Source organism: Nicotiana sylvestris, chromosome 11, assembly GCF_000393655.2.
Source record: "Nicotiana sylvestris chromosome 11, ASM39365v2, whole genome shotgun sequence".
Taxonomy (NCBI): domain Eukaryota; kingdom Viridiplantae; phylum Streptophyta; class Magnoliopsida; order Solanales; family Solanaceae; genus Nicotiana; species Nicotiana sylvestris.
The window spans coordinates 60,056,598-60,128,686 of NC_091067.1; the positions used below are offsets into that span (position 1 = coordinate 60,056,598).

The window sequence follows — 72,089 nt, forward strand, 5'->3', positions numbered from 1 at the left end:
TCCAATCATTTGTAGTCTCAATATGATAGCCATTTGTATTAGTAAACTTCAGGTTTACTACAACATATGTTTTGACCATAATCATATAATATGAATGACATATTTGTATATAAGCTCTTCGAGAGCCTTCATTTATTATCCACAATCTAATATTTATCTGGCACTACTGGTGTCATGTATTCTTTAGGCAAACATTTAGCTCTTCAGGAGTTGTTGATACATTTTGTACTATCAAATATTGCTCAGACACTGCTGGTGTCATGAGAGAAAATCACAATCAAATAAACAATGTAAAACAATTGTTTAAGCACACGAAAACTCCTCTTCATAATATTTTTCCACTTCAGGAGGCAATTTCAATTGTGTTACTTCTTCAGGAGCAAATTTAAAATACGAAATATTGAGTATATATTCTCTCAATTATATTAACTCTTCTGGAGGTGAATTGTAATGTATTCACATCAAGAGCGCGTTCATATTTACCCGACTTATTAGTATTGTCACATTCACTTCAGGGAATGGATTAATATTATCAAAAGTTCTCATCCTTCAGGAAATCGAACATAATTATCTGAATGCGCATTAATCACATCAAATTGTGATGCCTCAACTTCTTTTAAAATATTTACTACTTCAGGAGCAAATCGAGGCGTGCATTTAATATAGAGAATATTTATGTAGCTTATCTTCAATTGTAACCATAGAAAGCCTAAATTATCACTTCTGGTGATCATAGGCATATACCACTTCTGGTAGTTAACAAAATATAATTACAATGAGATATACGAAATATAACCACTTCTTGTGGTTGTATATTTCTTGCAAACTCTGCTAGAGTTTAAGTTGATCTAATAATGTTATCCATATTCTTCAAAATGACATAAACAAGATATATTATAGTAAACATCATTATCAAATCATAATTTTTCTTTATGTACAACAATTACATAACCATACTATCTATTACAAATAACAAAAATTAAAATATTTACATTTCTACAGATTCACCACCGATTACATGACTTGTTTCTCCTTCTGGGAGTGCAAGGTAATCAGTTACATCCAAATGCATGAAGTCTAAATTATCTTCAGAAATAAAATTTGCTTCAGCATTTTTCTCTGTCTTCTTTAGGGAGGCTTGATAAAGCTCAACCAGGTGCTTTGGCGTACGACAGGTACGTGACCAGTGCCCTTTTTCTCCACATCTATAGCATGCATTTTCTGCATTTGGTGCTTGCACCGCTTCATGCTTTTGTTCCTTCCTTTTCCACTGCTGGTGGTGATGAGTGTTCTTTGGTGCGTTATTATTACCATGATTAGAGTTTCTTTCTCAACCACGACCATGACCATGACTGGGGCCACGACCTTTTCCACGTTTAGCCTGGTGGAAGTTCGTCTCATTCACTTCAGGGAATGGACAAGAACCAGTAGATCGGCTTTCATGATTTTTCATTAATAGCCCATTATGTTGCTCGGCTATAAGAAGATGTGAGATAAGTTCAGAATACTTTTTAAATCCCATCTCTCGATATTGCTGCTGCAGGAGCATATTCGAGGCATGAAAAGTGGTGAAAGTTTTCTCCAACATATCATGATCAGTAATATTATCACCACATAACTTCAATTGGGAAATAATTCTGAACATAGCAGAATTATACTCACTGATAGATTTAAAATCTTGTAGCCTTAGATGAGTCCAATCATATCGTGCCTGTGGAAGAACGACCATCTTCAGGTGGTCATATCTATCTTTCAAATTATTCCACAGTATGACTGGATCTTTAACAGTAAGATATTCCATTTTCAGGCCCTCATCAAGGTGATGGCGTAGGAATATCATTGCTTTGGCACGGTCTTGGTTTGATGCCTGATTTTTGTCTTTGATGGTGTCTACCAGACCCATCGCATCAAGATGAATTTCAGCATCAAGCACCCAAGACATGTAGCTTTTACCCGATATATCCAGGGCTACAAATTCAAGTTTAGAAAGATTTGACATTATTTAGGAAAAGAAAGTTCTTATCTCAGATACTTTCAAAATATTTGCTTGAGATGGCAAAGTCTCGTGCTGATAACGTGTTATAAAATAAAGACTATAAAGTAAAGACAAGTATAGAGAGAAACTGATATATTATTCGAATTCAAACTGATGTACATAATGAACTGAAATCTCTTCTATTTATAGAAGAAAGGAAGTTGTTGTGTAAGCTGCTACTATACCAGATATGAATAATCTTCTACTGAGAGCAATGTTTATCCATAACAGAGTACTGAAAGGATAAGCTTATTATACCCGATATGGATAATCTTCTACCAGGGGTAATGTTTATCCATAATTGGGTACTGAAAGGATAAGCTTATTATATCCTGTATGGATAATCTTCTACCGGGGATAATATTTATCCATTACTGGGTACTGAAAGGATAAGCTTATTATACCTGGTATGAATAATCTTCTACCGGGGGTAATGTTTATCCATAACTGGGTACTAAAAGGATAAACTTATTATACCCGGTATGAATAATCTTCTACCGGGGGTAATATTTATCCATAACTGGGTATCAAAGTGATAAGCTTCTTCAGGAAGCTTATTTCCAATAGAGTACTTAAATAGATAAACATATTTACGATGGAGTCCCATATAGATAAGCTTCTTCAGGAAGCTTATTTACAACGGAGTACTAAATGAATATCCATAATATAATATATTTATAACACTATCACTTTTATATATTAAATCTGCTTTTATTTGTGTGTCTTTGCGCGCCACACACACTAGAAACAATTCTATAGTGACTGGACAAGGAATACAATGGATTATTGGTAATGTCATTCTTATTAACTTTTGGACCGACTCTTGGCTACCCTCCAATATGCCCTTACGTAACTTTTTAGTTGGGCCACTTCCCCAACACGACTATAGCAATATTGTCTCTAGCTATCTCTCCCATGGTCGGTCCTCCCTTTTGAACTACCAACCTCAATACTCCAGAATATACTTAATGTTCATATTCCTTCCTATTTACCTTCCCCTGACTCTTATGCTTGGGCCCTCACGAAGCATGGGACTTTCACCACAAAATCACACTCCCATCATTTACTCCCTACACCCGCTAGACGCACCTTTACTGGATTTGGAAACGTCAAATACCTTCAAAAGTCAAATATTTCCTTTGGCTCTGCTGCCATCATCGTCTACCCACAGCGGCATACTATCACCACCTCGGCATACTCAACAATGATGCTTGCGCCCACTGCCATACAAATCCTGAAACTATTCACCATCTCCTCCTAGACTGTCCAGCCACCGCACCAATTTGGTTTGATTTTAACATGTATCCAATAATTTTTGGACTAAATGGATTTGAGGACCCTCCAATTCAGTGGTCATTTGCACAACGATGTTCCTAATTTCCTTAATATCCGAAATTTCATCCTTATCCCTTTCTGTCTCTGGCATATTTGGCTAGCTAGAAATGCCAAGGTTTTTCACTCACCTATAAAACCATTCTCCTCATCACATATCCTTAACATGGCGGGGGAATTCTACTATATTGGTGTTGTACAACTGTTCTCACACAGTTGTATACCCCTACAACTCAAAGGGTAACCCCTAGCATTACCCCTTTCAAACTAAACACTAATGGTTCAACGTGATTAGACACTGGCCAGGGCGAGATTGGTGGTGTCATACGTGACCCAGTAGGTGCCTGGCTCTCGGGCTTTGTGGGGAATCACATCTCTCATGGAAGCGTTGAAACTGAACTATGTGCACCATATCATGATTTGCATTTGGCTGTTAATCATGGTTACAAACTTCTAGAAGTGAATCTAGATGCTCAAGCGCAGTCATTACAATATTGCAGACCTCGCACCCTTTATATTCTAATCTTATAAATGATTGTTGGTTTCTGCTCATGCAACTGATGATCATGTCATACTTTACACATACAGGGAGCAAAACCAATAGCAGATATACTAGCAACGCTTGGATGCAATATGGATAAAATTGCAGGTATCACTATTTTTGCACAACCCCCACCTTTTGTTCAACAGTTTTGGAGGATGACCGCTCAGGCAAACTTTTTGTCAGAAGCGTTATACCATCAGCTCTATAGCCCTCACTCAGTTTGCGAAGTCCTCTAGGACGATCTTTTTGCTTATCCCAAAATACGGGAATCAATAGTAGTAGTAGCTACCCTGAACCCCCTTTTTTGTAATGACCCATCACACGGTCGACCCCCAAGGACAGTGTCTAGGTTTTACATGCTCCCTCTACTACTCCTCTTTAATATAATATAATAGTTATCTTTTGAATAAAAAAAACAGGTTTATGTGATAGAGAAGCATAAGAAAATAAATAGGTAAATGCATTCTCGTTGAAAAGAATGGCAAAAAGACCTCGTGAACTCTGACTTGCCGGAATCGTTGAAGATTCCTAGGATTCAACTACTCCTCCTTCGAATTTAATGATGGTTCTTGGATTTATAATTTTTTTTATTGTTTATGTTATAATCTTGCAGATGGTTTGTCCCCTAAGCTTTGTAATATTATCCCTTTATGTGATTATTTTAATACCTTTTCCGAGCATGTCGGCCTTGTTGGAAGAGCTGAGTTCTCAGCTTGTTCTTGTTCTTTGAAGAACTGGTACGCTTTGAGGAAGAAGCCATTGTACCGAAGAAGGAAAAGGTTTTTGCTTGAAGAGACCTAGGGAAGAGATGAAGAGCATGATGTAAGTCGAGCAAGGGAAGCTTGGTAAATTATGGAGTATAAGGGGGAAAATTGATGCGTATAAGCAAAAGTTTTGGCGGGTAAATTCACGGCCATAATTAGCTCGATAATCGGCAAAATCTATGCTGAATCGTGGGATGATGCGTGTTTGGGGTATTAAATGTGGAGAGACATGCATCTAATCAACCGTCAGAAGCCTTTAAAGGAAGTTATTGTAATTCCTGCCAAAAGAATGATTCTACCAATTTTCCGGTAATACAAAGTCATGTCACCAGAAAGTAGGAGGACTATCTATATGGTAAAATATGCTATGCTACATGGTCGTCCAAAAAGAGGACACGTGGAACCCGGGGGGGGGGGTGGTGCATGACCGAAGGCAGCTGGTCCGTCTGTCACCGGGAAGAATAACGCTAGTAAGGATGTAATTGTTGGAAAAATTGGATGATTATGGAGAATAAAAGGTTTAGCTTGAGGCGTGTCAAAGACACTATCCTTAAGGATATTTCGCCCACACCGAGATGAATAATATTAGGCGTATCCCCCAGGATTCAACAAGCGCTTCTAGTATAACTAGGAGCAGAAACAACAAAGATTTATGAGAAGAAAACCCAGCACTAAAGAAAAGGGAAGAAAAGTTTTTTAACCTTTTTCACTCTACTTAGAAGATGAAAACACATAAATATATATAGTCCAAAACAAATGGACTATCTAATGGTAATGTCCAAATCTGATGGTAACGTCAAAATAATGAAAAAAAAATGTTGCCAGCATAATAACCATTATGGCTATATAAAAATTTGACTTTTTCAAAACTAATATAAAGAATCCCATAATAGCTATTTAATGGTCAGTTTTAATTTGTAGAAACTGAAATCAAACTTGATAGTTATCAGTTACAAACTGTCACACCTCCTTTTTCCGCACCCGCAAGGCGCGAGGGGAGTTTTTTCCAATTAAAGGACAATCGAAACGGGATTTGTTTATTTATTTCAGAGTCGCCACTTGGGAGATTTAGGGTGTCCCAAGTCACCAATTTTAATCCCGAATCGAGGAAAAGAATGACTCTATATTACAGTCTGCGTACCAGAAATCCGGATAAGGAATTCTGTTAACCCGGGAGAAGGTGTTAGGCATTCCCGAGTTCCGTGGTTCTAGCACGGTCGCTCAACTGTTATATTCGGCTTGATTATCTGATTTTATACAAATATGAACTTATGTGCAAAATTTTATCTTTTTACCGCTTTCTTACTTATTGTTATTATTTTACGAGAATTGCAACGTCGTGGAAACATATCTCGAACCACGTTACATCAATGCACCCGTAGTTGTTTGGCATATCTCGACTCGGTTGAGATTTGGATTTGGGTCACATAAATGTGCACCCGAGTTAAGGAAAATAAATTATTAAAGGCGCGCCTAAAGCAACTAGCGTCTTGTTATTTTGGGGAAGGCCGTAAAATTCGCTAAACGGCCTGTCCTCGAATTCTAAGTATTTTAATATATACATTTAGAGGGCCCCGCAGCTTGTGCATTTTTTGTTTGTCGAGGCTCGTCTCATTCATTATTAAAAAGAATTTGCAATGTCATGGAAATACATCTCAGACCACGTCACAATCAATGTACCCGTGATTAGAGACACATTTCGATTTCGTTGAGATTTGGATTTGGGTCACATAAATGTGCACTCGAGTTTAGGAAAATTAAATTATTAAAGGCGCGCCTGAAGCAACTAGCGCATTATTATTTTGGGTAGGGCCGTGAAATTTGCTAAACGGCTCGTCCCGGAATCTAAGTATTTAATATATACATTTAGAGGGCCCCGCAGCTTGTATTTTTTTTCGGCGAGGCTCGTCTCATTTTTTATTTTTTTTTCTCTTTTAGAAATAGGACAAGGCTAAAATAACTATGTTTTTTTTTGCTACTTCGCGAGATCATAGGTTATAGATTGAACCCATTTGATAAAGCGAGCATTTTTCAGCGGAATTAAAATTGCTACTATAATTTCAACATTTACTACCACATGTATAAACAACTATTAAGACAAACTAAATAATTAACCTTTCAGAATATGTGCAAACCTCTATTACGACAAATGTTTGGATAACAACAATTTAAACATGAAGAAACAAAATGTCAAATAGCTACTTAAAATAACGAAACAACGGGAAAGTCATTCACGGCCAAATTTCAATACCATACGGGGTTAATTATCAAATATAGCAATTTGCAATCACCATGTATATAATGTCGCGTACTATCCGCATGAACTAGGATTGTATTTCAACAAACGCATGTACATATTGCTAAACAACAAATATGAAGGACACGGACAGAGATGACCTACTTGATATTATCGTCCGATGCGTTGGACCCGCGACGAAACCTCGGACAACAAACTCGACGTACCGGACCTCGACGAACCAAAGACGACCTCAACGGACCTCACCCCGGACAGAACTTCTGGGCTACCTTTTGTACGTTTCAGTTAGCTTCAGCTGGTGTGTGCGTGTATGTTTTTCGGTCAGCCATGGCAAGGAGGGAGGGGTCGTTTGGGCAGTGGTGCAGCAGCAATGGCGGACTGCTGGTTGCGACGAAGCAACAACAGTTGCTGTTTGGATGGAAGCGGGGTCGTGCTGGTTCAGCTGGTAGCGGGCAACGTTGGTGGTCGACGACCGGACTGGGACGACGAACAGCTGAGGTCGTCGGGGTTGCAGCGATGAAGGGAGTTTAGTAGTCGTTCATGGTGGTTTTGGGCAGTAGGGTGATGGTGTTTCGACTGGTTGGTTTGGGTACTGCTGGTTGGACAAGGACGACGAGGGGGGGTAGCTGGGAGGAGGAGGAGTGAGCTGGTCGGGTAGGGTTTTCTTCTTCTTCTCAAAGAAGAAGATGAACAGTATTCGTTCAAAAAAAATTTCAAGAGTCCTCCTTCCTTTGGCCTTCTGTCCGTGTATTTAGCATGGGTTTGCCCAGAAAAATGAGCCCCACGCGTGGTGGGGTTCAAGGCATATGTCCCCCACGCGTGGTGGGGTTCCCCACGTGTCCTGGACTCGGTTTATTATGGGCTAGGTCCGAAAATTAGGCCTAAAACCGGGTAGTTTGAACCCGAATATTATTCTTTTGCCCGGACCCGAGAAATAGGAACACGTTGCTTAACTAGTCCTATGTAAGCAAAATAACTACCAAAAATAAGACTAGTATTCAAACAAAACTATATATTTTTTAAATATTTTTTCAAGATTTAAAATAGCTACAAAATATTAATAAAACTATTTTTGTAATTTTCGTTTTTTTTAAATATTAAGATAAAATATGAAGTAATGTTTTTTTTGTATTTTTCAAAGTTAAAATGACTATAGAATATTAATAAAACTATTTTTTTTGTAATTTTCGTTCTTTAATAAAGACAAAAATATGAAGTAATATTTTTGTATTTTTCAAAATTATAATGACTGCAAACATTAATAGAATTATATATTTTTTTTGTAATTTTTGAATTTATATAAAGTACCAAAATAAAGTACAATTTTTGTATTTTTCAAAATTATAATGACTGCAAACATTAATAGAACTATATTTTTTTGTAATTTTCGAATTTATATAAAGTACCAAAATAAAGTACAATTTTTTTTCAAAATTATAATGACTGCAAACATTAATAGAACTATATATTTTAGTAATTTTTGAATTTATATAAAGTATCAAAATAAAGTACAATTTTTTGTATTTTTTCCACGTTTATGAGAAATGCATAAACTAAAATTTATATATGTATTTTTTGTGATTTTTTCTTTTTGCAACGAAATAAAGTAAAAATAGTTAAAATGGCTATATTAGACCCAATTTCACATATTCACGCTAAAAATGTGAAAAATCTCGGGGAGGGTCAAAAATCACGTGCTTACAGCTGCCCCTCTTTGACTGGAAACACGAAGAGTTTTCCGACAAAGAACGACTAGACGTGTTTTTGACCCGACCATTACTTGGACGGACTACACTTAAGGAAAGGGAGGGAATGTGACCGAGCCCTGGTATCTGAGCTGCCTACATATCCTTGGTTATACAGGAATCAGGCCACGTGTAGTTCGGAAATGAGAGAGATAGTGAAGTGTACCGAGGTGAAGAGCCGATCGAGGTGCAGTTCCGTTGAGGTTCCGGTCCGCGGTCCTGTCGTTACAACAAAAACGAAGACTGAAAAAAGACTAACTAAGCCTATCAGCTACTAGTTACAGGGATTCCTATCTGTAAGTCTTCTGAAACTTGGTCTTGAGTCTTGAATGGTGCTTCATACAGACTTCAGGTTTGAACCTTGATACAACTAGTTGTAGGTGCTAGTTCTTTGAGCGGACCACATCTGTTCTCTACTTCCGTACCTTGGGTTCTTTTCCCCTCTTGTTTTCTTGTTGTCTTTTCTTGACCAGCCTTTTGTGAATGCTGGGGATTTTATTGCTTCCTGCTGGAGATTCCTGTTGTATTCCTCTGCTTCATTGATTCTAAGTGTGCTCCTTTCTCATATGAGCGGGCTTTTGACTTCAATACTTCAATTGTATTCCCTTATTCTCCAGGTGGGTGCCTGATTTCTATTTTCTTTGTCCTTGTTCTCCAGGTGGACGCCTGATTTCTTCCTTCCTTTGTCCTTATTCTCCAGGTGGACGCCTGATTACTTCTTTTCTTTGTCCTTGTTCTCCAGGTGGATGCCTGATTTCTATTTTTCTTTGTCCTTGTTCTCCAGGTGGACGCCTGATTTCTATTTTTCTTTGTCCTTGTTCTCCAGGTGGACGCCTGATTTCTATTTTTCTTTGTCCTTGTTCTCCAGGTGGACGCCTGATTTCTTCCTTCTTTGTCCTTGTTCTCCAGGTGGACGCCTGATTTCTTCTTTTCTTCGACATACAACAAACTCCGTTCTACAGGCGGGTCTCCTATTGGTAAGATTAAACTTAGGAAGTGTGTCTCCTATGGTGAAACTAAACTGAGGAAGTGCGTCTCCTATTGGTAAGATTAAACTTAGGAAGTGCGTCTCCTATGGTGAAACTAAACTGAGGAAGTGCGTCTCCTATTGGTAATGACATGCCTGCATTTATACTTGTGGGCGACCTAGAATATGGAATGAACAGACAAAATGTATTCCCTCATTATACTGGTGGGCGACCTAGAACTGAAATGTATTCCCGCATTATACTGGTGGGTGACCTAGAACTTAAAGGTATTCCCGCATTTTACTGGTGGGCGACCTAGAACTTAAATGTATTCCCGCATTATACTGGTGGGCGACCTAGAACTTAAATGTATTCCCGCATTATACAGGTGGGCGACCTAGAACTTAAATGTATTCCCGCATTATACTGGTGGGCGACCTAGAACTTAAATGTATTCCCGCATTTTACTGGTGGGTGACCTAGAACTTAAATGTATTCCCGCATTATACTGGTGGGCGACCTAGAACTTAAATGTATTCCCGCATTATACTGGTGGGTGACCTAGAACTTAAAAGTATTCCCGCATTTTATTGGTGGGCGACCTAGAACTTAAAAGTATTCCCGCATTTTACTGGTGGGCGACCTAGAACTTAAAAGTATTCCCGCATTATACTGGTGGGCGACCTAGAACTTAAATGTATTCCCGCATTATACTGGTGGGCGACCTAGAACTTAAATGTATTGAAATTGCTTCCCCGTTCTTCCGAGAAAATTTTCGACAATCGGCAGAAAATTTTCTGCCCCGGTTTTTGGTGGTTTCCCTGGCGTTGCGTCTTGCTGCCATTATCAATTCTTTTGTTCTCCTGCAGCAGACAAAAGGATTTAGTCAGTTTTAATCGTGGTGGTAGAGGGTGCCTTTCCGGCGAACGATTTTTCTCTCTTCCCCTTTTCTTGCTCTATGTCCCCATAATTGATTAATGGGCAGAGTTGCCTGCTGGGGGTCTCTAGCCTGCTGGGGATTGGCTTTCAATTAATCCCCTTTTCTGCTTTCTCTTTAAGCACATGCTGTGGGAGTCTGCTTTTAACTCCTGAAACCACTCCCTTTATGAGCTTACTTCCTCCAAAATTGCCGGGCACGATCACTGCATTGCCTGGGATCGGCCTTTAGGACTGTTTGTATTATCCTGCACTGGATGAATTCCCCTCCGGTTTCTGGTAGTAAGCTTTGAAAAATCCTTTCAAGACACATTTTAGGAAAAGAAGTAAAAGGTAGAAAAAGGAGAAAATCTTTCTGAACCAATATTTTGGTGGGAGGAGAAACTCAAAAGAACTTATCTGGAGGATATGAATGGTCCTCGTGATCATGTCGTGCACCATAGATTCCCGACCCAGTCTATTTGTATCAATCGACTTGCCCGATGGTCTGACTTGCTGGGGATGATAAATGATTGTCCATTTCTTTGCAAATGTGGTCGCTTTTTGTTGATCTGTCTTGCCGCCTCATAGTGCCCTTCGAGGGGTTTTCACTAATGAGACTCTCTCTTTTCTCTCATCTCCCGGCGCCTTATGGTGCCTGTGAAGGTTTTCACCAATAAGACTCTCTCATTTCATATCCCTCATGTTACATCGCCTCTCGGTGCCTGTGCAGGTTTTCACCGATAAGACTCTCTCATTTTATTTCTTTCGAGGAATTGGGGTGTTATAGATACGACCCTCTCTTCTAGAGATTCCTTTGACCATCAATTCATTCCCAGTCTTACGATCCTCTTCTTTGCTGGGGATCGGTGTATTATTCTCGGCCTTATTTGCCTGACTCGACATCTCTTGAACATTGATCGGGAGGTCTTTTGGATGTTGATGTTGGTTTTGGTGTGGGGTTAAAGAAAGGCTATAAAACTGAAAACAATTTGATGGGTGATGTGCTACAACTTTTGGAATCGAACCTTTGTTGGAACTTAAAACATAACCTCTGCCCCAGTTTTCTTGCTTGGGGAATTTATTTTTTACACTTATGTTGCGCTATGTGCGTTACGCATACTGTGCCTATTATGCACACTATGTACATTATGCATCCTATATTCACTATGATGCATACTATGACCGAGCCGTGAGGCGCCTACGTATCCTTTTTGAGGAATCAGGTCAAACGTAGTTCCCACGGTTTTGTATTTCTTATGATTTTATCTTCTTCTCTTTTTTTCTTTTCCTTCTTTTCATTTTCTTTCTCTTTTCTTTTTCTCTTTTTTTTCATGTCTTTTCCATTAGTGATTCCAAAAGAGGGGTATGAAAGAATTACTTAAGGCTCAAAGGGGGAAGCAAGGGTTAAAAGTGTTTGGATAGAAGAAAGAATTGCCTCCGTCATCTCATTATCCAACAAATGCCAAATACAAACAAATAAACCAAAAATTGCCATAATTAAAGAAATTACGCATAATATCTCTTGACTGCATCTGAATTGATAGCCATGTCGACACATCTACCCTCGACATCTGTCAAACACAAAGCACCGTTGGACAATACTCTGGTCACGATATAAGGCCCTTGCCAATTTGGGGCGAATTTGCCTTTTGCCTCGACCTGATGTGGGAGGATCTTCTTCAATACCTGCTGCCCTACTTCAAACTTCCTGGGGCGCACCTTCTTATTATATGTTCTTGCCATTCTCTTCTGGTACAGCTGACCATGGCACACTGCTGCCAATCTTTTCTCATCTATCAGGCTCAACTGTTCCAATCGAGCTTTGACCCATTCATCATCATTAATCCCGGCTTCAGCGACAATTCGGAGGGACGGAATTTCGACCTCCGCTGGTATTACGGCCTCAGTTCCATACACCAACAAATAAGGAGTTGTGCCTATGGAAGTTCGGACGGTAGTGCGGTAACCCAACAAAGCAAAGGGTAATCTCTCGTGCCATTGTCTGGACCCTTCCACCATTTTTCGCAGTATCTTCTTGATATTCTTATTGGCTGCTTCGACTGCTCCATTCGCCTTGGGACGATATGGGGTGGAATTGCGGTGTGTAATCTTGAATTGTTGGCATACCTCTCTCATCAAGCTGCTATTAAGATTCGCACCGTTATCCGTGATGATCACTTTTGGGATCCCAAATCTGCAGATGATATGGGAGTGAACAAAGTCCACCACTGCCTTCTTGGTTACTGATTTGAAGGTTTTAGCCTCAACCCATTTGGTGAAGTAATCAATGGTCACTAGAATGAACCTATGACCGTTGGATGCTGCCGGCTCGATGGGCCCAATGACATCCATGCCCCATGCCACAAACGGCCAGGGTGCTGACATCGTATGTAACTCTGTTGGCGGAGAATGAATCAAATCTCCATGTATCTGGCACTGATGGCATTTCCTCACGAAAGTGATACAGTCGTGTTCCATGGTGAGCCAATAACACCCTGTTCGAAGGATCTTTCTTGCCAATACATATCCGCTCATGTGTGGCCCACAAACTCCAGCATGTACCTCTGCCATAACCGTCGTTGCTTGACTGGCATCTATGCATCTCAACAATCCCAAATCCGGGGTTCTTTTGTACAATACTCCTCCACTGAGGAAGAAACCATTCGACAAACGCCGAAGGGCTCTTTTTTGGTCTCTAGAGGCATGTTCTGGATATATCCCCATTCTGAGGTATTCCTTGATATCATGAAACCAGGGTTCGCCATCTGCTTCTTCTTCTATGGCATTGCAGTAGGCGTGCTGATCACGGACCTGGATGTGTAGAGGATCAACATACATTTTGTCAGGGTGGTGCAACATTGATGCTAAGGTGGCCAAGGCATCCGCAACCTCATTGTGAACTCTCGGGATGTGTTTGAACTTCACCGATCGAAATTGCTTGCTCAGATCATGCAAGCATTGTCGGTATGGTATGAGCTTTAGATCTCGTGTTTCCCATTCACCCTGAATTTGATGTACCAAGAGGTCCGAGTCTCCCAAGACCAAGACGTCTTGGACATCCATGTCAGCAGCCAAGCGCAGACCCAGAATGCAAGCCTCATACTCGGCCATATTGTTGGTGCAATAGAAGCGTAGTTGAGCCGTAACAGGATAATGCCGTCCTGTTTCAGAAATGAGTACTGCTCCTATTCCAACCCCTTTTGCGTTTGCAGCTCCATCGAAGAAAAGCTTCCAACCCGGTTCCTCAGGTAATTCCAACTCATTTGTATGCATCACCTCTTCGTCAGGAAAATACGTTCTTAAGGGCTCGTATTTTTCATCAACGGGATTCTCTGCCAAATGGTCTGCCAGCGCCTGGGCTTTCATGGCCGTCCTCGTCACATAGATGATATCAAACTCTGTGAGCAGAATTTGCCATTTTGCCAACCTTCCCGTGGGCATAGGTTTCTGAAAGATATACTTCAATGGGTCCAAACGGGATATGAGATAAGTAGTATACGAAGACAGGTAGTGCTTCAACTTCTGAGCTACCCAAGTTAGGGCGCAACATGTTTTCTCGAGTTGAGTGTACTTGACCTCATGTACTGTGAATTTCTTGCTAAGATAGTAGATGGCCTGCTCCTTCCTTCCTGTGTCATCATGTTGCCCCAACACACAACCAAATGAATTTTCCAAGACCGTCAGGTAAAGAATTAGGGGCTTCCCGGGCTTAGGCGGGACCAATACGGGTGGATTAGACAGATACCCTTTGATTTGGTCGAAAGCCTCCTGACACTCTGCCGTCCAACCTACTGCAGCATCCTTTCTCAGCAGCCGAAATATGGGCTCACAAGTTGCTGTGAGTTGAGCGATGAACCTGCTGATGTAATTGAGTCTACCCAGCAAACTCATTACCTCTGTTTTGTTCCTTGGCGGTGGCAAATCTCGGATGGATTCAATTTTGGATGGGTCTAACTCAATCCCCCGTCGACTGACGATGAATCCTAGCAACTTTCCTGATGGAACCCCGAATGCGCATTTGGCCGGGTTAAGCTTGATATCATACCTCCGGAGTCTTTGGAAAAATCTCCTTAGGTCTGCTACATGGTCCTCCTGACGCCAAGATTTGATGATCACATCATCGACGTACACCTCGATTTCCTTGTGTATCATGTCATGAAACACAGCAGTCATTGCTCGCATGTACGTTGCCCCGACGTTCTTTAACCCGAATGGCATTACCCGATAGCAGTAGGTTCCCCATGGCGTAATAAACGCTGTCTTCTCAGCATCCTCTTCGTCCATTAGGATCTGATGATAACCCGCATAACAATCCACAAAGGATCCGATCTCGCGCCCAGCGCAATTATCGATCAGGATATGAATGTTGGGTAACGGAAAATTGTCCTTGGGACTTGCTTTGTTGAGGTTGCGGTAGTCGACGCACACCCTGATTTTTCCATCCTTCTTTGGGACTGGTACCACATTGGCCAACCACTCGGGATATCGAGTGACCCGAATGACCTTCGCTTGCAACTGCTTAATCACTTCTTCTTTGATCTTTACACTCATTTCTGTTTTAAATTTCCTTAGTTTTTGCTTGACCGGAGGGTATGCCGGGTCAGTGGGCAATTTGTGAACCACTAAATTGGTGCTTAATCCAGGCATATCGTCATATGACCATGCAAAAACATCTTTGAATTCCATGAGGGTTTTGATCAATTCTTCTCTGACATTCGGCTCAATGTGGATGCTAATTTTGGTCTCTTGGACGTTATCAGCGTCTCCTAGATTCACAGCCTCAGTGTCATTCAGGTTAGGCTTGGGTTTCTCTTCAAATTGGCACAGTTCTCGGTTTATCTCTTCGAAGGCTTCCCCTTCGTCACATTCAGATTCATCGTCACAAACGACCTCTTGCATCATTGAGTCAGATTCAGATTGATTTATTAGACTAGGTCGAAGATCCGCTGTGCATGCCATGTCATTAGAACCAGTAAAAAGAGAACTGTTCAGAAAGAAAAAGAACAAAACAAAATTAAAATGGGACAAAAGAAAAGAACTTCATTAAACTTGCGGGATAAAAGGGTTCACACTTTTACAAAATGAAAGTAAAATTTGGATTACACCCTTGAATAATCCGGACAAAACAAAACACACAAAACATAAATCAAAGCCTACTACCAAGACTCCCCTCGGACAGGAAGAGGAGTAACCGTCCAATTGTTGGTCTTGGCCTCAGGCCCCACAAACTGTATCTCTGCTCTGCTGGAACCTTCTCCAGCTTCCACCATACTGACATCCGCGAATAGCCTCTCAAAACTCTGATTCAGGTCTTCATTTATACCGATCAAAGGTCCTAGAATCTTTGGGACCGGTGACACCTTGGCACTTGCTTTGACAAAAGACCTTGAGAGACGTGGCACTGGTTTAGGCAGAAACCAAACCCTCTTCTTCATTTTTCGCGCTTGCTTCCTATCTGCTGCGGTTGGTTTGAACCCCAATCCAAAAGTTTCCAGATTTTTAGGAAGGGAGACAGGTTGGACAATCCCTTGAAGCTCGACTCCCAGGCCTTTTCCTGGCACAAATCCATTACCCAGCATTTCTGAGACCATCATGACTGTTGCGGCAGCTACCCTAGGGTGCGGGATGATTTCTCCTTCAGAAATTTTGTTGGCCGACCCTGTATCGAAAATCTGGTAGACCCAAGGACCTTTGTCATCAGCGGTCTCTATGAAAGGTACAATGGTTCCGCCCATGGTGCACGTTGTATCCTCGCCGTGTAACACGACCTCTTGTCTTTCCCACTCGAACTTCACCATCTGATGTAGGGTGGAAGGCACCGCTTTGGCTGCATGAATCCAGGGTCGTCCTAACAGCAGGTTATAAGAAACTGTGGCATCTAACACCTGGAATTCCATGGTAAACAGGACTGGACCAATGGTCAGTTCAAGTACAACATCCCCTACAGTGGCTGTTCCGTTTCCGTCAAACCCTCGGACACAGATACTGTTCTTGTGGATCCTTCCGTGGTCGATCTTTAACTGGTTCAAGGTAGATAGTTGGGCAAATATTGGCGCTTGAGCCGTTATCCACCAATACTCGAGTTACCACCGAGTCTTCACATTTGACAGCTAGGTATAGAGCTTTATTATGCTCCGTACCTTCCACCGGCAGGTCATCATCTGAGAATGTTACCCTGTTCACCTCGAAAATCTTGCTGGCAATGGTTTCCAGGTGGTTTACAGAAATCTCACTGGGTACATGAGCTTCGTTCAATATCTTCAACAGGGCCCGACGATGCTCCTCAGAATGGATCAGTAATGACAACAGTGAGATCTGGGCCGGTGTTTTTCTCAGCTGTTCGACCACAGAATAGTCTTGTACTTTCATCTTCCTCAGGAACTCTTCAGCCTCTTCTTCGGACACAGGTTTCTTGGTTGCAACTGGGTTGGTTCTTCTTAGCTCCACCGGAGCAAAACATCGACCTGATCGAGTCAGCCCTTGCGCTTCACAACTGACTTCTTCCACCTGTTTTCCTTTGTACATCACCACCGCCTTTTCATATTTCCAAGGCACAGCCCTGCTGTCAATCATCGGCAGCTGGACCACAGGCTTTATGGTCACCCGTTCTCTACATACCCCTTTCAACACGACCGCCGGTGTGGGCGGGATCCCTGGTATTACCAACTTGCTTGGCTCGGGTTTGCTTGTTATGGCGGACGGGCTCTTTCCCAATATCACTACCGGCTTGACGCCTTCTCCCTGCGACTGTACACTCGTTCCTCCACTGGTTGAGACTTCTTTCGGGGCGGCTTGGATCATCATCACTGTTTGTGAGGGTTTTCTCAATTCTCCTCCCTCACACACCAACTCAATCATGTGAGTTTCGTGGTGCGCTGGCAGTGGGTTTTGGTTGATGTTAGGAGCTTCTGGTGTCTGGACCTCGATCTTATTGGTGTCGATAAGATCCTGTATGGCATGCCTTAACTTCCAACACTTCTCGGTGTCATGCCCGAGCATCCCTGAGCAGTATTCACAACTTATTGATCGATCCAAATTCTGAGGTGGGGGATTTGGTTCTCGAGTCTGGACAGGACTAACCAAACCCAATTGCCTCAGCTTGTGGAACAAAGCGGTGTAGGTTTCTCCCAACTCCGTGAAAGTTCTCTGCTTCCGCAACCTGTCATTCCTAGCATCTGGATTTCCCCGGAAGCCTGCCCCTGAAGGGTTTCTATACGCCCTCGGTGGAGGATAGGTGTTTTGTGGTGGTGCATATATGTTCTGGGGAGCCGGCGCGCGCCATTGTGGGCGAACCGGAGGCTGAGTGTATGCTTGGGCCTGGTGTACGGAAAAATGCGGTTCTTGGGGTGGATAGTAGTGATGTGGTAGGTTGTATGGGTAGTTTGTCCTGTGAGGTCTGGGTTGGTTGTAGTGTGGCCTGCCATCCCTGGACCAACTGCCTGCCTCGATCGTGGCAATTTCTTCTTTCTTTCTTCTCAACGCACCTCCCGTGCCGTTTTGAATAGCCTGGGTTGTGGCCTTGAGTGCCGAATAGTTCAAGATCTTGTCAGACCTTAAACCCTCTTCTATCATGACCCCTATCTTGACCACCTCGTTGAAAGATTTTCCAACTGTTGTCACCAAGTGACCAAAGTAGGTTGGATCCAATGTCTGCAAGAAATAGTCCACCATCTCTCCCTCTCTCATGGGAGGATCGACTCTAGCTGCTTGTTCTCTCCAGCGGAACCCGAACTCGCGAAAACTTTCCCCGGGTTTCTTCCCAGTTCTCAATAATGTGAGACGGTCAGGGACTATCTCGAGATTGTACTGGAAATGACCTGCAAAAGCCTGCGCCAGATCATCCCACGTGTACCACCTGCTGGAATCCTGCCTGGTATACCATTCTAGTGCAGATCCGCTCAGACTTTGGCCGAAATAAGCTATCAGCAGCTCATCCTTGCCGCCTGCCCCCCTCATTTTGCTACAGAATCCCCGCAAATGTGCCATGGGATCACCGTGCCCTTCATATAAATCAAACTTAGGCATCTTGAACCCAGCCGGGAGTTGGACGTCTGGGAAAGGGCACAGATCTTTGTATGCTACGCTGACTTGATTGCCCAGCCCGTGCAAGTTCCTGAAGGACTGCTCCAGGCTTTTGAACTTTCTCAATACTTCATCCTGTTCAGGGGCCTTAGCCGGCTTCTCAATCTCTGTCGGCACTTCCAAATGTGGATTGTAAGCCTGTGGTTCGGGGGCATGAAACGTAGGCTCGGGGGGATAGTATTGTGTATCGTGAGCCTGAAACAATGGCTCACTGGTCGTCCTTTGCAAAGGGGCTGATGTTGGTCCCACAAAAATGGGAATATTGGGTGTTGGGAGAGGTTGATGGGGTGGTGGAGCTTGGGAATCATGAGGGCTTCTTTCTTGATGATAAAGGGGATTTGGGCGGCTTGTGGAAGGGCCAGAGTGAGGGTATTCCGGCATGTGCCCCAGTGTTTCAGGGCTCTTTTGTGTTTTGGCTATGGCTAGCTGCATTGCATTCATCTCTAGTCCCATCCTTTCAATCTTTTCCATTGCTTCTTTTAACAACTGGCTCATCGGCCTTTCTTCCTCATTGCTATTCTCCGAAGTAGTCATGCTTGTCGCTACCGGTCCTTTGGATCTGGTTTGATAAGGGTGTGTTGCCAGAATTCTTTAACAACTAACTGTCTTCATCAGACAACAACAAACTTTGTTAGCGTTAGAGTTTAACGGATTTAATCTCAACACATAGAGGATGCAATGCTCCTAGGTAGTTAACCGTTTCTACATGCTTTGCTTTAAACAACACGCGTCATCCCGATTTGCTCATTTATCCCCTTTTCTTGTTTTTTTATTTTTTATTTATTTATTATTCTTCTTTTTTATTTTTATACTTCCTTTTCTTTCTTTATTAAAAGCGGTCGAATCTTATGGGGATTGCCTACGTATCACGTCCCCGCGCGAATCAGACCAGGCGTAGTTCTGCCTTAAAGTAAAGAAACACAAAATTCTTGTGAAATCGTTAAATTCATTCTCAAAATTTTGCTATTACAAATTACTTCAAGCAAGGAATAGCAATAGTACAGACTCCACAGTTCTTAACCCGTTTTGACTAAAAGAAAAGAAAACAACATATGGAAAAGCAACAAAGCCAAATAAACAAGACTCAACCAAAGATTAATTTTCCAACTTAGGGGCCCGCGAGGCATCATTCGGCCTTTCCGCGGCCCTTGGTGTGAGGTCCCTCTGCAGGCTTTTCAACTCATTCATGATTCGGTGGACGCAACCCATGATGGAAACAAGGAGGGTCTTCCGAGGCATTTGCTCGCATGCCAGGCATCTCATGTAGATGTAATGCCCAATCTCGTCGATCCTTCCTCGAATGTTGTCCCTTTCTGCGAACAACTGCCTTATCTGTCGGTTCTTCAATCCTAGTGTTTGCGCATTGTTGGCAAGCTGATCCTGGAACATCTCCATTTGTCTTTCCATTCTGGTCATTGCATCGTAACATCGCCTTCTGTCGGCTTGGGCATCCCGTGTTTGCTTGAAGATCCTCTCTTGAAGAGAGGCATTCGTTTCCCTTAATGTCCCGATGCTCAGTTCATAATCCCTTATGACTTGTTGCAGGAGCTGCCTCCGGGCCATTGTGCCCTTTGCCCACTTGGTCCGCAATCTTGCTGTGCTAGCCTTGGCTCTTTCCAAATCTTCCTGGCATTCCGCAACCTGATCTTTTAACCCTGCTATCAATCTTTTATCCGCTCGGCTTCTCGGCTGGTTATCAGCCTCCTTTTTCATCCTCCGGATCTGAGCTTTGAGGATCTCGCCTTCTCTGATTAATCTGTTCTTTTCTCCCTTGTGGGCAGCAGACTGTAATTGGCATTCAAACCTCATATCCTGAACTTGTTGCTTCAGTTTGCCTGTTTCGGCAAGATATTCCCGCTCTTTGGCCAACCAGCCCCACTGCTCTTGTGAAGATTTGGCAAATTCTTGCAGGTGAGGTCTTTTGGTCGGTCTTCCAGATGATGTCTCCCCTTTGTACCAGGCCTGATACCCGGGCGAAACTTCCCCTTTTGCCCGATTCATTACACAAGTATTTGCTTCTAAGTATTGACATTGGCTCCAAATTTGACGAACCCTTGCTTCAGGAAACTGGCCGTCGGGACTGATCTCGATTACCTGGGTGCTTAGATCCTCGTCTTTCGGCACTATCTGATACCTCCCAAGTTGCCTTAAAACCCGATGCGGCGCGTATGGTTGAATGCTCTTAAGTCCCATTAAGAGAAAATGGGGCCTGGCTGCTGGCATGTATATGACTTCGTCGATCGGTAACCATCCTAGCGCCCACTGTATTTGACTGGCGTTGAGGGTATGGAAATATGAGGTCCATGCTGTGACTCCTTCCGGTAGGTAGGTCTCATTAACTCTGGTATAGAACTCCTCTATGCAGGTCTTTTCAGCGGATCCATGGCTCAGAAACTGGGCTCGGTGACATAGGTGTTCGGTCATCCACATTTGCAACAACAAATTGCAACCCTCGAAAAAGCTTCCTCCGGCTTTGCAAGACGTGAGAGCCCGGAACATATCAGATACTATCATGGGCGCCAACGTACTATCTCTCTGTGTGAGCAACGTACTGACGACCCCTGCTATCTTTATGTCAATATTCCCGTCTTTTCTTGGGAATACTAGTAGTCCTAAGAAAGTTATCATGAAAGCAATCCGTCTATGTTCTTCCCACTTTTGACGATTACTTTTGCTGCACAACTGGTTTTCTGGCTTGTCGAATCCTCCTATGTGACCATATCTTTGATATATGAAACTCATGCTGCAAAAACCTTTTGCCAAGTCAGGGTTATGAATTGTTCTGACTATCTTTAAGGAGTCCAGAAACCGGTGTATTGCTACAGCTCTTGGAGCAATCAGATATTTGTGCCTCAAAGGAGTCTCAGCGCTGCCGATATACCCTGCTATTTCTTCTAAAGTTGGGGTAAGTTCAAAATCCGAGAAATGGAAGACATTGTGCGCAGGATCCCAGTGGGGGACTAGTGCCCTTATGATATCTCCTCGTGGCCTGATATCCAACAAACTCGTGAGGCCTTTCAGATACTTCTTGATTTCGTCATGCCCTTCTTTGCCTAAATCATTCCACCAGAGCCGCAATTGGAGGGGGATTTTACTCATGATTGAAAAGGGTTCATTTGGAGTCGTGCTCATTCTGCACATTTATTAATAAGATTTTAACAAACGACACTTATTCTGATAAAAAACAAAAATATATGCGATTTTTCTCAAAAGGATTTCTGAACACGACCTCTCAGCACTTCATGAACGAAGATTTTTAAGGTTGTGTGAGGAAAAAAAACGAGGTGGCCGTCTGTACCAAGGCACCCTTCCGGAGTTCCTTTCGGGAACATTTGGCCATTTTTGACATAAGCGGCATCACCCGGACTTGTTCATGACTCTTTTATCATTTTTCAAAAATAGAAAATTCAACATTGCAAACACGGCCTTTCAATGCCTCGGGGACGAAGATTTTTAAGGCTATGTGGGTCGACTGGACCAAGTCTTAAAAATGACCCAAAGGTGGCTGTTTATGCAAAGTCAGCCTTCCGGCGTCCCATTCGGGAACATTCGGCTATTTATGACAAAACAACATCACCAAAATTAAAATTTGACATATACTTTTTTTGTTATTTATTTATTTTTGGCTTTTTTAGCAAAAGGTGGGGTTGGACCCGATGAGGGTTGCCTACGTATCTCACATCCGGTGAGAATCAAACCCGCGTAGTTCGGGCAATCAGGAATAAATAGATGAACTAACTTCTTTTTTTTTGAATGTGCGAAGGAACTACTTTAAAAGAAGAAAGGAAGTATTATTTTTTTTTGATTGATTTTCTTTTTTAAAGAAAAGACTTCTAAGATATATATTTTTTGAATTTTCGTTTTTTTTTTATTATTCTAAAGAAAATATTTTTCGTAATTTTACCTTTAATATAAGAAATGCTTCTAAAAATGTTTTTTTTTTGAATTTTGAATTTTCTTTTCAATATTTAAAGAAGAGGGAAAATATTTTCGGATTCTTTTTATTATATATATATACGTTTTTTTAATAATTAAAAAAAAACTTTCTAAAGAAGTCAATAACGGAAAATATTTTTGGATTTTTGTTTCGAAAACTGGGAGTCTAAAAGAACTTTTCTAGACTTTGCAAGACAAACATTTTCGCAACAAATAAAGATATATATACATTTTAGGAAATAATGAAAAACCTTTGGATTTATATATATATATATATATATATATATATATATATATATATATATATATATATATATATATATATATATATATATATATATATATATTTGCAACTAATAACAAACTAATTTTTTTAAAAAACAAACTATTTTATTATTTTTTTTATTTTTATTTTGGCATTTTCATAAACAAATAAATAAATAAAAACCCATTTCAAAACAAGACTTTTTTTTTTTCATTTTTATGGCAAGACAAACTATTTTTTCTAATTTGTTTTTTTTTTTGAAAAACAAGACAAAGCCACTACTCTTTTTTTTCTATTTTTCCCTTGCTTTTAATAAAACAAATTAATAAGACACTTTTTCATTTTCTCAAAATTTCGGCAGAGTTTTGACAGTATTTGTGTATTAGGTTTTTTTCAAAAATAAACAATCAATTCCCTAACCGCTATTTCTTTTTTTCAATTTCACAATATTCATAATATTCAAACACCGGTCAGCGAGACAAAATAAATGCACGGAAAACAAATAGGATGCCTCAGGATGGTCTATTATTTTCAGGTTGCTTGTCCTAGACGGACCCAACCCCTGTGTTGAGTCCCCTAAGTCAAATGCACATGATGCAAACAAACGTTCCTACTAGGGATCCGGCATGAAGTCACGTTATTCTATGTTCAAAACCTGGGTCGGTGTTCTAGACAGTGTACCCGAGCGGACAACTCGAGCTGAGGAAGGAGCTCCTTTCCGGGAACCAAAAGGCCAGCCGGCTTAGAAACTTTCCGAGCCTCTTTTATTTAGGGTATGACACTAACAGAATAGGGAGTCTCAACCAGTAAGCACATCCCCGGAGGTAAGAAGAGAAAGGTTTCGGCACAGTTTATATACAGTTCAAATAATATCAAAGCGGTAAAAGCAGCATTTAGCACATTAGGCTCAAAACATGTAATAATCAGATAATAAATAAAGCCAAATAATAACAATTACTCTAAGCTCGAATTCTTAACCCTGAACCAGTGGTTCTGGGTGTATAATCCCCAGCAGAGTCGCCAGAGCTGTCACACCTCCTTTTTCCGCACCCGCAGGGCGCGAGGGGAGTTTTTCCAATTAAAGGACAATCGAAACGGGATTTGTTTATTTATTTCAGAGTCGCCACTTGGGAGATTTAGGGTGTCCCAAGTCACCAATTTTAATCCCGAATCGAGGAAAAGAATGACTCTATATTACAGTCTGCGTACCAGAAATCCGGATAAGGAATTCTGTTAACCCGGGAGAAGGTGTTAGGCATTCCCGAGTTCCGTGGTTCTAGCACGGTCGCTCAACTGTTATATTCGGCTTGATTATCTGATTTTATACAAATATGAACTTATGTGCAAAATTTTATCTTTTTACCGCTTTCTTACTTATTGTTATTATTTTACGAGAATTGCAACGTCGTGGAAACATATCTCGAACCACGTTACATCAATGCACCCGTAGTTGTTTGGCATATCTCGACTCGGTTGAGATTTGGATTTGGGTCACATAAATGTGCACCCGAGTTAAGGAAAATAAATTATTAAAGGCGCGCCTAAAGCAACTAGCGTCTTGTTATTTTGGGGAAGGCCGTAAAATTCGCTAAACGGCCTGTCCTCGAATTCTAAGTATTTTAATATATACATTTAGAGGGCCCCGCAGCTTGTGCATTTTTTGTTTGTCGAGGCTCGTCTCATTCATTATTAAAAAGAATTTGCAATGTCATGGAAATACATCTCAGACCACGTCACAATCAATGTACCCGTGATTAGAGACACATTTCGATTTCGTTGAGATTTGGATTTGGGTCACATAAATGTGCACCCGAGTTTAGGAAAATTAAATTATTAAAGGCGCGCCTGAAGCAACTAGCGCATTATTATTTTGGGTAGGGCCGTGAAATTTGCTAAACGGCTCGTCCCGGAATCTAAGTATTTAATATATACATTTAGAGGGCCCCGCAGCTTGTATTTATTTTCGGCGAGGCTCGTCTCATTTTTTTATTTATTTTTTTTTCTCTTTTAGAAATAGGACAAGGCTAAAATAACTATGTTTTTTTTTGCTACTTCGCGAGATCATAGGTTATAGATTGAACCCATTTGATGAAGCGAGCATTTTTCCGCGGAATTAAAATTGCTACTATAATTTCAACATTTACTACCACATGTATAAACAACTATTAAGACAAACTAAATAATTAACCTTTCAGAATATGTGCAAACCTCTATTACGACAAATGTTTGGATAACAACAATTTAAACATGAAGAAACAAAATGTCAAATAGCTACTTAAAATAACGAAACAACGGGAAAGTCATTCACGGCCAAATTTCAATACCATACGGGGTTAATTATCAAATATAGCAATTTGCAATCACCATGTATATAATGTCGCGTACTATCCGCATGAACTAGGATTGTATTTCAACAAACGCATGTACATATTGCTAAACAACAAATATGAAGGACACGGATAGAGATGACCTACTTGATATTATCGTCTGATGCGTTGGACCCGCGACGAAACCTCGGACAACAAACTCGACGTATCGGACCTCGACGAACCAAAGACGACCTCAACGGACCTCACCCCGGACAGAACTTCTGGGCTACCTTTTGTACGTTTCAGTTAAGCTTCAGCTGGTGTGTGCGTGTATGTTTTTCGGTCAGCCATGGCAAGGATGGAGGGGTCGTTTGGGCAGTGGTGCAGCAGCAATGGCGGACTGCTGGTTGCGACGAAGCAACAACAGTTGTTGTTTGGATGGAAGCGGGGTCGTGCTGGTTCAGCTGGTAGCGGGCAGCGTTGGTGGTCGACGACCGGACTGGGACGACGAACAGCTGAGGTCGTCGGGGTTGCAGCGATGGAGGGAGTTTAGTAGTCGTTCATGGTGGTTTTGGGCAGTAGGGTGATGGTGTTTCGACTGGTTGGTTTGGGTACTGCTGGTTGGACAAGGACGACGAGAGAGGGGGTAGCTGGGAGGAGGAGGAGTGAGCTGGTCGGGTAGGGTTTTCTTCTTCTTCTCAAAGAAGAAGATGAACAGTATTCGTTCAAAAAAAATTTCAAGAGTCCTCCTTCCTTTGGCCTTCTGTCCGTGTATTTAACATGGGTTTGCCCAGAAAAATGAGCCCCACGCGTGGTGGGGTTCAAGGCATATGTCCCCCACGCGTGGTGGGGTTCCCCACGTGTCCTGGACTCGGTTTATTATGGGCTAGGTCCGAAAATTAGGCCTAAAACCGGGTAGTTTGAACCCGAATATTATTCTTTTGCCCGGACCCGAGAAATAGGAACACGTTGCTTAACTAGTCCTATGTAAGCAAAATAACTACCAAAAATAAGACTAGTATTCAAACAAAACTATATATTTTTTAAATATTTTTTCAAGATTTAAAATAGCTACAAAATATTAATAAAACTATTTTTGTAATTTTCGTTTTTTTAAATATTAAGATAAAATATGAAGTAATGTTTTTTTTTGTATTTTTCAAAGTTAAAATGACTATAGAATATTAATAAAACTATTTTTTTTGTAATTTTCGTTCTTTAATAAAGACAAAAATATAAAGTAATATTTTTGTATTTTTCAAAATTATAATGACTGCAAACATTAATAGAATTATATTTTTTTTTTGTAATTTTCGAATTTATATAAATTACCAAAATAAAGTACAATTTTTGTATTTTTCAAAATTATAATGACTGCAAACATTAATAGAACTATATTTTTTTGTAATTTTCGAATTTATATAAAGTACCAAAATAAAGCACAATTTTTTTTCAAAATTATAATGACTGCAAACATTAATAGAACTATATATTTTAGTAATTTTTGAATTTATATAAAGTATCAAAATAAAGTACATTTTTTTGTATTTTTTCCACGTTTATGAGAAATGCATAAACTAAAATTTATATATGTATTTTTTGTGATTTTTTCTTTTTGCAACGAAATAAAGTAAAAATAGTTAAAATGGCTATATTAGACCCAATTTCACATATTCACGCTAAAAATGTGAAAAATCTCAGGGAGGGTCAAAAATCACGTGCTTACACAAACATTAAAGAAATATATTCAAAATATTTAATGTAATAAAGGCCTCATTAAAAGAATGAATCTAGACATGATTTCGAATATTTCTTTTTGAGTTATCAAATTATTTTTCTAACAATCCCCCACGTAACTCAAAAAGAATATTAAGCATTAGAGTAAAATAAAAGGTTTCGCTGGGTTTTCACAAATGAGCATAATGCATCGAATCTGGTGTCTCTTGGACTATGAATCAGACCTATAAGATTAAACTTACAGAACAATTGGTGAAGTTCAAAACTTCTATGAACCAAGAATTCTTTTGAAAGTTTAGTGTCTTATCTATCACATTATACCCGCACACACTTTGTTGTTTATCGCGGTTTTGCGCTAATAGGCCATGCCCGCGCCTGGTTTTCATGAGTGATCTAGAAATTTTTTGCCATAAATTTCATAGGAGCAACCCCACTCCACACTCGTATAGGTCGATCCATCAAGTATATTCTGCAGCGCAATACACCACCTATTAAAGGATATGAATTATTGGATTAAGAGTATAATAACTCAACCTCACATTCTTTGTAGTCTTGCACTATATACACACTCATAGGAAGAGACATAATTTAATAGTGCATATTTGATCAACTAATGAATTGTTATACCCATATGAACCTACTTCATGGGATCTCCAATCACATAGGTTGGGTTACCATCATTGTTGATATATCTCAAATTGGCAAAAGTCTCAACCCCTCGATGTTTCACTTATAAGTCAAAGGATCGGTCAAATTCTCTTTTGACTACACATAATATGTATAAAATTCTCATCTCTAAGCAATTGCTTTATCACATTATATCTCAAGAGAATGTATCTACTCTTCCCATTGAAAGATTTATTTTCTTACAATGGTTAGTGCACCTCGGCAATCACAATTCATCGACATAATTATTGTCGGTTTAACTCACCAAGAGGTTGCATAATTAGCCTCACTGCCAGGCAATTTTAATATCATAACCCCCACCAAAAGGTGATCATACAACAACTAGCTAGTTTTTCATCTGAATCAGAGATTCAATATCTTCAATATATCCTTTTAATACAGTGGAGAATCGACATATAGAATACTAACTTATAGTATTCTCACATAAGGCACAAAATCATCTCAAATAAAATGAAACTTAACTTCTATATAAGTGTTTTTTGAAATATTTTTCAACAAATAAGAACTTATTTTCTTCTTGTATCTTCCATAGTCAAGTACCAAAGTAAAATTTTCTAAAAATTGAAGGAACTTTAACTTCTACAAGAATATCTCAAATTAGTAGGAAACAAGTCATAATTCAACGACTTCTTTACCCAAATGACTAAGAGACCCGAAGCAACATAACTTTTTCAGAGCCAGAAATACAACATATATTTTTTTTATCTTCCAATATAAATTTTTGCCACAAAAAAATTCAATTTTGTAAGGCATTATTATAATATTAATAAATAATTTTTCTCACCTTTTTTCTTTTTAGGATCAGGCTATATAACTCTGGAAACCATGATCCCTCACAGTTTCGAAAATTTCAGGTTAAGAAGTTAACATCATCACAACTCATAAAGAGTTCTACTTTATAAATAACAAGCTAATAATATAGCTTCACCCAATAATTATCACATAGACTATCTAACTCATTAATTAATTTAAAAGTCATATTCTTATTTCCATCTATACAATTAGATTCAGAAGAACATAAAAATCTTATCTCATGATTATTTCTAATCACTTCTTGTTAATATATGCCATGATATTATCGGTATTTCATCAAGGAACGAAAAGAAGTAACATATGCCTTTATGAACACGACTTATATTGTATTTCACACATATTAACTTGCAAAAACTTTGCAGAATTCACCCTTCATGCTTCTTATGACATAGTTAATCATTGCTGAATTGAATCATCTTATTTATCTTAATCTAGCAAATTTTATTTAACAAGAATGCTATCATAGTAAATTATTTACTTTTTTATACTGAGAAAATCAACAAAGAACCTATATGACCTGGGTATAAAAATCATGTATATTTTTTTATTTCTAACACTCCAAATTCAAAACTCAAATTGATTGGAATTGAAAAATCAGTTTAAACCCACTATCTTAGAGCTTTCAAGAACATGAAGAATCAATCTAACAAAAATAAAAAATATTTCATCACGGGCAAGAGCCTACTATAAAATTCATATAGTTTATGCTAGAAGTTGAACATATTAGTTTACGAATAAATTATAATGGAGTATGGATGCTATTAGACAGCATGAGAAAATATTTCTCGAGAGCTTTTAGCATAAATTGGGTTCTTAAACAAATATACTTTTGTTCCTTTGATCGAATTATATAATTACAAAATTTACATTTATGTAGGCTTACGCGTATTCAAATACTAGGAAAAGCATACCTTAATTTTGTGATGCATTTTATCTTTCATAATGCGATAGTGTACAAAATTAAAACAGCAACCTGCCAAGAGTGCATGCCAAAGTAGAACTAGCAACAACGACATATGATACCAATACTAATATAATAATAATATCTATCCACCTGTCATGTATTACTCTCGAGATTCCAGAATCGATGGAGAATGATTAAGTTTCTTCCGCGTTAGCCAATTTGAGTTTTGTTAGAAACTATAACAATTGGTATTCTCCATAAGAACAATGTGAAGTATCCTTAAGATTGTTGAAAAAATTGGATGATTATGGAGAATAAAAGGTTTAGCTTGAGACGTGTCAAAGATACTGTCCTTAAGGGTATTTCGCCCACACTGAGATGAATAATATTAGGCGTATCTCCCAGGATTCAACAAGCTCTTCTAGTATAATTAGGAGCAGAAACAACAAAGATTTATGAGAAGAAAACCCAGCACTAAAGAAAAGGGAAGAAAAGTTTTTTAACCTTTTTCACTCTACTTAGAAAATGAAAAAACATATATATATATATATATATATATATATATATATATATATATATATATATATATATATATATATATATATATATAGTCCAAAACAAATGGACTATCTGATGGTAATGTCCAAATCTGATGGTAACGTCAAAATAATAGAAAAAAAAAAACGTTACCAGCATAACAGCCATTATGGCTATATAAAAATTTGACTTTTTCAAAACTAATATAAAGAATCCCATAATAGCTATTTAATGGTCAGTTTTAATTTGTAGAAACTGAAATCAAATTTGATAGTTATCAGTTACAAACATTAAAGAAATATATTCAAAATATTTAATGTAATAAAGACCCCATTAAAAGAATGAATCTATACATGAATATTTCTTTTTGAGTTATCAAATTATTTTTCTAACAATGTAATAAATACCCCCGTCCGGTAGCAGTTAATAAAGAATATTCTATGGCATTAAGTACATTTTTCCGTTATAAAGAATTTGGCATTTATGCTCACCGTTACATCTTCATCATTGACCCTCATAGTTGACATTAAAGAGGAGCACGATCCTAGGATCTCCTTCCCTAGACGTAGCTATAAATAGTGAGCTCAGCTATATTGTAAAGGACAGGAATTTTCTAGAAAACTTATACTATATTGTATCCAAAGCTCAAACTACAATTTCGTCTTCTTGCTTTTTGATTTCATTATTTGTTGTGCCCGGAACCACTGTGTTTCTACTATTTCGTATCCATTTCAAAGTTGAGTATTGCATATTTCTTCAATTATCTTATTATTCCAGGATCAAATTAATTCACTTATTTAGAAACTACGTATAAAATTCAATCGTACCATTTTACGGGTAAACAACTTCGCCACATATCCTTTCTAAACGTTATATGTGTCATGTTCATTTTTTACCAATGCAAGCTTTAGATGTTCACCATTTTTCTTTTCATGCTCGACAACTATGAAAGAAGCATCTTGCATCTTTCTTAATATCGTTGTTCTTTCAATTTAATTTCATAACACTATATAGACATAATTCGTGTATTATATGTTACATTATGAATTCAATACTAAAATCTAGTGTAGCCGTGTTTGTTTCATATCCGTTAGAATATGAAAGAGGTGATTTTTTTTGGGTTCTTCTTTACATCTTTAATTTCAATTCTATGGGCACATTGGTTTTCTTGTAATTATTGCTCTCTTTAATTAAGTAAATTGCATATGAGGATCCTTCAGGTGGCGGAAAGTAATCAGTTAGATGTTAATTGCTTTGGTTTACATTGCTCTTCTCCGATATCTCATGAAGGCACCACATAACAGTTGAATAAACTCTCAATAGATTAGAGGCAGGAACATAAAATTTGAGAACTTTTGCAATTACAAATATTTTGTCCTGTTATTTTTCTATATTAATCAAAGAACTAATTTATGATACATACACTATAGACTATAGAGAGTAATCTTTATTTAAACTTTTCTAAATATTATATTATATATTTAAGAAAGGGAAGAACAAATAAGAGACATTACTTATCATGATCAAGCTTTTGAAACTAGTGAAATGCCAGTAGCATTCTCAGAATTAATACAAGAGATCTCTTCAACTATTTTCTCAAAGTGCAATATCATCTTTTAGTATATCTGAATGAGAAACCCCTTGTAACTTGGTCATTTTAAGGGGTTGGTGACTATTGTTCAGTCAGACGTTAATTGCTTTGGTTTACATTGCTCTTCTCCGATATCTCATGAAGGCACCACATAACAGTTGAATAAACTCTCAATAGATTAGAGGCAGGAACATAAAATTTGAGGACTTTTGCAATTACAAATATTTTGTCCTGTTATTTTTCTATATTAATCAAAGAACTAATTTATGATACATACACTATAGACTATAGAGAGTAATCCTGATTTAAACTTTTCTAAATATTATATTATATATTTAAGAAAGGGAAGAACAAATAAGAGACATTACTTATCATGATCAAGCTTTTGAAACTAGTGAAATGCCAGTAGCATTCTCAGAATTAATACAAGAGATCTCTCCAACTATTTTCTCAAAGTGCAATATCATCTTTTAGTATATCTGAATGAGAAACCCCTTGTAACTTGGTCATTTTAAGGGGTTGGTGACTATTGTTCAGTCAGACGTTAATTGCTTTGGTTTACATTGCTCTTCTCCGATATCTCATGAAGGCACCACATAACAGTTGAATAAACTCTCAATAGATTAGAGGAAGGAACATAAAATTTGAGGACTTTTGCAATTACAAATGTTTTGTCCTGTTATTTTTCTATATTAATCAAAGAACTAATTTATGATACATACATTATAGACTATAGAGAGTGATCCTGATTTAAACTTTTCTAAATATTATATTATATATTTAGGAAAGGGAAGAACAAATAAGAGACATTACTTATCATGATCAAGCTTTTGAAACTAGTAAAATGCCAGTAGCATTCTCAGAATTAATACAAGAGATCTCTTCAACTATTTTCTCAAGTGCAATATCATCTTTTAGTATATCTGAATGAGAAACCCCTTGTAACTTGGTCATTTTAAGGGGTTGGTGACTATTGTTACCCCAATTTGATTCAATAGCCAACAAGCTTAACATATTCACCGTGCCATCTCCATCCCCATACACAATCTCAGGCCGCTTATCGAAGTCGCCATCTCCATAGAACAACGTCTCCGGAGTTTTAACCCCACTGCCAATTATGCAAGTGACGGGCACTTGAGGCGCAGTTGAGTTGTCGAGTAGGGGCAGAATACGCGATGTGTAAGGCAAAACTCCCTGAGAGAAGCCGATATCCTTGAAGAATTTCGGGATATCATGAGCTGAGTATGCAGCATTCGGAGTAATAACAAGTGGTCTTGTTGTCCCAAATACTTTTGGAGAAGGCAAAAGCCACATGTTACTTTCAGAACTCCTTTGTTCTTCCCTTACTAGCAATGGATTGACTAAAGGCACTCCAAGTGTATTCCCTGAAGCAAAAGTGACCATCTGATCAACTGTGCCTCCCCAGGGTGCGGACAATGCTATGAAATGTTTGATGTATTTTTGGCACCAGGATTCCGGATTTCGGTTGAGTAGTTGGAGGATAAATAACCCTCCTAAGCTGTGTGAAAGAAGAATTATAGGTTTTCCTGCATTTGAATTGCTTGCAGTTTCTATTAGTTCTTTTAGATCCATGAGGAATTTGGTACCAACATGACTAGGATGACCTTCAGCAGCTAAACCATAACGAAAATCATACGGTGCTCCAAAGAGGTTTCTGCCATCTCTATAGCCGAATTGTTGCAAAGCGTTCACGAGGGGCGCCATATATTCTGTAATTTTCCTGCAAATTTGAAGTCGTTCATGAAAACTACACAAAGGTTTTATTTGACTCAAGTTATTTTTCTACACTTTATGCTTATAAAACATTTTAATGAACTGAACTGAAGTTCGGGTTATCATTCCAACTACTAACGTGCCTAATGTGCAATTTAGCTAGTAATTTAGGTGTCACTTGGGAACAAAGGTTGTATGGGATAAAATTGATTTTTAACAAATGGTCGAATGGTAACATGACAGGTGAAACCGAAGGTAAGAAAAAACAAGCCAGGCAACAATCATTACCGGACACAACGGATGTAATCGACATTGGTAAATCCCGAAGGTAGCATAGTTAATGGCAGGAGATCAAGAGTTTGCTATCGGATAGCATTCAATGAGGGGAATGTTCTCTAATATTACATGAGCGACCATTGCAAAGAATATTTGCATTCATGGTCTGCTGTTACATATTCATCAATTACTCTTTTATTATCATTTACGAAGAGCTTGATCCTATGATCTTGTTTCCCTAGGTAAAGCTATAAATAGAAGGCTCATAACCCATTATAAAGACACGCAATTCTCAGCATACAAAAGATTTATTTTATTACTTTTGCTCTCAATTAAGCAGCTTTACTTGCACTTTGTCGTTACTTTTACTTTTATCTTCGGAGGCATTACGTTTGGAGTCAGGCTTGTCATTTTCTTCAATTTCAATTGCTAATTTTAATATTTATTTTATTTCGCTGTTATTTTATGGATCAAATCAGTTTGCTTGTCTATAAACCACGTAACAAATGTAACTATAGTGTTTTACGGGTAAACAAAGGTTATACCGGTAACTTATCACAATTATAGCTTGCATGCATTATCAAATAGAAATTGGTCAGCCATTAAATTAACCATTTTCATTTGACAAATTAATACTCATGATTAACCTTTATTAGGAACAAAAACTCAGAAGTATAATGTATGCTCATAATTCTAAATAAGGACAATAAATGGGAACTTACTTGAGATTAGGATCAAGATAAAGAAGTGACGTAGTAGAACCAAAGTTTGTAACTCTAGTCTGCACACCAGGGGCATTATAATAATCATCTAAGTTAGTGTCATAGTAAAGCTTCATCCTCTGATTAAAACACTTGGTAAAGGGTGCCAAAAGTACACTTGTATCAAACCATATCCTAAACCAACCTTCAAAATCTTTCTTTAATGGGTACCATCTGTTGCACACCAAGCTTGTAGGCTTGTACTCTTTGGTCAATCTTGCTTCAAACTGGTTCCCACCAGCTCCTGGTACTAAGATCAGAGGGTGGAGGTTTGAAGTTGATTGACAAGTGTACAACATCACAGCCGTTGAAACTATGATCATGGATATGTCTAGGACTTTCATGACTAACAAAGTTGAGAAGGAACAGAGAGGAAGTTGTATATGCCCATTATGATTGGATTATGATATGGAGATCACTTATTCATTTTCTTTGTGGTGGATAATGTGTTGACGTGTTTAGTTGCATAATGGGCTTTTTGGGACTTCACTTTGGGCCTCCATCAGTGCTGATTGGAGGGCCACAAAGACCACAAGGATACTTTTTAAAATGGGGGATTTACCTCTATATCCAATTTTTGGGTCACAATTGAACTTATACCCGTTTTGCAAAAAAAAATTGCAAGTCTACTCACTTTTGGAATAACTTCAGATATACGGGCCTGAAGTAGCAAAAACTTATGTCTTAAGTTTGAACTTCAGAATTTTTTGACTGAAGTGTGACACTATCAAAGCAAAACCTCAGATATTTTCGCTTGAAGCTTGGGCTGAAGAACTTTAGTTCATAGTGCAAACTTCAGACAAAATAGTCGGAAGTTCTTCAGTTTGTAGTGCAAACTTCAGACTTGGAAAGGAGAAAAGAGAGCGATAATTGAAGCTAAACATGGAGAAGATCTTCTTATGGCAGAGAAGACAGCAGCAAAACACCGTGCCACTGAAACTTCTCCAAAGAAAACTCTCCTTGGATGTTTTTGAAGTGGCAAATTATCAGATTGATATACATTATTGGTCATAAACATTGTATAGTGAAGCTTGTGGATTGTGATTTTTTTTGCATTAGAAACATTGTGAGATTATGCCTTGTAAAACCAATTGCTTTCGTTGTTACAAGCATAACAATTTATTCAAGTGTATGCAACATCTGAAGAAACTTGTATTGAAAAAATTTAAGAAACCATCCATGTTAGCAATATGATCAACTCCAGAAGAAGCCTCTTTACTCAAAGTTTTGAAATCAATAATACTTGCATAGAGTTTCATGTGTTTGAGAGAGAAAAGAAGAGGAAAAGAAAGGAGGAAGAAAGGAGCGCACAGGTCGCAGGAAGAAGGAGGCGCCTAAAGTTGTAAAAATTAGGGTATAGGTTAAATAAATTTAAAAATATGGGTATATGTTAAATGGAGGCGATCAAATAAGGTGCCCGTGCAATTTTTACGCAAAATACAAGCAAGAATTTACGTTGGATGTCCTTGTTAACAAACACTAACAATTTTAGACTCCCGCCGGAAACTCCTCCTCCTCCTTCTTCTTCCTCCTTTCAATATATCCAACTCATTGCTTATTTGTGCTTGGATTGATTTCAACGAAGAAAATCGTAGACACCATTGTTGGGTTGAGCTTGACAAACTTGGTATATTGATTTTTTGAAGTTTGCATTGAGTCTAACCATTGAAAATTGTTAGGTCGAGCTTAACATAGTGAGTATATCAAATTTGGGGTCAATTAACTTAATTTTGAAGCAAAAATATTTTAGTTAATATCTAACACGGCAACGGCAAGTTATTTCACCACAAATTCTTACGGATCGCCAGGATTTCAACCACAATCCTAAAAGAATCCTAGCGATCCTTCAGGATTTGGCCAGAAATTAGATGGATCACCATTACTTGTGATTGTCACGATTTTGACACATATTTTTGCAAAACTATTAGTTAATGAGGTCAAAACTTAAACGGTGATACTAAAAGTCCTATTTGTACAAATCATAGCAGGTCCTAGTAAATAGAAATTATGCGTGTTTCATCTGTTAAATGGTCTTGATCAGTCTATACAATGAACGAAAAAGTCTAATAAACCAATATGCAAGATAGAAAAACCGATCTATGGATGATTCTAAAAAAAATGAAAGTTTGATATATCTTCTCTATGCGTCAAGATTATTATATTTTATTATTGATTTTTCGTCAAGTATGGACTTGACGGGTTAAAAATTCAAGGTACAAGCATCAAGAAACCTTATTTAAATTTGATATCCGCAACAAGTAAAATGAATATATACATAACATATGTATTTAACTAAATCTTCATCATCTAATTCAATAATATCCTTATTCCAATAACATGACCCTTCAACCTATAATACTTTTGATTAATCCACCAGACCGAACAACCGTTTCCTCACTCCATCTAGATTACATCAAATACAATGAGAAAGTTATTCCAATGCTGTCATCGCCTCAACGGCATCACTCACAACCTTCATCCATGTTCCTTCAACTACCAGCTGTTAGAAAAATAATAAACAAAATTGGCTTTGAGGCGTGAAAACGACTGTCCTTAAAGAGTTATCGCCTGTATACTAATTTAGGAAAAATACAAAACGATTCTCTTCAGGATACGACAAAGCCTGCAGTAACACTTGTGATTTTCTATTCCACTTCGTTGGAATTCTTGTGTATTTATAGGCAACCAACAGACCCTTTCAGAAAAGATGTCTTGTTTCACACACAGACACAACTATTTATTCGAATTTTGAATTTAAAATTCAAATAAATTTGATTTTTCTGTTACAAAATAAAATAATTAACTTTAGGATCTCGTGCTTGTTGAGTCGATCTCGTGCTTGTTGAGTCAATCTCGTGCCTGTTGAGTCAATTGTGCCTGCTGAGCCAATCTCGTGCCTGTTGAGTCAATCTCGTGCCTGTTGAGTCAATCTCGTACCTGTTGAGTCAATTGTGCCTGCTGAGCCAATCTCGTGCTTCTAATTTAGGAAAAATACAAAACGATTCTCTTCAGGATACGACAAAGCCTGCAGTAACACTTGTGATTTTCTATTCCACTTCGTTGGAATTCTTGTGTATTTATAGGCAACCAACAGACCCTTTCAGAAAAGATGTCTTGTTTCACACACAGACACAACTATTTATTCGAATTTTGAATTTAAAATTCAAATAAATTTGATTTTTCTGTTACAAAATAAAATAATTAACTTTAGGATCTCGTGCTTGTTGAGTCGATCTCGTGCCTGTTGAGTCAATCTCGTACCTGTTGAGTCAATTGTGCCTGCTGAGCCAATCTCGTGCCTGTTGAGTCAATCTCGTGCCTGTTGAGTCAATCTCGTACCTGTTGAGTCAATTGTGCCTGCTGAGCCAATCTCGTGCTTGTTGAGTCAATCTCGTGCCTGTTATGCGCTATTTCATAATGATCAGTTCTGAGGCTAACAGGCACTGTACGAGTAAGAAACGTCTCACTTCCAACTTGCCAATAACAAACTATCTTACAATCCCCCACTAGTTTGTTATTTCACTTCATAACACTTGTGAATAATTGAAAGTATCTTTTACAGATTTGAACTTTCCTTTAGTGTAAGTATATTAAAGTTTTGACGAAGTTAATGGTATCTTAAGATTTGAACCACAAATCCTTGTGCCAAAACCGAAAGTACCACACACAGCGTTATCTAGCAGCTTAGAAAATCCAGTATTCGCTTTAGCACGTTTACGGCCATGTGCTCATCCTGAATTCATGAATATTTACAAGATCAACCCTTTAAATCTTGCTAGAAGCGACACCACTTCAATATTCATATAGGTGGAATTAGTTACTATGTCCCTGTTACTCCAGACATTAATAATTCCATTAAGATTAATCAACCTCTTCATGTAACAGTATGCACTTTGGAGTTTGTCTTTATGCCCCTGTTATAACAAGCATTTAACAACTCCTTAACTCCTCATATAACAGTAAGTAGTACAATAGAATTAGGGCTCCTAAAGAGGAGATCAGTGCTTAAACAATACAAGTAACTTGTTATTACCCATTGAACTTATATTGTTAGAGTGTATACTAACTCAAAGTGGGGTTCCTATTCCTTGTATTTAATTTAAGGGTCTCAGCCCCATCCCTCCACAAGTTTGTTGTACTACATCTCTACCTAATGGCTTCGTAAGTGGATCAGCCAAATTCTTATTTGAACTTACATATATTATAGCTATAGCTCCATTTGTAATTAATTCTCTTATATAAGCATGTCTCAAGCTTATATGTCTCGATTTCCCATTGTATATTTTATTGTGAGCAACACACATTGTAGTCTCACTATCACAGAATATGGAAATGGCTGGCATAGGTTGTGGCCACAACTTTATATCAAGTAACATATTCCTCAGCCATTCTGCTTCTTTTCCAGCAGCTGCTAATGCAATAAATTCAGATTCCATAGTAGAATGGGAAATACATGTTTGTTTCTTGGATGCCCAACTAATGGCTCCACCGCCTAGAGTAAATATCCATCATGATGTGGATTTATTATCATTAACACTTGTAATCCAACTTGCATCAGAATATCCCTCTAATACATTAGGAAAACCATTATAGCAAATGCCTAAGTGCTTTGTATATTTTAAATATCCAAGTACTCTACTTATTGCTTTCCAATGATCATTACCTGGATTACTGGTAAACCTTGAAAGTTTACAAATAGCAAATGCTATGTCGGGTCTAGTGCAATGCATTGCATACATTATACTACCTATCACACTTGCATACTCCAACTGTGCTACCGTTCTTCCAGTATTTGTAGTTAGCTTAACACTAGAATCATAAGGAGTATTATACCCTTTTATTCCTAAATGACTGAATTTAGTAAGGATTTTATCTATATAATGTGCTTGTGACAAAGTCACTTGCTTGTTATCTCTTTTGACCTTGGTTCCCAAAATAGTATCAACTTCATTTAAATCCTTCATTTTAAAAACTGAGGTTAGATACTTCTTGGTCTCGGTAATTCCTTGTAGATTCGTACCAAAAATCAGCATATCATCGACATATAAACAAATTATTACTCCATATTCTTTTGTAAATTTAGAGCAAATGCACTTGTCTACATTATTATGTACGAATCTGTTTGATAGTATTACACTATCAATTCTTTCATGCCACTGTTTAGGCGCTTGTTTAAGACCATAAAGAGACTTTATCAATTTACAAACTTTCTTCTCGTTTCCCGGAAGAACAAAACCTTCAGGTTGTTGCATATATATTTCTTCACTAAGGTTCCCATTTAAAAAGGCTGTTTTAACATCCATTTGATGTACGTAAAGATCATAGATAGAGGCCAAGGATAAAAGGACTCTAATGGATGTTATTCTTGCAACAGGAGCATATGTATCAAAATAGTCTATGCCTTCCTTTTGAGTGAAACCTTTTGCAACTAATCTTGCTTTGAAGGTTTGGACAGAACCATCTGTATTGTACTTTCTCCTAAAGACCCACTTACAACCTATAGGTTTTGATCCAAGAGGAAGATCAACCAAAACCCAAGTGTTGTTGGATATAATTGAGTCCATTTCATCATTAATGGCCTCTTTCCAAAAGGCAGCGTCTCTAGAAGACATTGCTTCTTGAAACGTCTTTGGGTCTTCTTCAACATTTAATACAATAGGAATTCGATTACAAACGTTTGTCCTATCTCCTTCAACAAGAAATACTATAGATTGTGAAGAAATAAAATCAGAACCAAGATGTTTTTCTTTTCTTATTCTTTGGCTTTTCCTTGGTTCTATCTGCATATCATCACTTCTTTCCTTAGTTTTAATAATTTCAGAAAGCGACAATTTATTAGCATCAATACGTTTTCCATTTATTTCAGTCATTTCATCAACATTGTCATTTATAAATCTATTTTCAATAAATTCAACATGTATAGATTCTATAATGACATTAGATTCTAGATCTAGCAGTCTATAAGCTTTGGAGTGTTGTGCATATCCTACAAAAACACTTTTAATTCCTCTAGGACCCAATTTTGTTCTTTGATGGTCAGGTACTCTATAATAGGATATACACCCCCACACTTTAAAATAATTTAAATTTGGTTTTCTACCATTCCAAAGCTCATAAGGCGAAATATGCATACTCTTTGAAGGCACTCTATTTAAAATATAACATGCAGTTAGTAGTGCTTCACCCCATAAATTATGTGGCAAATGTGCATTAAGTAACATAGCATTAACCATATCCACCAAAGTTCTATTTTTTCTTTCCGCTAACCCATTTTGTTGAGGAGTATAAGGGGCACTCATTTGATGTATTAGGCCATGCTCTTCACAGAACTTATTAAATTCGTTAGGAAAATATTCTCCGCCTCTATCACTTCGAATAATTTTAATTTTCCTACTCCTTTGATTTTCCACAACAGACTTGTATTCTTTAAACTTTTGAAAAGCTTCGTCCTTAGTTCTAAGTAGGTAAACATATGTAAATCTAGAGAAGTCATCTATAAAAGTAATAAAATATCTTTTGCCTCCTCTAGTTAATTCTCCATTTAATTCACACAAGTCTGAATGTATTAAATCTAATAGTTCTGTGGATCTTTCAACTTTACGAAATGGTTTCTTTGTCATCTTTGCTTGTATGCAAATTTCACATTTTATATGTTGAGTTTTACATGAGATATAACCATTTTTGGACATATAATTCAAGGAGCCAAAATTTAAATGTCCTAGTCTAGCATGCCATAAACAAGAATCAGACTCAACGATGTAAGCAGAAACATAATTTATTTCATTAATACTCAATTTGAACATGCCGTTACAGTTATAGCCTTTTCCAACAGAAACACCATTCTTAGACACTATTACATGATCAGACTCAATAACTATCTTGAAGCCTTTCTTTGACAGCAAAGCAGCGGACATTAAGTTTTTCTTCATATCAGGAACATGATACACATTCAGTAACGTCAACTTCTGGCCAGATGTGAAGTTAATCTCAATACTTCCTTTTCCAGCAACATCTGCCGCAACATGGTTTCCCATCAAGACTTGTTCAGAATCCTGCACTTCTGCATATGTCTTGAACATCTTCTTGTCATAACAGACATGAATAGTAGCACCCGAATCTAGCCACCAGTCTTGAGTATTTGTAGCAGCGGTAGCCACATTCAACTCTGTGACCATACCAATTTGCATTGCGAAAACCATGGCAACCAGTCCTTGGGCAGAATTTTTCACTACGTTTGCCTTTTCAGAATTTCCAGATTTTTCAATCTTTCCAGACTTTTCGGTATTGCCTGCATTGAAATTTATTCCTGCCTTTCTATATCTGCAGTCCCGAATCATATGGCATTTCTTTCCACAATGATGACAACTAAAGCTCTTTCTCTTTTTAAAAGAAGACTTTTTGGAAACTTTCAGATGTTTGTTCCCACTTCCTGAACCATTCTGACTGACAAAGTTGACTGCGGAACTCGAAGGCTGACTAATAGCATCACGAGCACGAGTCTCACTTTCAATTTGAATGTGAGTACGAAATTGTTCCACAGTCATTTTATCCATAGAATGTAGGATTTTCTTTCTATAGTCATTCCAAGAGGAAGGCAATTTCGAAAGAATAGCACCTATTTGAAGTGCATCAGGAATTTTAACTTCAAGATCACTTAGTTTTGATACTAAGATTTGCAGTTCATGAATCTGATCCATTATAGGCCTAGTATCAAATATTTTAAATTCAAAGTACTGTAGAGCCAGGAATTTGTTAATACCTCATTTTTCATTCTGGTATGCAGTTTGTAGAGCAGTCCAAATCTCTCTTGGCGACTTCAGATTGCAGTAAAGATCATAGAGTCAATCTGTCAAAGTATTCAGAATATGGCCGCGGCACAACAGTTCATCATGTTCTCATTTCTTCCTTTCTTCCTTGACTACGTCAGAATCTTCTGTTGTGGGCTTAGGCATCGGAGGCAAGGCAGAATCAAGAACATAGTAGATATTGAGAGCGGACAACAAGAATATCATCTTATCTCTCCAACGGGTAAAGTTCGTTCCATCAAAGCGATCAAGTTTGATGAACTCCTTCGGATTCTCAACAACAGACATCAATTTCTCCATAGCAGTATAACTCTTTAAGATTGTTAGAAAAATAATAAACAAAATTGGCTTTGAGGCGTGAAAATCGACTGTCCTTAAAGAGTTATCACCTGTATACTAATTTAGGGAAAATACAAAACGATTCTCTTCAGGATACATCAAAGCCTGCAGTAACACTTGTGATTTTCTATTCCACTTCGTTGGAATTCTTGTGTATTTATAGGCAACCAACAAACCCTTTCAGAAAAGATGTCTTGTTTCACACACAGACACAACTATTTATTCGAATTTTGAATTTAAAATTCAAATAAATTTGATTTTTCTGTTACAAAATAAAATAATTAACTTTAGGATCTCGTGTCTGTTGAGTCAATCTCGTGCCTGTTGAGTCAATCTCGTGTCTGTTGAGTCAATCTCATGCCTGTTATGCGCTATTTCATAATGATCAGTTCCGAGGCTAACAGACACGGTACGAATAAGAAACGTCCCACTTCCAACTTGCCAATAACAAACTATCTTACACCAGCCACATGACTTCAACCAGGAAAATTGATGCCATGCCTCCAACTGATCCTCCTGATCCCTTCGCTATGCAAGTAGATGACACAACTAAAGTCCCACAAAAATCTTCCTTCTTACATACCCTCCTCACACCTTCACCAAATGATCTTCTTCCACCAAACACTCAACCCATCCCTTTAGATATCGACTTAACCGATGAAGCGGATAACCCATATGATACATAGGATTTTATTCCCCTTATAACTGATGATAATTAAGGCTCGCTTGTACACTCCTTGAAAGTACGTAATCCATTATCATCAAATTATTTGGCAAATCCATCGGCACCAAATGCTGAAAACTAAACTCCAAACTCTTTGGCGATCCTCCGAATCAATCAACCTTATTGATCTTGAACACGCTTTTTTCCTCATTAAATTTACACAAGAAGATAATATACTTCATGCACTTCATGATGGCCCATAGTTTATCTTGGGCCATTTCCTTATGGTTGGGAACCAAAATTTGTTGCTTCCACTGCCCAACTCGCCTGCTCCGCTATTTGAGCTCGATTACCTGAACTACCTACAGAATACTATGATCTTTCACTCTTACAGCTAGCAGGCAATAAACTTTGCAATCTCCTTAAGGTTGATGCTTGTACTTCCTCCACCACACGAGGCATATACGCTCGTATTTGCATTGAAATTCCATCTTGAAAAACCTCTATAAACACATATCTACATTGGCAACCACAAGCAAGTCGTCATGTATGAGGGTATAAATATACTTTGCATCAGCTGTGGGCGTTTTGGCCATAATACCAAAGCGTGTCCGCTTCATGCTCCACCACTAGACCCATCTGCTTCTTTGTCTCTTTTAACACCTCCAATAATTGACCACAATAATTCTAGTAAAACAGCTCAGCCTATGAAACACCCTGGCGAACAGTGAAGTTTCCGAGCAAATCACGAACACGAACTGGTAAGTTGAGCCTTTCTCCTCAACGACCTTCACCAAAATATACTATGGTGGAGCAAACATCGTCACCATCCATGAATAACGGAAAGCCTGCTGCTGATTTAGAGGAAATCCAACAACCTCCAGGTAAGTCTGCTAACATTGTTTCTCCTACAAATATTTCTTCTAACCCTCGTTTATTTAATCACACGAACCTTTCGTTAATTACATCAATGGAAGATTTTGCGGAAACTAATCAATTAAATAAACTAACTATCTATATTTATATTAATAAAGCTGGGCATTAAGAAGGTGATGTGGCATCCCTTTATGTCTAGCTATTGCACTTATCTTTTATCTCCTTTTTTTGGTACTTTTACCTTTTTCCTTCACATTTAATTCAATAAATAAATAAAGAAAAACTGTATTAAACAAGAAGCCACCGTTGTTTGAAACGTTTCTTGGGTCATTTATTGGAGAGTCCAATCGTTTCTTGGAAGCCCGAGATAAAATAACGGTCCCTTCCTCACATATAAGACAAGCCAAATTTGGAGCCACTGGTGGCAGACTTTCAATTTGGATTTCGTGTATGAAATCAACGATCATCATCTGTTGTCAAATTTTTACCATCCTCTTGACCAATTCAAGGTATTCTTACTTTAGTATTAAGTATTTTTGCTTTGCTACTTTTACTATCCTTCAAAGCTTATATTTGTCTCACCTTGCAACGTTTCTTTTGAGAGCAATACTTGGACATATCCTGGAATGGGTTGTGCCTTCTTTAAAAACAAATTAATATTTTGTGTTATAATTTTTTTTTTGTGACAAATGGTTGAAACTTATCTGTATGTCTGATTTGAGGATTTTAAGAATATTATTGCTCAGGGACTATTTCAAAGAGTGCGGTACCGGCAAAGCAATCGCAAATCTATAGGGATCTATTATATTCTCTAGATTTCTTCTCATAAAGTTGTTCTCATTGTCTCTATTTGTGTATATATATATATGAGATCATTTTTTATTACAACTTACATATATGTATGCCATTTAGATTACACAGATGCGTTACATTGTTAAATTGTTATTTTCAATCTACAATTTGAACGGGAGAGGTATATATGATTGGGTCAATGGATTTCTCTTGCTGTGTCAAATGGGAGATTACTTTTGTTTATAACTAAGAATATATTGTGCATTTTATAATTTCTCCTGCAAAATATGAAAATATATCATCATATAGATTCTATGTCGTTCTCAAATGATGTTATGCTTGACAATTACATTACGATTATTTGTGGTTTTAGATTTCTTAGAATGAATAGGCCTGAATAAAATTTATAAATATGAAATCTCTCATTATTTTCTTTTTTCATATTCAAATTATGTTAGAAAGCCCAAAAGTTTGTATTAAGAAATTAAGTAATGAACAATCAAAAACGGCTTCTTAATCTTCGTGACGAAACAAATTCCTCAACATAACTTCTTAATTAATGGTAAGGGAGTAATTAACATTCAAAATTAGAAGAATGAGAAACGGCAAAACTAATTAAAATAAAGGAAGATGAGTATATCTTTGTGTTTGTCATTGTTGTGTTGGGAGTATATGCTACTATAACTTGCGGCCATTCGCATGAAACATTACATTGAGGAGGGACTCGATCAGTCATAATAGTGGAGTAAGGATCAAGATATGAGAAGTTGGTTCCGGAGGCCATATTCATATTCGACCAATTCTACTGTCTCCCCAAAGAATGCAACAATATAATCACCTCTCCATAGCAATGTCAGCTGCTATATATGTTTTAGACGTTGAGGACTTCAGCAATTTGCTTGTGTTAGATCCTTTCTCATATGTATTTCATTTCAGATGAAGTATTGTATTTGTTGCTTTCTTTTCTTAGTTACCATGGTACAATAATCTATTTCAATGTTTAGTAGCTAGAATATGCTTTAAGTAATGGTGTCATGTACTTTTAATTTACTATAGTTCTATTTTAGAACTGGTCTTTTCTTTTATTCAGTTGTATGAAATGTTGATGTATTACTGTTATATATATGTGGCATTAAATTTCTTAATTCAGGATATTATTTATGAATAAGATTTTGTTAGATTTATATAGCACCATCTATCTTCAAATCAAGTATCATAGCTATTCTTATAATGTAAGTTGACCGAGGAAAAATAAGAGTATCAATATGCTTGAGACTTCAAATTCTTAAAATATACATATCTTGTGATGATTTTTTATTAAATTTGAATTAGTATAATTTTGGAAAAATAAACAAGTATTATGAAAGCACATAAACAACTAAAAGTGTTGAGAATACCAAATTCAAGTTTTTGACTGCCAACTAGCTAGCAGGCAAAGATGTTATATTTCTCTAAATAAGAAGGAAGTAGAGAACGAAGTAGATATCTTAAAATAAGAATAAATTAAATTTTTTGTGGATTTTCAATATTTGTTATCTTGAAACTATTATAATATCATAAAAACTGATTTTTTTTATTAAAATACATAGAGAACAAAAAGTTGTGTTCAATATTTTGAAAGTAGTACTTTCTTATTTTTCATTTAGTATTCTATATCTATATTTATATATTATATAAAGTTGGTCATATTTAAAGTGACGTGATACCTTCTAAGGCCACGAGTCGTATATGATAATATTGAAAAACTTTTCCAAGTAATAATATTTTGTGATTTGTATATTTTATGTTCTCTAATTGAAAAAATATTTCTATCAGCTTGAAGATGGTGACTTCAGAGTTGTATGGAATCATACACACTATAATATTTGACAAATAATTTATTGTGCTGTTACTTACAATTTTCAGAATCATCACTGGCTTTAGTTTGAATATTCTCGTACGATTAGGGTTAAAAATTTTACTTACAATTTTCATAGTCATTGCATGCTTCAATTTTTTCAAGTGATGCAAAATTAAAGAAAAATATAAAAAATATAAAATTAAGTATAAATAATAATATGAATTCTATTTAAAATATAATCTATTTTGACTTGGATCGAATATTAGAAAAAAGATTAGTTCATAAATTTGATGTAATTTTTTATGATCGCGCGTAACACGTATAAGTTGACTGGTTAACAATAATACGCCTACTATTGTTTCTATATCCTATTTTAATAATAATAATTCTAACCCTACCTCCCTTAGACACCTCACTAATACCTCCACCTTATCAATTGAAAACTCTCCTACCCAACTCATCCACCCTCACATATCTGGCCGGCCCAGTTACTTTCCCCAAACGAATTTTTACATTCCTATATCATATAAGAAATTATATTACCCTCAATGTTTAAGGTTTGATATAATTACATTTAGTATACCTAATTATCAATTCTATACCATAAGGTGTTTTAACTGTATATTAATTGTACCTTATATCACTCCTAAATTTATGGTACCGTATATTCTCCCAAATCCCCAACCCCACGTTTTTCTCTCCCAACCCCACACCCTCACCCACGTATCACCACACATCCACGTTTCAAACCATTATTCCCTCTGCTAAACCAGAAAAACAATTGAAACCCTCTACCATTAACGTCCAAAATCAAGATTTTTTCTTCTACAACCAGTCAAATTTGAAGTCAAATCTTCAAAGTTCATACACAGCAATAACTGTTGATGGTTATGATTTCGGGTTCCTTCAGTAATATAAGAGGGAAGGAAAAGAGAGCAGCAATTCCACCATTGACAGCCATTAAAAAGCTTTGAAGCTTTGAATTCAAATTTGGGTTTTCAAAAATTATTATTTATTTGGATTGAGTGTTGTTGTAAATAATTAGGAATATGGTTTGGAGTTTATATCTCAATTTTGAGAGGTTTTGGTAAAGATTAGACTTGGTTTTGGCTGAATTTCAGAGAAACTCGAAGAAGAAGAAGAAGAAGAAGAAGACATGACATACATTATATTGCAGCAATTGTAGAAAAATTGTAGATTGTTGTTTATTTATTTTTGAGCTTTTGTGTTAAAAGTTTTGATAGGCTCTTGTTATACCACTTCGTCTGTTTTGGAGCTAACTTGTGCAGAGGAGAAGATGTTTTTTAAGTTATATATATTGTTATACCTTCAAATTCAAGAAAGTATGGTTGTATTGTATTTGAATAGGCGTGAATTTGTAGAATATGTTGAATGTGAGGAATGAGTCAAATAAGACTCACAATGGCTTGTTTTCTACATTTAATCTACAACAAAACTACATATCATTTGAAAAATTAATATGAAAATACAGAATTTGAATGTTTCTACAAATTATCTACAAAATATCTACAAACTGTTCATAACAAAATTTATCTTTATTTCCATGCATGTTCATCTGGAACACTAAAGTTACTTGATATGCCAACATCTCCCGTTATAGAGGAATATAACTTATCTACAACTTTCACACATTATTTCCACCCAGTGAAATACAACTACAATAACATAAAATTTACATAAAAATTTTATACAAAATTTATACAATATGTCTTTTGTATATTTTGTATCTGATTTATACATACTAAAAATAATTTTCATACAACTAATTATATATTATACAACTTATCTACAAATTATCTACAATTTTCGTACATTATTTCTACTAAGTTATATACAACTACAATATAATACCACTTAAATATAATTTTTATACAATGATGTTCAACTTTCATACAATAGTTAAATGAATAAAGGGAAAAAATAAACAATAGAATACAATTTTTCTATAATTTAACTACAATTTATCTACAATTTCTGCAATATAATGTGTGTCATGTCTTCTTCTTCTTCTTCGTCTTCGAGTTTCAATCCGGAATTCAGCCAAAACCAAGTCTAATCTTCACCAAAACCCCTCAAAATTGAGATATAAACTCCAAACCATATTCTCAATTATTTGCAACAACACCCAATCCAAAAAAATAATGATTTTTGAAAACCCAAATTTGAATTCAAAGCTTTTTAATGGCTGTCAATGTGGAATTGCTGCTCTCTTTTCCTTTGCTTTGTATTACTGAAATTTGGACATAATTGCGTTTAATGTAGAAGAATTGTAGAAGATTTAGTCGTTTTTGATTTGTGAATTGTAGAAGAATAATCAATTCGTTTTTGAATTGTAGAAGAATAATCAATTCATTTTTGAATTGTAGAAGAATAATTGCGTTTGATGTAGAGACGTTAAATTTGAAACGAAACTAACGAAGAAGATTAATGTGCGTGATTTGCGTTTGGAAGATCTGGAAGAATATTTAATCCCTCAATTTTAGCGCGCCTAAATAAGGAAGCCTACAACTACAATGATTCCTTATTTAATGCATGGTCTATATTTTGTAGAAATACTATTAGCATAAAGGGTAATATGCAAACTATGAACATATTTTGTAATATAGTTTCCTATATGGTATAGGAACGAAAATTTCCCCTCTCGAAACTCAATAACCACACACCCCATCAGCACACCTAAACTGGGCCAACCGACATCAGCCCACACAACTACTAGCCCAAATCCACATCAAGCTACTACCTCACCAATTCCTAAATCCAACCGGCCACACTGTGAATCATTTTCTCACACGTCAACACTACCTCATTCCCCACCTTTTAACACTTACTTGCTGCAGACTTTTGATGACTCATCCCCACATGTCACCCTACATACCCCACCGCCAGGCCCTCTTAGTCCGAAGACTTCACACGTCTTTTTCGTAAAAATGGTGTGGGGTAGCTACTAAGTAAGGTGGTCTTAATTTTTTATCCACTAATTCTAATGTTCGGCAAAAAGAGTCACTACTCTATTAAAATTATTTTGAAAAGACTGTTTTACCCTTTCTTCAATTCTTATATTCCCAAACCCTTGTTTTATTCATTCAGAGGAAAAATTTGAGAGCGAAAATTTCAGAGGCAAGTTTCGCGTGCTCCTTAGTATCAGTATTGTTCTTGCATGCAAAATAGCTGCACTTAATCTTTCTCCTTCTTCATCTTCTCTGCATCGAACGATCGAACTGTTATTTTTTTTGTTGCTTTTATGCATTTTTGTTTTTGTATATTCGTAATCGCGATCAATGTTGTGTCAAGTATGTGTGAAATTTCAAAAATAATTATTATAAGTTGATTCAGTATCGAATAAGTAGCGGATTTTTGTGAGGAAGTTATTCAGAGATTTTTGGTATTGAAATGTGTTTGTGGTTCAATCAATATATTTGATTATGTAAGGACATTTCATAAAAATAGTCGTACGAATTCATAAGCTAACTGTGTTTATGAATTTTTAGTTCACTGTGTTTATAAAAGTTAAGGACCAAGTGTCCTTAACTTTGGAACTTGAAACTTGAAGTTCAGGACCAAGTGTCCTTAACTTTTCAACTTGAAACTATAAGTTAAGGACTACATGTTCTTAACTTTTTAACTTGTAACTCTAAGTTAAGGACCAAGTGTCATTAACTTTTGAACTTGTAAGACAAAGTTCAGGACTAAGCGTCCTTAATTTTTGAACTTGGAATTCAAAGTTAAGGACCAAGTGTCCTTTACTTTTGAACTTGAAACTTAAAGTTCAGGATCAAGTGTCCTTAACTTTTTAACTTAAAACTATAAGTTAAAGACTGCATGTCCTTAACTTTTTAACTTGAAACTTGAAGTTAAGGACCAAGCGTCCTTAACTTTTGAACTTGAAATTTGAAGTTCAGGGCCTATTGTCCTTAACTTTTCAACTTGAAACTTTAAGTTAAGGACTGTCTGTCCTTAACTTTTTTACTTGAAACTTGAAGTTCAGAACCAAGTGCCTCGAACATTTCAACTTGTAACTTTAAGTCCTAATCTTTTACTGCTAATCTTTTATGTTCTTTTTCCTTCTTTGTAGTGTGCTAATGGAAGGAGATCGTGTGTTCGACTTTGATGTTTGGCGTAATTTAATGATCTATTGGAAAGGAGATTTACAAAATAAGGAAACAATCAAAACTTTTTTGTCGAACAGGCAGTGGAAGAAGTTGAGGGATGGTATTTTCGGAAACGTTTTTCGATTACAAAGTGTGAAGTTCTGTGGTAAACTTATTCACTGTGTATGTCGCGCCCTCTTTTTCCCCTTCCATCAGAGAGGAGTCCGGGTTTTGACATTCATGGGGTGTAATGACTCATTTCCTTTTTGGGAATTGGGTATTTGAAGAGTCACCACCTAACGATTTTAAGGTGCGTTAGGGCACCTATATGGTTCAACTACAACTATGCTTGATAACCAGAGATAGGGTAAGGGCTTGAAATTATCCTAAGGAGGGTGTTAGGCACCCCTCAGGATCCACTAGTGTGGTTCCCGGCCAAATGGTTTCTTGTGATTTTGTACAATTAGCAAGTAGACAAATATGGCTCAAATAAGAGGGGATTTAAGTTAAACACACAAGTGTTTGAAAATATTTATAATCTAAACATGCTTATGAATGTAAAAAAAAGTCCTAGGTTTGTTTGCAATATGGATCACATCAATGCAATACTCGGTATGACACTCCTCAGAAGAGGGGATACACGTGGTATTAGCGCACCGGTAATCATATTCATATCTACCCTTCCCACCCCGTGAAGGTATTAAAGCGAGGATTGATCTCGACCTCTATTGCATGATGTTACCCGTCCCTTTCCTATCAGTCCCGGAGGAACTTAGGACTTCTATTCCTATAAGAAAGAGGTTCTAGGCTGACTCTTAGGTTTAAAGGTAAAATGTTAAGGCGACATACAAAAACAAGTAGGACTGCATTTAGAGGGGAAACATATAAGCAATTAGAAGGCTCATGTACACCTCCACAAATAATGCATATAAATAGCATGACTTAAACACAGTTAAGGTCTGAATTTTAAAATCCTAAAGCAGGGTGTTTGAGTCAGAACGAGATTCATTATATTACTCAGAAAAAAAGTCTGAATCAGGCCTGCTTGCTGGTTGTAGAAGTTGATAATTAATGAAGGCAATTCTAGTTTTTTATTCAGGTTATTACCTAAGGCTTGCCTAGGCGTAAGTAGTACTCAGTAGTTATTCAGAATTGCTAAGACGGCTTGGAGATTATTATTACCTAAACATGTTGTTCTAGGTGTTCAACATATAGAATTATTGCCAGTTGATTGTAAAGACTAAGTAAAATTGTTTTCCTCCCTTTGTAAGTTCAAAGTTAGCCTAAGTGTGCTTAAGCGAATATAAATAAAATCCTAAAGACAGGATATCTAATGTACAAAGATGCAGAATGATGTATATACAGAATCCTAAGCAGGATTTCTATATGCACAAATATTTCAACGCTTAAAACAAAATTACCAGAATATGCAGAGATGATATATTTGTTAGTGTTGTTTAGCCTAAAACAGGATCTCTAAGTGTGCATGACAGTAGGAACATGATCGCAGAAACACTGGTTATTAACACATTTAGCGCAGGAATTTCTAAGTGATATGACAGTGAAATGGACAGGCTGAAAACAATAAGTGTAAATCCTAAGGATCATGATCTCTAATGCATGAAATGAGTCCTAAGCATGGATTCTATTACGCAAGTAGGAATGTAAACCTAGTAACATGCTTTCTACCCCTTTTGACAGCTAAAGCATGCATATTCCCATCCCTTTTCACTATCCAACCCCATACTTGTTTACAAATTATTACAAACCAAATGCTGAATTACATAAAGAAAAATGCAATAATAAGAAGTTACAACCATAGAAAAGCCTGATCTTGACTTCCTCTCTGAGTTATGTAATGAACCACTTCAATGCCAATATTATTCCAAAGCCTTTCTCATATCTGGGTGTGTCAAAGTTCCCTAAGGACCTCAAGGGATCCCGGGCAGTGCTCACACAAAGATTGCATAACCAAGAGAGAGTGAGTGCAGTGTCGAAGAGCCAGCCCTTATGTGTCCAGGTTCAGAGGGAACTCAAGGGTCCCAAAGCAATGCTCACACAAGAGGGGCAGAACCTAGATTCTAAGACTATAGTGAAAGTGCAGAACACATGTTGAAAGAGATTTATTAAAAAAAGCTAGACTGATAGTCTATTTTTGAAAGCAATCAGTAATAGAGGTGATTGAAATCAGTTGTAGTAGTAAAACTCAAAACTCCCAAGATGGGATCACACACAGAATCAGTAGTCATACAAGGGGTCAAGGGGTTTGGGACACACATACATTTGATTGTAAACACAAAACCCCACCAAGGGTCTTAGGACTAGTTAGACATGCACATCAATAACTAATACTAGCATGATCATAGGCTAGTCAGCAAGAATATAAGCACATTGAAGGGATAGGGATTTGGGATGGCAAGTATACAATAAGTGACTGACAAAATATGCCTTGAAACACACATAGGAGAGTGCATTAATCTAAAGGGGAAGGGGAGACATTATAGCATGCTGGTGATGTAACTTGACTGTAGAGCCAAAAGCAGAAGTAGACAAGAATAAGAAAAACTGAAACAATTAAAGAAGCATGTTGCTGTTGAAGCTTTAAAATTAACTAGGACATACTAGAAGAGAAAGCAAGGTGCAGAAAGGTAAAGCAAGTAGGATTCCACAGTCTAGCCTTGGCTTTCAGCCGGCTAGACAAAGTAGTAGCACAAGTAATAGTAGAGAAAGAGAGAGTTTTGAGTGTTTGAGTGTGTTTTTTTAACTCAGTTGTTCGTGTTTAAGAGAAGAGAGGGTAGGGTATTGATAGCTTTGAAAACGAGTAGAAAAATAAGGTAACAAGTAAAGTTTTAACACAAATATGGAAATAATCACAATCAGAATCAATTAATACAAGTACTTTCCTTTAATTAAGGAATTATTCATTAACGGATACTAACAGGGATAATTAAGGAAAGAAAATCAATTTGAGGAAGCTTGATTTCTGACCATATAGGGGATAGTAAAATATAGCGTATACAATTGAGTCTAGGTACAGAATATATTTAATTGGGGAAAGGATTCAGTAGGGTGAAATGTCACAGCAAATAAAGGAAGGAATCAATCATTTAAACAAATGAGTAAAATTAAGGTTTATAAGAAAACCTTGCAATTAAACCGTCACTTTAGGAAATCAAGATTAATCAAGAAGTGGTCATGATTCTGCACTTCATCATATAAATAGAACGGAATGAACATACGTATTAGAAATGCAAGCTCAATCATATTGACAAAAAGGAGCAAACTAGATGAACATAAATATACAGGAGTGACATAAATAGGCTAAGGACTATTCAAAGCATGGTAACCAGCAAAGTCAAGCAGTCATGACTCACACGTAGAACCAAAGTGAAGAAACTAGTCTAACAGGTAAAGAAAATCAGAAACAAGTAAAGAACTCACAGTAATAAGTGGGGAAAACCTTTTAAGAAATTAGGGTTTTAACAATAGTCGAGTTAAAAAAATGGTAAGAACTCTGAATCAATCAACAAAGAAGAGGATCCAAACATAAAGAACTTAATCGAAACAAGTATTCATACAAACAAACAAAGAAAGCTTCAAAACCAAAAATACCTAGGGTTTCAATACGATGAACCAGGTAGAAGAACAGCATGAACAAACCATTTAAACACAGTAAAATCATAAAACAACACTGAAAATCGAAGGAGAGATCTTTTAAAAAGAGTTTGAGAAACCCTAATTTGAAAACGAAGAGTCACTTTGAAAGAAAATCGAAGAACCTTTGAGAAAACACCAAGAAGTTCATAACATGCACATATTTAAGACAGATCTGAAACAAAATCGAAAGATCTTAAAAGTTAGGGTTTCAGAGAACCCAGAAAAGTGAGAAAAACTTCAAAAAGTTACCGATCTAGCCGGAAAAGCCATGGATCTGACTTGATCGACGATGGATAGCTGGAAAAAGACTATAGATAGAAGTCAAGCAGGATCTGGATTAGATCTCTTTGAGATCTTTCCATGGAATCACGAAAACAGGCCACAAGGTGACATAGGAGACGAGTACACATCTCAAACAGCCATGGGAGTCCATGGATTGGGTAGGGATTGAAAGGGATTAGGGTGGATTTGGGTGGCGGCGGCTAGGGTTTAGGTGAGGTTGCAGAGAGAATTGGAGAGGAAGGGTATTCAAGGGTGGCGGGTTGGTGGAAATGATTTAGGGTACGGGGGTCGTTTGGGTTTATTTTAGGTAGGTGAAACGGTGGTGATCAACGGCCTAGATTAAAAGGGGTAGGTGGGGATCCGGGTTTAGTTAGGGTTTAGTTAGGTAAGGGTCGGGTTTAAATTAAAATTGGGCTGGGGAATTGAGGTTCAATTTAGGCTAAAATTGAAATACAAATGGACTGTTATTTAAATAGCCAATTTTCCCCCTTTTAAATTATAAAAAATAGTAAATGGCTTCTGAAGATTAATTTAAAAAGATAAAATGATTTATAATATATATTAATAATTTAAAAATATATGACCCAATTTTATAAATATAAAACCTAATTAAACCTTGAAAGGGCTAATATTGTAATTATATGCAATTTAGCTTTAAAAAATACTAAATAAAATTATAAAAATTACCTTAGCCATATTTTGGCATAAATATGAAAATACAATAAATGAATTACCAAAAATAATAACTTTAGAAATAATTATTGGTGATTTTATGGATGAAAAAAGGAAATAAATAAATTTAAAAACCTTAAAAATTATGGGAAAAATAATAAAATGCTTGGACATGTTTATATATGCTTATATATGATTTTTTTAAAGTATTTTGCATATTGAAAATATATAGGGAAAAATTGGGTATCAACAGCTGCCGCTCTTTACTCGGGAAGGATGAAAGAGTTGTCGGGTAAAGATATGATGGCCAATTTTGACCGAACGAAACGGTTTGAAGAGGTTTAGGCCGCACCCTGACTTCTGAGTTGCATACATATCCCTGGTTTTACATGAGTCAGGCCGTATGTAGTTCAGGATTCACCTGAGGAGTGTGCCGATGAAGATATTTCAAAAACGGACGCAATATCTAGGGCGGGGTGAGTGATAGGTTTACGGGAATGATTAAGGATTTATATGGCTGCGGGAACTGGAGTGGGATCGCTTCTGCAGGGATGGACGTTGCTCACCGGTTTACCTGCAATTAGAAACAATACAAGCGTATACTGTGCATAAATTTAAACATGATGCAAATTCCCGTCGGACCATGAATGTTGTCTTTGGACGGTTAGGATGACGTCCTTAGACCATGATGTCATGGGCAATGAAGCGTATGATAAAGGATTCACAGGCCATGAAATGATACTCTCGGGCTATGAGGATAGTGCCTTCGAACCATGATGCCTTTGAATAATGATATGCAAAAGATTGAAAGGGATCCTCAGGCCATGACATGGTGTTCTCGGGATATGAAGATGGTGCCTCCGAACGATGATGCCTTTGGATGAGTTGGCGATATTTTAGCCTATGAAATATGCAGTAGTATGATGCAGACAAGACAGAGCTTACGAATTGAAAGACAGAGCTTAGCCCGTAAGAGAAGCGAGATAAATAGTGCTTGGGATAGTGCTGAGTTTCAAAGAAAATGGGAGGCAGAGCTTAGCCTCGGAAGGCAGAATGATAGCCTTATGCAAAGATGCGAATGCAGATGGAGGTAGAGCTTAACCTCGGAAGGCAGAACGATAGCCTTATGTAATGCAGATGCAGATGGAGGTAGAGCTTAACCTCGAAAGGCAAAATGGTAGCCTTATGCAATGCAGATGGAGATAGAGCTTAACCTTGGAAGGTAGAACGGTAGCCTTATGCAATGCGGATGTAGATGGAGACAACGTTTAGTCTCGAAAGGCAGAATGGTAGCCTTATGCAATGTAAATGTAGATGGAGACAACGTTTAGTATCAAAAGGCAGAATGGTAGTCTTATGCAATACAAACATAGATGGAGACAGCGTTTAGTCTCGAAAGGTAGAATGATAGCCTTATGCAAGAAATAAGATAGGAAATGACAGTAGAGTTTTCTTAGCTGATAGCAGATTGCGGCATTGTGATTACTGGGAGTATTATGACTACAGAGCATTATTTGTGCGTGCTGATAGCAAATGTTGGCAAGTGTAACGATTCCGAGAGTCGTATTCTCGAACGATGTTTGTCCCATGGGTATATAGTGTGTTTAAAGATTTCGCAATCCTAGTGCCTGCATCCAAAGAAAAATCGCGAGTTTTGTAAGGGGGAGGTTAGTTCGTATCCCCGCTAGTTTTGCTTGACTTGTTCGGCTTTGACCTGGTGATATCATCTGTATCATTGGGGTAGCGTTGCTAAATGAAGCAGTTTCAATAATAACATGCATGATTTTGTAAAAGTATGACATAAATGTATAATTAAAATAACTTTTAGATGAACCGACGACTGTGACATAGCTTGGGACATTGCAACCTCTCCTGCTACAAAATTTTGAAAGGTCCTCCTCAAAATTCTACCCTAGTTTGATGGGTTGACGTTTCTGACTGTTGCTCGCGACGATCGGCTGAAATTACTTTAGAATTTTGAGGGTGCCCCAGTTTCAAATTGCGAGAGGAAATGAAAATTTTATTGAATTGTGACCGAGCCCATAGGGCTGCCTACGTATCCCCTCTTAAACGGGAATCAAATCAGGAGTAGTTCAATTTACATCATATAAGGAAAGCATAAAGATTACACATAGTAGCGCTTGACTGCACCTGAATTGATCAGCTTTGGCCAGACTTCTCCGTCCATTTCTGCAAGTATGAGGGCTCTTCCTGTCAGAACCCGGTGAACCATGTATGGACCCTGCCAGTTGGGAGAGAACTTCCCTTTGGCTTCATCTTGATGTGGAAAATCTTTCTTTAACACCAGCTACCCCGGTGTAAACTGTATTGGCTTGACTCTTTTGTTAAAGGATCTGGACATTCTGTTCTGGTAGAGTTGACCATGGCAAACTGCATTCATTCTCTTTTCGTCTATAAGGGCTAGTTGCTCATAACGACTTTTTTACCCACTCTGCGTCGTCGAGCTCAACTTTTTGCATGATCCTTAGGGAAGGAATTTCTACTTCAGCGGGAATGATAGCCTCTGTACTATAGACCAGCATATAAGGGCTTGCCCCGGTTGATGTGCGAACTGTGGTGCGATACCCCAATAGAGCAAATGATAACTTCTCGTGCCACTGTTTATGCTTTTCTATTATTTTCCTCAATATCTTCTTGATATTCTTGTTGGCGGCTTCTACGACTCCATTCATCTGAGGCCTGTAGGCTATGGAATTCTTGTATTTGATCCTAAAAGTTTCACACATAGCTTTCATCAAGTCGCTGTTGAGGTTGGAGCCATTATCGGTAATGATTGACTCTAGAATCCCGAATCGACAAACAATGCGGTCGAGGACAAAGTCTGCCATGACTTTCTTAGTTACTACTCAGTAAGATGCTGCTTCGACCCACTTGGTGAAATAGTCAATGGCTACTAGGATAAACTTGTGTCCGTTGGAAGCAGCAGGCTCGACTAGTCCAATAACGTCAATTCCCCAAGCGGTGAACGGCCATAGGGAGCTTGTTGCGTTGGGCTCGTTTGGAGGTACCTTTATCATGTCTGCATGAATCTGATAGTGATGGCATTTCTGGACATATTGGATGCAGTCTGTTTCCACAGTCATCCAAAAGTAACCAGCCTTTAGTATTTTCTTTGCTAAGACAAAACCGATCATATGTGGACCGCAGGCCCCATCATGAATTTCCTCTAGTAGCTTGGATGTTTCCTTTGTGTCAACACATCTTAATAGTCCCAAATCAGGAGTCCTTCTATACAGGATCCCTCCGGTGTGAAAGAAGTTGTTGGACAATCTCCGAAGTGTGCATTTCTGAGTAGGATTTGCAAGCTCCAGGTACTCTCCTTTTGCTAAATATTCCTTGATATCATGAAACCAAAGCTTTCCGTCTGCTTCTTCTTCAACATGGGCACAGTAAGATGGCTGATCACTAATCTTTATTGGAATGGGATCAATGAAATTCTTGTCTGGATGCTGTATCATAGATGACAAGGTAACCAATGCATCGACAAACTCATTCTGGACCCTGGGAACATGCTGAAATTCCGTCTTTGTGAACCTCTTTCTCAATTCCTGTACATGATGCAGATATGAGAGTATTTTGGAGTTCTTGGTTGCCCATTCTTCTCGCACCTGATGTATAAGTAGGTCTGAATCTCCAATCACTAGCAACTCTTGAACGTTCATGTCAATGACCATTTTGAGTTTTAAGATGCAGGCTTCATACTCAGCCATATTATTGGTGCACGAGAACCTGAGTTTGGTAGACACCGGATAATGCTGACCGATTTCTAACACTAGGACTGCTCTTATGCCAACTCTTTTGAAGTTTGCTGCTCCATCGAAGAACATTCTCCAACTGTCATAGGATTCTGCGATGTCTTCTCCTATGAATGATACCTCTTCATCAGGAAAATATGTTTTTAGGGGTTCGTATTCTCCATCCACAGGATTCTAAGCGAGGTGGTCTGCTAGTGCCTGTACCTTGACCGCTTTCTGAGTTACATAAACAATGTCGAACTCACTCAATAGGATTCGCCATTTGGCTAGCTTGCTGGTGGACATGGGCTTCTGAAAGATGTACTTCAAATGATCCATCCTTGATATGAGATATGTAGTATAGGCACAGAAGTAATGTCTCAGCTTCTGAGCTACCCAAGTCAAAACATAACATGTGCGCTCCAATAGAGAATATTGGGCCTCGTACGGGGTGAACTTCTTACTGAGATAATAAATGGCTTGTTCCTTCCTTCTCGTTTCATCATGCTGTCCCAAAACACAACCGAAAGCTCCATCTAACACTGCGAGGTAGAGTAGTAAGGGTCTACCTGGCTCGGGCGGGACTAAGACTGGCGGTGTTGATAGGTACTCTTTGATTCTCTCGAAGGCCTTTTGGCAGTCATCGGTCCATTTGGTAACAACGTCCTTCTTTATCATCTTAAAGATTGGCTCGCAAATAACTGTATACTATGTTATGAATCAGCTGATGTAGTTGAGTCTTACCAAGAAACTCATCACATCCCTCTTGTTCTTTGGTGGTGGTAATTCTTGAATTAGTTTGACTTTTGATGGATCCAGTTCTATTCCTTGGCGACTCACAATAAACCCAAGCAATTTCCTAGCAGGAACCCTAAATGCGCACTTCGCGGGGTTTAGTTTCAGGTTGTACCTCCATAGTCTATTGAAGAACTTCCTCAGGTCTTCCATGTGATCAGTGGCCTTCTTGGATTTGATGATAACATCATCTACATATCCCTCTATCTCCTTGTGTATCATATTATGGAAAATAGTAGTCATGGCCCTCATATAGGTGGCCCCTGCATTCTTCAGGCCAAACGACATCATCTTGTAACAGTACATTCCCCACGGCGTAATGAAAGCCATTTTCTTTGCATCTTCTTCATCCATCCAGATCTGATGATAACCAGCGAAACAATCTACAAATGACTGAAGCTCATGCTTGGTGCAATTGTCAATCATGATGTGTATATTCGGCAAAGGGAAGTCGTCTTTCGGACTGGCACGGTTGAGATCCCTGTAGTCAACATAGACTCTGACCTTCCCATCCTTCTTTGGCACTGGCACAATGTTGGCTAACCATGTCGGGTATTCTACTACCCTAAGAACCTTAGCTTTGACCTACTTGGTGACTTCTTCCTTGATTTTCAGACTCATATCAGGTTTGAACTTTTTGACCTTTTGCTTTACCGATGGACACATTTGATCGGTTGGTAATTTGTGAGCCACAATAGACGTACTCAGACCAGTCATGTCATCATACGACTAGGCGAATATGTCCTCATATTCCTTTTGAAATTCCGTGTATTACTTCTTTTCTGATAGTGATAGGTGAACGCTGATTCGTGTTTCCTTAACGTTTTCTGCATCTCCTAGGTTTACAATTTCGGTTTCATCCAGGTTGGACTTAGGTCTATTCTCAAATTTCTCAACTTCTTTGACAATCTCGTCAGGTATGTCATCTTCCTCTAAATCAATGTTCGTCTGTTGCATTGTCTCATTGCATGTCATAGTCGTTGGTTCATCAAGATAAGTAATAGTAATGCTGTATTGGTAAAGTAGGGAAATAAAATGATAACAATAAATATTAATTCATAAGAAAATCAGAAATGCTTTTGATAATTTGAGCAACTGCTTTGAACATCGAAAATCTTATTGCGAGAATTGAAAATGCGAAAAGAAAGTCATTAAATAAAAACAATGAATGATGCTTGTTTTAGCCTTGGTACCCCGAAGCTTGTCGGCCATTGGTTGTCCTGATGGTCTAATTATTGAGGCGTGCCCCTCTACTCACAGTCTGTAAGGAAGGGCATTCCTCCCTCTCGAGAATAACACAACAGTCCATATCACTGTCTTCTAGGAACAAGTTCTTCACTGCTGCAAACGCTTCTTCTTTATCTGACCCATAAATAACGTCATCCTGTTGGAAAGTCTGCTTCAGATGCGGTATAGGCTGCTCTAGTGGATAATAAGGACCGCGCCATGGTGGCGACTAGTTATTGAATTCCTCCCAGGTGTAATCATATCCCAGACCGAAAGTAGTGCCATTCTTTTTGAGCTTTATGGGCTTAGAGATTCCTTTGCTTCCCTCAACGCCCTGAATCCGGCTAGTCAATTTCTACTTTAGCCAGGTTCCTGATAAGCAGATCCTTTTCATCAGACTCAGGTGTGCTTGAAAAAGGTGAGGTGGAGTGTAGCATGGTCTCCACGTAGATAGAGGTGTTATGGTAGCCTGGTGCATGGGTGTAAAAGTGGTCGTTTGTGGGGTTTTAGGGTTCTGGGATGAGTAGTGGAGTGTTGTTAGAGGTATGACAGGTATTACATTGGTTCTTTGGTGGAACAGTGTGATAGTGAGGAGCGGGATGATTCTGTTGCTTTGGGATATTTTGAGGAGGTGTAGGGTTTTGAGTGTTGGGGAAGTTGATATTTGGGATGCTGAGGGAAAATGACAAGCTTGCCAGATTCCTAACCAGATCGAGCTCTTCTTGGAATTTTAGTAGTTTCTGTTCAAGTTGGGATACATTCTCATTGGGAACCCGAATACCATGGCCATCAATGGCCTCAACCCGTTCAGTTGGGTTCTCCTTCCTGACATTGTTCAAATCATCCATCTTGCCTTTGTTCTTGTTCTTGACAGGACTAAGAGGAGGAGTGGGTGGAGGGCCCTTGGATCTCGTGGAATAAGATGATGATGCCAGAGTGCACGAACTAACCTTTAGTGAGGGGAATAAAGAAAGAAAACAAAAACAAAAATAAAAAGGTAATCAAGTTAGTGAGGATTATAAAAAGTATTGCAGTATTTAAACATGTAGTGCGGTATGTAAAATGTGTCCTAATTTGGGAACATCTTTGCGCCCGAGGTAGGCCTAGGGACAAATTGATTTGGAGAACTTAGAATACTAAATACCTCATTTTATTGATAAAAATAGATGAATCCCAAATCGACTTTAAATAAGCAAGAAATAAAAGTAACTAATGGTCATTGGCCTTATTACATTTATAAAGCGAAAAGATAAACTCCTATCTACTTGGTCCCAAAGGACCTTCCCCATATTCGGCATCCTTGGCTCCGTCGAAAAGCTTCCCCAACTCGCGAAGTCCCAGCAACAGGTACGTTCTCGCTAGGTGTCCGCCTTCGGTCCCTTCAGCATTTTGACAATCTTCAACCCTTATGAGAAATTTTCTCTCCAATTCTACTATGCCTCACTCCAAGTATCCTATCCGCTTGTTGGCACTGACAGCCATGTCCTTCCATTTCTCAATCAGCTTCTGGTTGGACTCTTGTATCTCACGGTGTTCGCTTTCGTACTCACAGATCCTTTTGCGCAGCTGGTTGTACTTGACCTGCGCCTCGGCCTTTTCATCTATAATCCTGTGACCTCGAACAAACCTTGGCTGGACCAGACCATCATGATTGTCTTCCAACCAACCTGAGTAGAAAGGAGTGCAACCAGTATGATACCTCTCTGGCTCGATGGTATCTCTCCGTATTATGATCTTGTAGTGCCACATATGCTGAGCTTGGAACCTGTAGGGACTATCATCATTTTGGAAGTCAGCTCGGAAATGACTCATCTTGTCGACCCTAGATATAACTTGCTTCCTACCAGCTTTCCTCATAACTCGGAAAGGGACGTAAGGGTAGGTTCCTCTTAGACCAATTAGTATCAGGAAAGGTGCGTCTCTGGATCGGGCGATGAATACCTCGGTCGAAAACCACTCGAACATCAATTGAATTTGTTCTTCAGTCAGATTATTAAATAGTTCAACCCATCCTTTGGCCTTCTCAGGCTGAGCGAACATGTCGGGGATGTAATTCATTCGCTTTTGATGGTGGAAAGCGATGTGGTCATCCCAGTACCTTCGCTGAATCTATTGTTGGCATTCGCCCTTTTGGAGATGTTCCATGAGCCAGAGTTGAAGCAGTAAATTGCAGCCTTCGAAGTGTTTTGCTCCTCGTTGACACTTCTCTAAGGCTCGGTATATGTCTGCAATAATCATGGGCACAATGCTGAATGTCTGCCCACCAATCCCTTTCATTAGGGTATTAGTTACCATAGTCAGCCTGGTATGGATTCTCCCTTTCTTCATTGAAAACATGATCAAACCCAGGAAACAAAACATAAAGATGAAAACCCTACGATAGATGTGTCCAGGGACGTGATGGCAAACTCATCAGGGTAGGTACAGTAGGATTTGTTGTGACCATACCTTTCATACAGGTAGTCAAAAGGGATGTATGATTTGTTTAGGCATGTCAATTCTGTATTCTTCTTCAAACCCATCATTTTGAGGAAACCTCTACCTTTACGGTTCTCAGGCATCAGCAAACCCAGAGTTTCCCACACTAGACCGGCCAGTCCTCCTATCTCCTCTAGCAAAGGTGTCATTTCAATGTCCCCAAAGCAGAACACGACCCTTTCACAATCCCAAAACAGTGTGGCAGCTTCTATGATCATGTTGTTAGGTTGGATCTCCAGGAGGGATGGTAGATTTCCCAGGTATTTTCTGACGAGAATTTGGTCACTAGAGTGCAAATCTCTCCACCAACTTAGCAATCTTGGGTGGATGTTGGTGACCATGTCGATTCTGGGGACTTCGTACCTCATATTTCTGCAAGACAAATAAGGTTAAGCCCTTACCCCCACCAAACTCGACTATTTAATATCAACAATTAGCATGAAGCATTTAGTTCTCCAAATAAATGCACAAAACGTGGTGATATCCGTTTGGGTTTAGGGAAACCCAGTGGACTTTGGACAAGGCTATCTTAAAGGATCATTATGTGGACAACATAACTAATCCGGCTAGGTTTGACCATGATGCATGCACAATTTAAACAGAGTAAGGTTTTTATGGGGTTTTGGACTGGTACCCTTGAGCGGACAACTCAAGGGGGAAAGCACGGAACTGTCGACTGCACCGCTGATCGACTAGTTTTACCACAAATATGCCTTTCCGAATTTAGGGGGTAATAATATAGGAAGAGCGCAACCACTCATTAAAACCGTTGTTATAATATTTGTTTGACACAAGTGGAGTATGATGTTGAGCATGATTATGCAATAATTAAAAGCATGTTGACATATATTTGCACGTTAAGAAAGCGATAAATACAACATTTTTATAAATTAAAGCAATAATAAAGGAAGGAAACAAGGAAGATATGTCAGTTTAGCTTTTGAAAAAGAAATTAAATGCTTAAAAGAATTAAACAAATAGTTGCACATAAGGGAGGGGTACAAATTCACAAGAACAATCTGAAATGGTAAAAGCCTAAATATCCCCAGTAGAGTCGCCATGCTGTCGTGCCCCATTTTTCCCCTTCCATCGGAGAGGAGTCCGGGTTTCAACATTCATGGGGTGTAATGACTCATTTCCTTTTTGGGAATTGGATATTTGAAGAGTCGCCACCTAACGATTTTAAGGTACGTTAGAGCACCTATATGGTTCAACTACAACTATGTTTGATAACTAGAAATAGGGTAAGGGTTTGAAATTATCCTAAGGGAAAGGTATTAGGCACCCTTCAGGATCCACCAGTGTGGTTCCCGGCCAGATGGTTTCTTGTGATTTTATACAATTCGCACGTAGACAAGTAGGGCTCAAATAAGAGGGGATTTTAGTTAAACACACAAGTGTTTGAAAATAATTATTGAAAGGTTTTGAAAAGATTTATAATCTAAACATGCTTGTGAATGTAAAAAAAACGTCCTAGGTTTGTTTGCAATATGGATCACATCAATGCAATACCCGGTATGACACTTCTCAAAAGAGGGGATACACGTGGTATTAGCGTACCGGTCATCATATCCATATCAACCCTTCCCACCCCGTGGAGGTATTAAAGCGAGGATTGGTCTCGACCTCTATTGCATGCTGTTACCCGTCCCTTTCCTATCAGTCCCGGATGAATTTAGGACATCTATTCCTATAAGAAGGAGGTTCTAGGCTGGCTCTTAGGTTTAAAGGTAAAATTCTAAGGCGACATACAAAAACAAGTAGGACTGCATTTAGAGGGGAAACATATAAGCAATTAGAAGGCTCATGTACACCTCCGCAAATAATGCATATAAATAGCATGACTTAAACACAGTTAAGGTCTGAATTTTAAAATCCTAAAGTAGGGTGTTTGAGACAGAACCAGATTCATTATATAACTCAGAAAAGAAGTCCGAATCAGGCCTGCCTGCTAGTTGTAGCAGTTGATAATTAACGAAGGCAATTCTAGTTTTTTTATTCAGGTTATTACCTAAGGCTTGCCTAAGCGTAAGTAGTACTCAGTAGTTATTCAGAATTGATAAGACGGTTTGGAGATTATTATTACCTAAAACATGTTGTTCTAGGTGTTCAGCATATAGAATTATTGCCAGTTGATTGTAAAGACTAAGTAAAATTGTTTTCCTCCCATTGTACATTCATAGTTAGCCTAAGTGTGCTTAAGCGAATATAAATGAAATCCTAAAGACATGATATCTAATGTACAAAAATGCAAAATGATGTATATGCAGAATCCTAAGCAGGATTTCTATATGCACAAATATTTCAACGTTTAAAACATGATTACCAGAATATGTAGAGATGATATGTTTGTTAGTGTTGTTTAGCCTAAAACAGGATCTCTAAGTGTGCATGACAGTAGGAACATGATCGCAGAAACAATGGTTATTAACACATTTAGCGCAGGAATTTCTAAGTGATATGACAGTGAAATGGACATGCTGAAAACAATAAGTGTAAATCCTAAGGAGCATGATCTCTAATGCATGAAATGAGTCCTAATCATGAATTCTATTACGCAAGTAGGAATGTAAACCTAATAACATGCTTTATACCCCTTTTGATAGCTAAAACATGCATATTTCCCATCCCTTTTTCACTAGCCAACCCCATACTTGTTTACAAATTATTACAGACCAAATGATGAATTACATAAGGAAAAATGCAATAATAAGAAGTTACAACCATAGGAAAGCCTGATCTTGACTTCCTCTCTGAGTTATGTAATGAACCACTTTAATGCCAGTATTATTCCAAAGCCTTTCTCATATCTGGGTGTGTCAAAGTTCCCTAAGGACCTCAGGGGATCTCGGGCAGTGCTCACACCTAGATTGTATAACCAAGAGAGAGTGAGTGCAATGTGGAAGAGCCAACCCTTATGTGTCCAGGTTCAGAGGGAGCTCAAGGGTCCCAAAGCAAGGCTCACACAAGAGGGGCAGAACCTAGAATCTAAGAGTATAGTGGAAGTGCAGAACACATGTTGAAAGAGATTTATTTTAAAAAGCTGGACTGATAGTACTTTTTTGAAAGCAATCAGTAATAGAGGTGATTGAAATCAGTTGTAGTAGTAAAACTCAAAACTCCCAAAATGGAATCACACACAGAATCAATAGTCATACAAGGGGTCAAGGAGTTTGGGACACACAGATATTTGATTGTAAACACATGACCCTACCAAGGGTCTTAGGACTAGTTGGACATGCACAACAATAGCTGATACTGGCATGATCATAGGCTAGTCAGCAAGAATATAAGCACATTGAAGGGATATGGATTTGGGATGGCAAGTACACAATAAGTGACTTACAAAGTATGCCTTGAAACACAAATAGGGGAGTGCATTAATCTAAAGGGTAAGGGGAGACATTGTAGCATACTGGTGATGTAACTTGACTGCAAAACCAAAAGCAGAAGTAGACAAGAATGAGAAAAACTAAAACAATTAAAGAAATATGTTATTGTTGTTGAAGCTTTAAAATTAACTAAGACATACCAGAAGAGAAAGCAAGGTGCAGAAAGGTAAAGCAAGTAGGATTCCACAGTCTAGCCTTGGCTTTCAGCCGGCTAGACAAAGCAGTAGCACAAGTAATAATAGAGGAAGAGAGAGTTTTGAGTGTGTGAGTGTGTTTTTTTTAACTCAGTTGTTCGTGTTTAAGAGAAGAAAGGGTAGGGCATTTATAGCTTTGAAAACAAGTAGAAAAATAAGGTAACAAGTAAAGTTTTAATACAAACATGGAAATAATCACAATCAGAATCAATTAATATAAGTACTTTCCTTTAATTAAGGAATTACTGATTAACGGATACTAACAGAGATAATTAAGGAAAGAAAATCAATTTGAGGAAGATTGATTTCTGACCATATAGAGGATAGTAAAATATAGAGTATACAATTGAGCCTAGGTACAAAATATACTTAATTGGGGAAAGGATTCAACAGGGTGAAATGTCACAACAAATAAAGTAAGGAATCAATCATTTAAACAAACGAGTAAAATTAGGGTTTATAAGAAAACCTCGCAATTAAACCGTCACTTAAGGAAATAAAGATTAATCAAGAAGTGGTCATGATTCTGCACTTCATCATATAAATAGAAAGGAATGAACAGGCGTATTAGACATGCTGGGTTAATTATATTGACAAAAGGGAGCAAACTAGATGAACATAAACATACAAGAGTGACATGAATAGGCTAAGGACTATGGGTGTTTAACGGGTTGGCCGGGCCGGGCTGGGTAGGGAATTTTTGTACCGTACGGGTTATGGTCCGGGCCGGTTACGGGTTGGGGCATACCGGTTTTAACGGGTTTGGGTTCATCCGGGTAAAAATTGAACCGTAAGGGTTACGGGTTGAGGGGGCCAGGTCGGGCCGGGTTTAGTGTTTTTTTAAATTTTTTTTGTATTTTTATTTTTGTATAACTATTGTAAATTATATTAATATAAAGTAAAAAATATAAAGAATACAATGAAGATGGGAAAAAATTGCACTTATAAATTGCAAGTGCTACATTTATTTCAAAATTACAAAATTGAAGTTTGCATTTAACAAGTAAATTAACAAAAAAATAGTAAAACTAAATTTTCATGCATAATAATTTGATAATACTTCAAATTAATCTAACAAACTAAAACATTAAGCATAAATACGTCTAATAATTTTAAAATAACACAAATTGTCTCAAATCAACTTAAATACAAATTTCCGGAGGACGCTCAAGACAATACTTTATATGCCTCCTTAAACTGCCTGTGTCAGACTTTGAACGAAGATTTAAGACTTGACCACAGTTCTTGCACTTTACTTTCTGAACTTCCATTTTCTTCTACCACCTCAAAGTGCTCCCAAACATATGAGCGCACTCCAGATATACGAGGCATGATTTAACTTGAATTAAGATTTGAGAATTTAGATTGAGAATTGAGAGATGAATGAATAAATGAGGAAGGGGGGGGGGGTATTTATAGTTTTTCAAAGGGGGGGGGGTTTTAAAAAAAAAACAAAAATCGGCTAAAAATGCAATTAAGCCATTTGGCAACGACCATAATGTGAAATGGACCGTTGCCAATGGTTAGAATCTGAGCCCACATTTAAAAAAAATATTTGTTACCTTTAAACAGGTTTGGGCCGGTCCGGTCCGGTTAATCGGAGGTCAAAATGTGAACGGACCAAACCCCCTACACCCTTAACCCAGCCCAACCCAACCCCCTTCTATCGGTCCGGGCCGGTCCAAAACCGGGCCGACCCAGCCCATTAGACACCCTTACTAAGGACTATTCAAAGTATGGTAACCAGCAAGGTCAAGTAGTCATGGCTCACACGTAGAACCAAAGTGAAGAAACCAATCTAACAGGTAAAGAAAATCAGAAACAAGTAAAGAACTCACAGTAATAAGTGAAGAAAACCTTTTAAGAAATTAGGGTTTTAACAATAGTCGAGTTAAAAAAAATGGTAAGAACTCTGAATCAATCAACAAAGAAGAGGATCCAAACATAAAGAACTTAATCGAAACAATTATTCATACAAACAAACAAAGACAACTTCAAAACCAAAAATACCTAGGGTTTTAACACGATGAACCAGGTAGAAGAACATCATGAACAAATTGTTTAAACACAGTGAAATCATAAAACAACACTGAAAATCGAAGGAGAGATTTTTTAAAAAGAGATTGAGAAACCCTAATTTGAAAATGAAGAGTCACTTTGAAAGAAAATCGAAGAAGCTTTGAGAAAAAACCAAGAAGTTCATAACATGCATAGATCTAAGACAGATCTGAAAGAAAATCAAAAGATCTTAAAAGTTAGGATTTCAGAGAACCCAGAAAACTGAGAAAAACTTTGAAAAGTTACCGATATAGCCGAAAAAGCCATGGATCTGACTTGATCGGCCATGTATAGCCGTAAAAAGACCACTGACAGAAGTCGATCAGGATCTGGATTAGATCTCTTTGAGATCTTTCCATGAATCACGAAAACAGGTCACAAGGGGACATAAGAGACGAGTACACATCTCAAACAGCCATGTGAGTCCATGGATTGGGTAGGGATTGAAAGGGATTAGGGTGGATTTGGGTGGTGGCGGCTAGGGTTTAGGTGAGGTTGCAGAGAGAATTGGAGAGGAAGGGGATTCAAGGGTGGCGGGTTGGTGGAAATTATTTAGGGTAAGGGGGTCGTTTGGGTTTATTTTAGGTAGGTGAAACGGTGGTGATCAACTGCCTAGATTAAAAGGGGTAGGTGGGGATTCAGATTTGGGTAGGGTTTAATTGGGTAAGGGTCGGGTTTAAATTAAAATTGGGCTGGGGAATTGGGGTTCAATTTATGCTGAAATTGAAATACAAAGGGGCTGTTATTTAAATCGCCAATTTTTCCCCTTTTAAATTATACAAAAGTAAATGGCTTCTGAAGATTAATTTAAAAAGCTAAAATGATTTATAACATATAATTAACAATTTAAAAATACAGGACCCCACTTTATAAATATAAAACCTAATTAAACCTTGAAAGGGCTAATATTGCAATTATATGCAATTTAGCTTTAAAAAATACTAATAAAATTGTAAAAATATGTAAAAATTACCTTAGCCATATTTTGGCATAAATATGAAAATCCAATAGATTAATTAACAAAAATAATAATTTTAAAAATAATTATTGGGGATTTTATGGATGAAAAGGGAAATAAATAAATTTAAAAACCTTAAAAATTATGGAAAAAAATAAAATGCTTGGGCACGCTTATATATGTTATTTTGAAAGTATTTTGCATATTGAAAATATATAGGTAAAAATTGGGTATCAACATGTATTGCTTTCAGAAATTGTAAATAATGACCCCGATTCGATGACATTCAAGGTTTTTGACCATGAAACTAAGTTTAGACGTGAAGCATTTCATATAATTACTGGTTTGAAGTGTTATTCTTCACTAGACATCAAAGGTTTGCATGAAAAAGAGAACAGGTTTTCGAAAGTGTATTTCCCCGGAAAGGATAGAGTTGAGTTGGTGATTTGTTTAATTTTATTACTAATCACCCAAATGGTACAACTGCATCATTTGTAGGTAGCGATGATGATGCTGTAAAGTTGGCAGCAATTTATCTTGTTGAATCTGTTTTGATGGGGAAGCGGAAGAATAGGACTGTTTCAGAGCAGATAATGAAAATTGTAGACGATGATGAACTCTGCTCTTCTTTCAACCGGGGCTCTCTTTCTTATGAAACGTTATTAAAATCATTGAAGAGTTGTTTGAAGCCCAATGAGAATGGGAATGAGAAAGAGAAAGACAAGGATAGCTATACTATACTTGGCTTTCCTTTTGCTTTTTGTGTTTGGATTATGGAAGTATTGCCTATTTTCCAGGAAAAACAATTTGTGAACTTCCGAGAATGGGTTTTCCTCGGATGTTATATTATTCGGAAATGAAATCTCCACAGTATGATTCTCTGTGTAAAAAATACTTCCATAATGAAAATGTAAGTTAATCTAATTACTAGCTATTTTTTGTTTATTTGTTTAATTCTGAAACTTATATTTTTTGTTATATAATAGTTGTATAATTTGATCGAGGTGACACCATTTTATTCCTATTGAAGAAGATACAGAGCCTATTAGTGTGCATGAGACAATTTCTCAAGATCAAAGTTCAATGCCTTCTTCCATACAATTTGATGAAGCCATGCTTAAGGAAATTGTTAAAGTAGGTTTTCTGCCCTTGAATAGCATTAGTTTTTTATTTGATTATTTTTTGCTTAAGAGACTTTTTTGTTTTTATAGTTTTTGATTCAAAGATTATCAGAGAGTTTTAAAAAGGATCTGCATGCTGAAGTTACTATAATAAAACAGAAAATATTTGTATTAGAAAAAAGATTCAAAATGATATCAAGGTAATATCACTAATTTCAGTTAGTCTAAGTTTAGGACCTTGTGCCCTTAACTTTTGAACTTGTAACTCAAAGTTAAGGACTGCATGTCCTTAACTTTTTTACTTGTAAGTCTAAGTTCAGGACCATCTATCTTGAATTTTTGAACTTGAAACTTGAAGTTCAGGACCATTGTCCTTAACTTTTGAACTTGGAATTCAAAGTTAAGGACTGCCTGTCCTTAACTTTTGAACTTGAAACTTGAAGTTAATGACCTATTGTCCTTAACTTTTGATCTTGTAACTATAAGTTAAGGATTGCCTGCCCTTAATTTTTGAACTTGAAACTTGAAGTTTAGGACCAAGTGTCCTTAACGTTTGAACTTGTAAGTGTAAGTTCAGGACCATCTGTCCTGAACTTTTGAACTTGAAACTTGAAGTACAGGGCCAAGTGTCCTTAACTTTTCAATTTGAAACTTGAAGTTCAGGACCAAGTGTCCTTAACTTTTTAACTTGGAATTCAAAGTTAAGGACTGCATGTCCTTAACTTTTAAACTTGTTACTCTAAGTTAAGGATTGCCTGTCCTTAACTTCTTTGCTTGTAACTTGAAGTTTAGGACTACCTGTCCTTAACTTTCTAACTTAGTTTCTTTCACAGGATTTAAAGAAAAGTCTAGGATCAAAGTTTGATACTTTGTTGAAGAT

The 72,089-nt window shown here is 37.7% G+C and overlaps 1 protein-coding gene across 1 annotated transcript; it reads right to left on the bottom strand.

Moving 5' to 3' along the window:
* Positions 1–32,170: 32,170 nt before the first annotated feature.
* On the bottom strand, positions 32,171–34,596 carry LOC104247300 (lecithin-cholesterol acyltransferase-like 1). Its single transcript, XM_009803264.2, has 2 exons — positions 34,157–34,596; positions 32,171–33,165 (listed from the first exon to the last, which is right to left on the bottom strand). The coding sequence occupies exons 1-2, from the start codon at positions 34,537–34,539 to the stop codon at positions 32,247–32,249; spliced, it is 1,302 nt and encodes a 433-aa protein (XP_009801566.1). The 5' UTR covers positions 34,540–34,596; the 3' UTR covers positions 32,171–32,246.
* Between the last annotated feature and the right edge of the window lie 37,493 nt (positions 34,597–72,089).

Excerpts from the sequence above, each read along its gene's own strand:
- LOC104247300 (XM_009803264.2), bottom strand. The coding sequence starts at position 34,539 with ATGAAAGTCCTAGACATATCCATGATCATAGTTTCAACGGCTGTGATG. Across the intron at positions 33,166-34,156 it reads TATCTTGATCCTAATCTCAA|GAAAATTACAGAATATATGG; the intron begins GTAAGTTCCCAT and ends TCAAATTTGCAG.